The 72089-nt window shown below is 38.8% G+C and overlaps 1 protein-coding gene across 2 annotated transcripts; it reads left to right on the plus strand.

Moving 5' to 3' along the window:
• Positions 1-3771: 3771 nt before the first annotated feature.
• Positions 3772-40767, plus strand: TASL (TLR adaptor interacting with endolysosomal SLC15A4). Of its 2 annotated transcripts, none has more exons than XM_066249079.1 (2): positions 3772-3816; positions 37338-40767. In XM_066249079.1, the coding sequence occupies exon 2, from the start codon at positions 37339-37341 to the stop codon at positions 38230-38232; it is 894 nt and encodes a 297-aa protein (XP_066105176.1). In that variant the 5' UTR covers positions 3772-3816; position 37338; the 3' UTR covers positions 38233-40767. The 2 variants fall into 2 exon arrangements, with proteins under 2 accessions (XP_066105176.1, XP_066105175.1); XM_066249078.1 differs by lacking the exon at positions 3772-3816 and adding an exon at positions 14312-14472.
• Positions 40768-72089: the final 31322 nt, after the last annotated feature.

Consider the following 72089-nt stretch of genomic DNA (forward strand, 5'->3'; position numbering starts at 1 on the left):
AGAAAAAAACAAGAACTACATGATTCCATACATTGGTGGAACATAAAAATGAGACTAAGAGACATGGACAAGAGTGTGGTGGTTACCAAGGGTGGGGGGGGGAGGGAGGACATGGGAGGGAGGGAGGGAGAGAGTTAGGGGGAGGGGGAGGGGCACAGAGAACTAGATAGAGGGTGACGGAGGACAATCTGACTTTGGGCGAGGGGTTTGCAAAATAATTTGATGACAAAATAACCTAGACATGTTTTCTTTGAATATATGTACCCTGATTTATTAATGTCATCCCATTACCATTAATAAAAATTTATTAAAAAAAAATAAATAAACTACTATAGACTTCCAAAAGGTAGAAAATCTTCCTCATATTTCTCTCAAAGTGCTCTATACAGGACCTTATATGTAATACATAAAGAATACTGTTCTAGGTTTTTTGTTTGTTCATTTGTTTTTTGTTTTTGGATTAAAAAAACCTGGGTCCAAATCCCTGGCACTTACTGTCTTTGTGACCTTGGGCAAAATAATTAACTTTTCTGAAAGCCAAATTTCCTTTTCTTTTTTTAAAAAAATTTTTAGAAATTTATTTATTCATCTTAGATAGGAGAGGGAGAGACAGAGAGACAGACAGGCACTGCCGAGGCACTCGGAGGAATCTCTCGCTCACTATCTGCATGCGCAGAACAGGATATCAGACCAGCGGCCTCACCCTCTGAGTGAAAACCCCGCCCGTAGCGAAAAGTTCCAGCGTTGGAATTAGTTCTCACTCCCTCCCCGTGTGCGGCTCTCCCAGGGTGCTGGGGCAGCCCGGAGGCTTTTGGCCCACACAAAGGCCTCTGACTCTGCCTCTCTGTGGGGTAACACGGGCGAGACAGAGAGAGAGAAGGGGGAGGAGCTGGAAGCATCAACTCCCATATATGCCTTAACCAGGCAAGCCCAGGGTTTCAAACCGGCAACCTCAGCATTTCCAGGTCGATGCTTTATCCACTGCGCCAATACAGGTCAGGCCCAAATTTCCTTATTTTATTAAAAAAAACCCATACTTTATAGTTATTTTGAGGATTAAATGGCATAAATCAAACATTCTAGTCAGTACTGTACACATAGTAGGTTTGCTCTACATAAAACTTTTGCTATGAATAAAGCCTCATGGTAAGATGCAAAACAGGCCCTGGATGGCTGTTTCAGTAGTAGAATCTCAATCGGGCATTTGAACGTCCCAGGTTCGATTCCCAGTTAGGGCACACAAGAGAAGCGACCATCTCTTTCTCCCCTTCTCCCCCTTCTTTTTCTCTTTCTTCCCTTCCCACAGCCATGGCTCAATTGATTCAAGTGTGTTGGCCCCTGGTGCTGAGGATGGCTCCCTGAAGCCTCTAACTCAGGTGCTAAAAATAGCTTGGCTGCCATCATGGGCCCCAGATGGTCAGAGAATTCATGTCAGATGGGTGTTACTGGGTGAATCCTTGTCAGGGTACATGTGTGAGTTCGTCTCTCTATCTCCCTTCCTCTCACTTAAAAAAAAAAAGATGCAAAACAAGGTGCATTAAGACCTGGCTACTCAAAGTGTCCTATGCAGATGGGCAGCATTGTCATCCCCTGGGAGACTGCTAGAAAACTAGAATGTCATGGTCCACCACAGTTGAATCTGGATATTAACAAGATTCCCAGGTGATTCACATGCATGTCAAAATTTGAGAAGCACTGCCTTAAAAGACAAAGTAAAGCCAAGAGATCTGTAAATTGATTTGGCATGATATCTGGGCAATTAAGCACTCATATCTGATAGATTAGATTCTCATCTAGTCTCATTATTTAATGGGAATTTCTGTTAATGAGCCCCCAAAAGAAAGCTTGCATCTTTATACACACCATAGTAATCCCACTAAGGAAATTAACAGAAAATAGTTCTTTCATCTCTAGACTTCTAAACCAATGAATTGATTTCTGCTAAATGTGAATATAGAGGGACTTGTAGGTTTAAAATTTATCTTGAAAAGGGGTAAAGGGGCCAAATACATGGTGATGGAAGATGGCTTGACTTTGGGTGGGGGGCACACAATGCAATACATAGGTCATGTGTCATAGAAATGTATACTTAAAACCTATATGATTCTATTAAACAAAGTCATCCATATAATTTCTATCTATTTTTTAAAGATTTTATTTATTGATTTTAGAGGGGCAAAGGAGACAGAGAGAGAGTGAGAAGAATTCATATGTGCCTTGACTGGGCAAGCCCAAGGTTTCAAACCTATGACTCAGCATCCCAGGTAGGTGCTTTATCCACTGCGCCACCACAGGTCAGGCAGTCATCCCACTCATTTAATTTAAAAAGTTTTTTTATTAGTCTCAAAATGTTTCTTTTCTCCCCTAAAAGTTAAAGGAGCAAGGGAAAGAGTGACAAAGAATAGAATTTACTTTGTCTTTGTAAATGGTATCTGTAAAGAGAAGTTGCTTAAACACAGCTAAGCTCTTGAATCTGTAATGCATACAATATATACATTGCTTGAAGTTTGCTCTACAGGGACAGGAACCAAAGGACGGTCTGACGTGGCCAGTAGGAGATAGAGGTGGAAAATTTCTACCCCAGAAGCCTCTCCACAAAGGGAGGAAATCTGTTGACTTAAGGGCTCAACAGCACTATTTTCACTTCCTTGTTGATTTGTGAAATAATGATACTCTGACTGATGTTTTAGTTTCTTCTCCCTAAGTCTCATATGTTCCTGGTTACTTTTACAAACATGAGTCAGTACAATGGCACGATACAAATAGAATAAAGGGAAAAAAACCTAAGAAGAAGCATTCTAAAGAAAATGTCAATTTTTAAAAACAAACTTTCTCTGGGGTGGTAGAAATTTCTACTTGGCTTCAAAGTATATAGTTCTTCCTTAAGAAATCTACCCAAAGTGTACAATCTGGTGGGATTAAAGCACACAAAGATTGTGCAGATTTAATTTTTTTAGGCCCTTTTACCTCTGGGCCTGGATCCAAGAGCTGTTCAGTTGACTCTCATGAAAAATCCTATGAACTCCTATCCACTGCTTGGTGACAGCAGTATTTAAACTGCTTGGGACCTTTGCCCTCCAGAGGCCATGTCCTAAATCAGTTAGGCTGGGAGGGAAAGATGAAGTTGGGAGCCCACTATCACTTCTGGATTTGCAGTTTTGCTATGCTCATTTTATTTTGTATTATAGCTCAGATTATCTAAAAATGCTAAGGATGCTAATCACTCTATTCATCAATATATCCTTTTCATTTAATGCAGTCTTTTAGGGAGGCACAAATAAGAAGGGATACTAAGGGATCCAACTTTTCCTTTGCCTTCCTTCTTTTAAAAGTCGGAAAGGCAAACAAAAGAAAAAATAATGAGATAGACTTACGTTTGCTATAAAAACTGATGCATGAAAATTGAGATTCTTCACAAGTTTGTTTGGGTCCTTGGCCTTCTGGTCTTCACAGAAATAATTATGAAGCTAATGCAGAATTGAAGCTATTGAAGCTATTCCATTATGAACTGCAAATAATAGGTAAACAAACAACATCATTAAAATGGAAATTCTCAGGTGCTCAACTAAGGAACAGAACAAGCTTTGTTTTTTCCCTTTCTTTCTCTTTCAGGACCAATTTATGATAGAGGAAGTGAAGCGTTATCTTGACTTGAGGAAAAAGTATCCCTCTTCCTAAGACCTGAACATCAGACTGGGGGGAGATATAACAGGTTAACAGAGAAAATATGAAAACTGGGAAAGAGGGGCAGAGATGTCTAAAATGGGCAAAAAGAAGCAACAACTTGTAGTAAAACTCTGCCAAGCATTTCCAGAGGTAATTTATTTTAGAGTTCATAATAGAGATTTGAATTTTGATGTTAGAGATTTCTGCTAGATGTTTTTTTTTGTATTTTTCTGAAGCTGGAAATGGGGAGAGACAGTCAGACAGACTCCCGCATGTGCCCGACCGGGATCCACTCGGCACGCCCACCAGGGGGCGATGCTCTGCCCACCAGGGGGTGATGCTCTGCCCCTCCGGGGCTCTCTCTGCCGTGACCAGAGCCACTCTAGCGCCTGGGGCAGAGGCCAAGGAGCCATCCCCAGTGCCCGGGCCATCTTTACTCCAATGAAGCCTCGCCGCGGGAGGGGAAGAGAGAGACAGAGAGGAAGGAGAGGGGGAGGGGTGGAGAAGCAGATGGGCGCTTCTCCTGTGTGCCCTGGCCGGGAATCGAACCCGGGACTTCTGCACACCAGGCCAACGCTCTACCACTGAGCCAACCGGCCAGGGCTTCTGCTAGATCTTTAAGGCAGAGAATGTCAAGGAATAGCAAAGACTGACAATTAGAAAGTAGAAACTAAAATACAATGTGTCTGTAAAGTCATGGTGCACCTTTAACCGGTCACAGGAAAGCAACAGGAGACGATAGAAATGTGAAATCTGCACCAAATAAAAGGAAAACCCTCCCAGTTTCTGTGGGATGACATGACAGCATGTGCGCATACGCAGATGATGACGTAACACCATGTATACAGTGGAGCAGCCCACGGCCATGCCAGTTGAGATGTGGACGGTACAGAGGAAAGTTCAGTGTGTTCTGTGGCTCGCTAAGTTTGAGTCCATGACCAAAGTGCAACGTGAATATTGGCACGTTTATAACGAAGCGCCACCACATAGGAATAACATTAGTCGGTGGGATAAGCAGTTGAAGGAAACCGGCAGTTTGGTAGAGAAACCCCGTACTGGTAGGCCATCAGTTAATGATGAGTTCGTAGAGGCTATATGGGATAGCTACCTAAGGAGCCCTAAAAATTCTGTGCATGAGCCCACATCGAACTGCACTGAATAGGTATGAAACTGGGAGAGTTTTCCTTTTATTTGGTGCAGATTTCACATTTCTATCGTCTTTTGTTGCTTTCCTGTGGCCACTCAAAAGTGCACCATGACTTTATGAACACACTGTAGTTCATGGGATTGTTAGTTCTTCGAGTGTTCAGGTACTTGCCTTGATACCTCTGGTTAATGCCAACTACAGGGTACCAACCAGCAAGGATGAGCTATTCTATACACTATTCACAGCCTTACAATGAAACATATGAGATTAAATTCAATTTGCCCCTTTAATTTATATCATATTTCAATTTTGAATTATTTTTCAACTGAAAAGATTTCAAAATGCTTCAGAAATTTTACGAATGCAGTAATCATGTTATCTGATGCCCAAATGAAAATCTCTGAGGTGGAAAATGGGAGTTATTCAAGAGCAAACAGTAGATATTACAATCAATTATATTCTAAGTAACAAAATCTCTAGTGCACAACAAGCCATTACAGCTTCATAGGAAATCAGAATGTTGTAGTTAATAAAGCAATTATGATCTGTCATTCCGTTCTCAAGATAAGTGGTACTGCCCTGGAGCTTACCTTATGGATTTCTTTGGTATAAATTAGACCTACTGAAGTATAACCAAGAATCTTAAATGTCATATTAATTTTACTCTGTGGAATATCTAACATGTTCCTAAACTCCAATATGTTCAAGTTAATTTTTTATGGACAATCAATTAACATTAATCTTCTGCAGAGGAAGTGCATTAAAACTTTATATATAATACTGTAATTGTATCTGCAGGAAATAGTAATTATACAAATGACTAAAAGAAGCTGTGAAAAATGAATATGGAAAAATGGAATTATGTTTTTAACGGTGTTACAAAGTTTATTTTTATACCATTATGTACTGTTATATGGGCACTAGGGCTTTTGTTTAGCTAATTTTCCTAGTGGTACAGATCAGACTGAGTTATAACTACTCTAGTCTGTTGAGTCAACCTGGCAAGTGTTGGTGACTAATTGTAGAGATCAGGGATAAGGTCAAATTAGAGAAGACTTCAACATACTGAGTTTGTGTAATGCCATAAAGATAAGTAAGGATGTGAATTTTGGGGTGAAAAGATTAAATGTTTAAAAAAGAAATCATGTAAACCTTATGTATGTGAAGCAGTCAAATATCCACAAATGAGAATCTGCAGATAATAGGAGAACAACGCCAACACGGGAGGTACAGATTCACAGATCACCCAGAGAAGATAATGAAAGTTGTGAAAAATGATGGATTCACTAGTAAGATACTGGGAGGAAAAAGCAAGAATTCCTTTTTTAAAATATTGATTTTAGAGAGAGAGGAAGGGAGAAAGAGAGAGAGAGAGAGAGAGAGAGAGAGAGGAACATTGATCTGTTCCTGTATATACCCAGACTAGGGATCAAACTGGCCACCTCTGCATGCTGGAATGACACTTTAACCAACTGAGCTACCTGGTCAGGGCAAAAAAGCAAGAATTTCGGTTCTAGAAAATAGAAGGTTGTTAAGAAACCAATGAAAAAGCTTAGACAGGAGAAAGTGGGGAGGCAGGAGAATAACTATCAGTGTGCAATGACACAAAATCCACTGGGTAGTGGTAGAGACACCTTCCTAAAGGAAGGGCTGCATCAATAAAGAACTGAGTAAATACATTACTACTGGACCATCCATGCATCAGAAGTCTTTGTAGTTATTAGAAAGAATGAGGTCAACCTTCATGTAATGACATTGAAAAAAGTTTTAATTGAATTTATTGGGGTGACATTGGTTAATAAAATTATATAGGTTTTGGGTATACAATTCCATAATACATCATATATATATATTAGATGAGAGGAGAGGAAACAGTGAGGTACTCTGACTGGGATATCACCAAGCAACCCCATCTGGGGCAGATGTTCCAGAACTGAGCTATTTTTTAGCACTTGAGGCTGATGTGCTCTAACGAAGCTATCCTCGGGGCCTGGGGCCACACTTGAACCAATTGAGCTACTGGTTGTGGGAGGGGAAGAGGGAGAGAAGGGGGAAAGGGGTGGGGGGGGAGAAGTATATGGTCATCTCTCCTTTGTGCTCTAACTGGGAATTGAACCTGGGATGTCCATTCTCTGGGCCAATGCTCTCTGCACTGAGCCACTGGCCAGGGCCTAGATATATTTTTTATTTATTGATTTTAGAGATAGAGAAATATCAAATTGTTGTTACACTTATTTATGCATTCATTGGTTGATTCTTGTATGTGCCCTGACTGAGGATCAAACCTGCAAACTTGGCATGTTGGGATGATGCTCTAGCCATCTTAGCTACCTGACCAGCATCATCTATATATTGTACTGTGTGTACACCACCCAAAATCAAGTCTCCTTCTAGTTAGCATTTATCCCTCCTTTGCCCTTTTCTGTCTTTTCCCACCCTTTCCCTCTGGTAACCATCATACTCTTGTCTGTGTCTATGAGGTTTTCTTTTCTTTTCTGTTTTTTGCTTAATTCCTTCACCATTTTCACTGAGCCTCCCAACCACCCTTCCCTCTAACAGCCTGACTTTGAAAAATTTATACAAAAGAGTTAAGGAACAAAATAGCACATGTATTATTCTAACATTTGTATACAAAATAAGGTAGATATACTCTTTGGGTTGATGATACAGAAGAAAACGACAATCGTAAATTCTTCTAGGGAGGGGACCTAAGAACTGGAGATCAGATAGGGAGAGAGGTTCAATTTTCACTGCATACTTTTTTGAACCATTTACACTATTTACCTATACACATACACACACACACTATGTTTAAAAAAAAAAGAGATTACTGACCAGTGTTAAATACTGTAGAAATGTTAAAGAAGTTATAGACTGAAATAAAGGTCATTACCAGTGTTAAATACTGTAGAAATGTTAAAGAAGTTATAGACTGAAATAAAGGTCATTAGACTTAATGATTAAGGTTCTTTGGTATCTTTGAGGAAGTAGGTTCAGTTGAGTCACTTGATATTGAGAGAGAAAACTCTATTATAAGTGGTTGGAGCACATGAGGAAGACAAAGAATTTATCTTGAAATAGTTGAGTTTTGGTAGAATGAATTTGTGAATTAATAAGTTGTGTGTATATATACATATATGCATATATATAAACCTCTAGTTATAGAAAAGGCAATAATGGATTTTATCTGAAACTGAAAATTGGCAAGTATGATAAAGCAGAAAGAGAAACTGTTGAGGAATTTGAGTGTGCTGGTAAGAGCACTTAAAGATAAGTAAAGGATAGGCAGGGTGGAGAAAATATGATGAGGATTAGGGGTAAGCTAAGTATGAATAATATCATAATGGAAATAGCTTGAAGAAATTTTGACACCAGGAAAGGCAATTGAATAATAAGAATTACATCCATTTAGAGGCACCGAAATCAATATAATAAACTCTTTACTTACCACCTAGCAGATAGAAAAATCATATTATAAGCTTTCAGCTATAAAGAATGTAATTTTGCTTTACTAGAGTCAGAGAAGAGAAAGTAGTTTAAAACCAATTTAATAAGCTCAGGTCTTACCAAAAGAGAAATGGTAAGTCTGACCTGTGGTGGCACAGTGGATGGGGCATTGACCTGGAATGCTGAGTTCACTAGTTCAGGATCCTGGACTTGCCAGATCAAGGCACATATGGGAGTTGATGCTTTATGCCCCCCCTCTCTAAAATGAATTAAAAAATTCATTTTAAAATCAATTCATTTTAAAAATTTGTTTATTTAATTAATTGTGTTTATATAGATTCTAGGGTTGCCCTGAATGCATCTTCCCCTCCCTCATATTCCCTTCAACACCCCCCTTGCTCCCCCTCCCTACAGCACCCTCCTTAAGGTTTATCACATCCTATCATCCCCTTTCCCTCTGTCCTCTTTTCCTCTGTTCCCTTTGATCCCTCCTCTGTCTCAATTCTGTTCCTCAGTTCTCATTGTTCCTTGGATTCCTCAAATGAGTGAGGTCATATGATATTTTTCTTTCTCTGCCTGGCTTATTTCACTCAACATAATAGTTTCCAGGTCCCTCCATGTTGTTGCAAAAGGTAATATTTCCTTCTTTTTCATGGCCCCATAGTATTCCATTGTATATATGTACCAGAGCTTTTTAATCCACTTGTCCACTGACGGACACTTGGGCTGCCCCCATGTTTAAAATCAATTCATTTTAAAAATCAATTAAAAAAAAGAGAAATGGTAAGTCAACTTTTTGATTACAGAATATATTTTCTGAAAAGGGTGATTTCCATATAGTGAGCATCATAAGAGATGAAATCAAGAGTGAATATAATAAAAGTTCTCCATATTGTATTTAAATAAAACAATAAATGTGACTTAATCCAATCTAGAGCAGATGGAGTCACTCCATAATGGCTAATGCATGGCACTGCCTGGTGAGCTTTTGGGGAACCCATCAAAAAGTGTTTCTGAAGATAGGTAAGACCCACTTTAAAGATATTCTCAGTTTATCTGTCTGTGGTTGAACTTACAGTCTTACCTGAAGAAGCAAGAAAAATCTTAAAAAAACATTCTAACCCTACACCTAAAAGAACCAGAAAAAAAAACAAACAAAGCCCAGAGTAAGTAGAATGAAAGAAATAATAAAGATTAGAGTAGAAATAAATGACGCAGAGACTCAAAAGAAAATACAAAAGATAAATGAAACCAAGAGCTAGTCCTTTGAAAATATAAACCAGATTGGTGAACCTTTAACCAGACTCATCAAGAAAAATAGAGGACCCAAATAAATAAAATCAAAAATGAAAGAAGAAAAGTAACAACTGACACCATAGAAATACAAATGATTGTAAGAAAATACTATGAACAACTATATGCCAACAAATTGGACAACCTGAATGAAATGGATAAATTCTTAGAAACACACAATCTTTCCAAACTGAACCAGGAAGAATCAGAAAATCTGAATAGATCAATTACAACAAATGTAAGCAAAGCAGTAATCAAAAGACTTTTAACAAACAAAAGTTCTGGACTGGGTGGCTTCCCGGGCAACTTTTACCAAACATTCAAAGAAGAATTAATGCTTAACTTTCTCAAACTATTCCAAATAATTCAAGAGGTAGAAAAATTTTCAAGCTTATTTTACGAGGCTAGCATTACCTTAATTCCAAAACCAGATAAATACACTACAACGACATAAAATTATAGGCTAATATCTCTGATGAATATAGATGCAAACATTCTCAACAAAACATTAGCAAACCAACCCAGAAATATATTAAAAAGGATATACAACACAATCAAATGGAATTTATTCCTGGGATGCAAAGTTAGTTCAATGTCTGCAAGTTAATTAACTTGATATACCATATAAACAAAATCATGTATAAAATAACATGATTATATTAATAGATGCAGATAAAGCACTTGCCAAAATTCAGCATCCACTTATGATAAAAACTCTCAGCCAAGTGAGAATAGAGGGGACATATCTCAACACAATATAGTTTATATATGACAAACCCACAGCTTATATATTCAATGGTAAAAAGCTAAAAGCATTTCCTTAAGGTCAGAAACAAGATAAGGATGTCCACTTTCACTGCTTATATTCAACACAATATTGGAAGTCCTAGCCATAGCAATCCGACAAGAAAAAGAAATAGAAGGCATTAAAATTGGGAAGGAAGAGGTAAAACTGTCATTATTTGCAGATGACAACCTTTAAGATTCCACCAAAAAACTATTAGATCTGATAAATGAACTTAGTAAAGTTGCAGATACAAATTTAATATTCAGAAATAGGTACATTTTTATACACCAATAATAAATTCTCAGAAAGAGAGATTAAGAAAACAATCTCATTTATAACTTCATCAAAACAAACAAACAAACAACAACTAGTAATAAATGTAACCAAGTAGGTGAAAGACCTGTACTAGGAAAACTATAAGATACTGAAGAAAAAAACAACTGATGATACAAATAAATGCAAGCATATGCCATGCTCATGGGTAGGGACAATTAATATTGTTAAAATATCCATGCTACCCAAAGCAATCAATAGATCCAATGCAGTTTTTATCAAAATACCAATGGTATATTTCACTGAACTAGAACAAATAATCCTAAAACTTATATGGAACCACAAAAGACCCCAAATAGGCACAGCAATCTTGAAAAAGAAAAGCAAAGTTGGAAGTATCATGCTACCTGGTATCAACTATACTACCAGGTCATAGGACTTAAAACAGTGTGGTACTAGCATAAAAAGAGACATACACATCAGTGGAATACAATAGAAAGCCCAGAAATAAACCCATGTCTCTATGGTCAACTAATCTATGACAAAGAAGGCAAGAATACACAATAGGATAAAGACAGTTTATTCAGTAAATGATGTTGAGAAAACTTAATATTTAGTTATATATAAAAATTTGAAACTAGATCACTGTCTTACACCATATACAAGAATAAACTAAAAATGGATTAAAGTCTTAAATGTAAAACTTGAAACCTTAAAACTCCTCTAAGAAAACATAGGCAGTAAACTCTCTAACTTTGCTCTTAGTATTATATTTTGGCTGTGTTTCCTTGGGAAAGGGAAACAAAAGCAAATATAAGCAAATGGGACTACATCAAACTGAAAAGACTTGCACAGCAAAGGAAACCATCAGCAAAATGAAAAGAACCTCCTGAATGGTAGAATATATACACCTATGATACATTTGATAAAGGGTAAATATCCTCTTGACTAGGTGGTGCTGCAGTGGATGGAGCATCAGCCTGGACACTCAGGTCCCAGGTTCAAAACCCCAAGGTTGCCGGCTTGAGTGTGAGCTCATCTGGCTTGAGTACAGGCTCATCTGGCTTGAGTGCAGGCTCACCAGTTTGATCACAGGGTCTCCAGCTTGAGTGTGGAATCATTGACATGACCCTGTGGTCGCTGGCTTGAAGTCCAAGGTTACTGGCTTGAACAAGGGGTCACTGACTTGGCTGGAGCCCCCTGGTCAAGGCACATATGAGAAAGCAATCAATGAACTACTAAGGTTTTGCAAGAAGTTGATACTTCTCATCTTTTTCCCTTCCTGTCTGTCCCTCTCTCTCTCTCTAAAAAAAAAAGGGTAAATATTAAAAAAATATAAAAAAATTATACAACTTAACAACAAAAAGACCCAAACAATTCGATTAAAAAATCAGGAGAGGACAAGAATAGATATTTCTCCAAAAAAAAACCAAAAACATACAGATGGTCAATAGACACATGAATAGATGTTCAACATCACTAACCACCAGGAATATGCAAATTAAAATAAAAATGAGATATTACCTTACATCTGTCACAATGGCTATCATCAATAAATTGACAAGTGTTAGCGAGGATGTGGAAAAGGGAAACCGTTCTACACTGTTGGTGGGAATGGAGACTGGTGCAGCCACTGTGGAAAACAGAATGTAGGTTCCTCAAAAAATTAAAAACAGAACTATCATATGACCCAGCTATCCCACTTTTGGGTATTTATTCAGTGAAATTTAAAACACTAATTTAAAAAAATATGTCTATCCCTATGTTCATTTCAGCATTATTTACAATAGTCATACATGGCCTGACCAGGTGGTGGCATAGTGGATAGAGTGTCAACCTGGGACACTGAGGACCCAGGTTTGAAACCCTGAAGTTGCTGGCTTGAGTGCAGGCTCACCAACTTGAGCGCAAGGTCACTGGCTTGAGTGTGGGATCATAGAGATGACCTCAAGATTACTGGCTTGAAGCCTAAGGTTGCCGGCTTGAGCCCAAGGTTGCTGACTTGAACAAGGGGTCACTGGCTCAGGTGGAGACTTCCAGGTCAAGGTACATACGAGAAAGCAATCAATGAACAACTAAGGTGCCACAACTACGAGTTGATGCTTCTTATCTCTCTCCCTTCCAGTCTGTCTCTGTCTCTTTGTCTGTCTCTCTCTCTGTCACTAAAAAAAGATATCAAATCAATCTAAGTGCTCATCAATAGACAAGTGGATAAAAAGTGGTGATACATATATATAATGTAATATTACTCTGCTGTAAAAAAGAATGAAGTCTTACCATTTGTGATAACATGGATGTACCTAGAGTGTATTATGCTAAGTGTAATGTCAGACATAGAAAGATAGATCCCATATGATTTCACTTATATGTGGAATCTAAAAAGGGTATAAATGAACAAACAAAACAGAAACAAACTCATAATACAGAGAACAAAGTGATGGTTGCCAGATGGGAAGGAGTTTGGAGGGCTGTGTGAAAAAGGTGAAGGGGTTGAGAGATATAGCTTAGGAGTTACAGAACAGTCATGGGGATGTGAAGTGCAGTATAGGAAATATAGTCAATAATACTGTAATAACTATGCATGGGACCAGGTGGGTACTAGACTTATTGGAGCTATCACTTCTTAAGTTATATTAATGTCTAACCATTATGCTGTACACCTGAAACTAATATAATATTGAATGTCAACTGTAATTGAAACAGAAAAAAGGGAATAAATATATGACATAGAATACTCATTTTTAACTTGAAAAATAAGGTATTAAGTAAAACCAAAGGTATGGAATAAAATTTAAGACTCATTCTCAAAAGGCAACTGCTTATTTCTAGTTTTTTTTTGTGTGTGTATCCCTGTAGAAATATTTTATGTATAAAGAAATATATGTATCTTTTAAAAATGCAAATTAGAGCATATCATGTCTTGCTAAGGCGTGTATTTTGGAGATCATTTCCTCTTTGTTAGACATGAAACTACTTCATTCTAACAACTGAATAGTATTCTACAATAGAGATATTCTCTCATTTGTTTAGGTAATATTCTATTTGTGAATTTTTTCAGTTGTTTACTTTCTTAATTAATGCTGCAGCTAAGATTTTTTTCACATCTTTGTGCAAATATGTCACATGGATAAATTTACAGAAATGAAATTTGGGTGACAGGGTATAAATATTAAAAATCTTTGACAGATACTGGGAAATTGCGCTAAAAAATGTTTACAATCTCTCCATCAGTATAAGAGAGTGCCTGTTCGTCCAAAACTTTGCTACTAAGTGTACTACTGAATTTTTTATCTTTGTTAATTTGAGAGAAAAAATGGTTTTAACTTTTATTTTTAAAAACTATGAGTACAATCAAGAAATAATACTTCTTAAAAATTATAATTAGTGGTGAAACTGAGAATTTCCTAAATCACATCTGACTTTCGCCCTTTTGGGAGAGGAGCCTCAGAGAACTTAGTTACAGGAGTAAATTTACGTTGATAGGCTTCTTACTTAATGTGTAGTGATAAAGTGTTTTAACAAGAGACAGTTTCATAGATAGGTTTCAGTTTTTGAAAAAGGGGAAGAAACACCATTCTGTGGCTCAGTGTGGGTTTGTCAGTTATTGCCTCCCCCTTTTCTGGGACTTCCCACTGTTCTCTAGAACAAATCAGATGAGCAAAAACAACTCTTTTTCCATTGGATCAGTTATACAAAAATGGAAATGCAACGAGCAGCTTAGTTTCTTGGCTTTCAGCAGTGAAAGGTATACTAACCAAAGGCTTGTGAACATTTCTGGATAAAGCACTGGCTGGCTTCTTCATTTCTATATGGTCAATCGTGTTTCTGCAGGACCAAAGGAGCAGACTGGTTAGTGAAGGTAAGAAAAAGGAGGCAACAGAGCCTATAAGCACTAACTTTTTCTGCCATTTCTCTTCTCAAACTTACTTAGTTCCCTTAACGTCAGAACTCAGATTCAATCTTATGACATGTAAAATGCTTTTCTAGTTTATCAAATCAGAGGTGACTGGAGTTTAAACATTGAGTGAAGTTGGTCAATAAAGAGTAATTAAGTCAAATACTTCCTTTTCTTACCTCTTCATGTTCTCATTTGGGGCATTTCTTAAAAAAAAAAAAAATTTTACCCTCAAAATTAACTGGTCTGATCAAATATTTGTTGTGTAATTTATTTAGTCCTCATTCACAGGTTTAGCTTCTGTATTTTTAAAAGAAGGCCAGCTGTACTTTCATAAAAACAAAAAAGGCTGAACAACTTAAGTAGAGTTTTGCAGGGACAGCACAGTTCTTGAATTCACTTACAGTCATGTAGTTTTAGAGAGTAATACGATCACAATAAATTCCCATTGGATTTGACTCTCAATTATTCATTCAGTGAGCTTGTGATAGGTGTTCTTCTGTGTAGATGTTTTCTGAATTGCCATCTAGGTAATTTGGGGGAAAATCTACTTGTCAATATTAAAGACAATGCGTGCACATGTGGGCCTTTGTTTGAATTATTTTAACACTTGATTTTAGTCAAAAGACCGAGAGCCAATTGTTTGAATTATCTTTAGAGCTGCTCAAGTATTCTTTTTCTTGTGCACATCTATCTGTGATTGAATATAGACCTGGTTTGGCCAGTATGAAACCCACATTTCAATTTTTGTTACAAAACATATAATTTGGGATTACATGTTCCTCTCTCAAATGTGAAGTAATTCTTTATTTAAATTAATTGCTGAAAGCCTAATTTGATGACTATGGTAGTAAGTCGAAAGGCCTTTGTTTTCCATATTAATATCACCAAGTAAGTAAATAATTTTCTGTTTGGCCCTACTTAGATCCTTATGACCAAAGAAAACAACTACTTCCAAGGGTATCTGGATATATAAATTCTCTTTTTTCAGAAAATGTAAATTTTAGTGCAGAAATACTAGCAAATATATTTTTCATAGTTTAGATTTTTCTTCATATTCTGTCTTTACATCTCACAAATGGAAAAATTAAAGCTTATGATCATTTTTTTCTAATTATTTTTAAAATATATTGACACATAATGATAGGACTAAAAAAATAAGAGATCCTGGTCTATGGTGGCACAGTGGATAAAGCATTGACCTAGATGCTGAGTCATTGGTTCAAAATCCTGGGCTTGCCCAGACAAGGCACCTAAAATAAGCAATCAACTAACAACTAAAGTGAAGCAACTGGGAGACACTTCTTGCTCCCCACCCCTCTCTCTTTCCTCTCTCTGTAAAATCAATAAATAATTTTTTTAAATCTTTAAAGAAAATAAGAGAATTGATCATAATAGTATTGACTGGTGTTAAATTTCTTTGGAGTTATAATTGTTAATCATTGTTAATTATATCATCAATTATGTCAATTAATGTCAACATTTACTTAATTGTAGGCATATAAACCAAATTCAATGCTGGAAAAAAAAATTCAATGCTAGATACTTTATTGGAACCTGCATTTAAAAAACAAAAACTCTCTAAAGAACATGTGGGTAACTGGGTACACTTGAATATAATGTATATGTTATATAACAGGATCCTATTTATGTTAAATTTTCTTAGCATTATAATTATGTAGAAGTCTACCGATTTTTGTTGGAGTTATATGTTCAAGAACTTGGAGGTGTCATGTACCCTAAAGTCAACAATATATTTTCAAACAGTTTAGGGGGAAAAACAGTGTATATGTGTGTGTATGTATATATACCAAGGGGGGCATAAATGTAGCAAATAGCTACAACTAATTAATCTACATATTGAAAATATAGTTGTTCATTGTACTATTTCCATTTTTATATAGGTTTGAAAGTTTGCACAACAAAAATTGGGAGAGTTAACTATTGGAGGCAGATTTACATTCTATCATGTTTGTGAAGAACTTGGACAACATCTTATATATCTAAGATAATTATTAAGTATGATATTGGAAATGGTTCAGTAATTTTAAATAACTATTGAAACCATTGCATCAGAGTGATATTACAGTTAGTGCACTACCTTTGTGTATCTTCCAAATCACCATTATAATATGAATGTGTTACCCAAATTTTAAATATTCTCTACTCCTTCAAAGAACTTCTCTAGTTCAGAAACACAATGTTCTTACACTGACCTATGCAAGCAATATTTAAAAAATATCCATATAAAATTGAAATGTGGGTGAGTGCTACTTTAGAGCATCTGTCAACAAATACCACAAATGATAAAATAATAGGGATATAAGACAAGTTATATGATTAAGTGAGCAGTTATTTCCAGCTCCAGACAACATGCACTTCCAAAGATAAGAGTAAGAAAACTGAAGATTTTTTGTTTTTATACAAGGAGAGTCTTCCTAAAGAAACCCCTTGATTTGGGTAAAGCTCTTCTATCATTTACTTTAAAAGAATAGTGAGAGGTAGGGAGGCAGAGACAGACTTCTACCTCCTGCATGTGCCCCCACCAGGATCTACCCAGCAAGCCCCTTACCAGGTGATGCTCTGCCTATCTGGGGCTGCTGCTCCATTGCTCAGCAACTGAGCCATTTTAGTGCCTGAGGCGAGGTCATGGAGCCATCCTCAGCACCTGGGGCCAACTTGCTCAAACCAAGCCATGGCTGCAGGAGAGGAAGAGACCGAGAGAGAAGGGGGAGAGATGGAAAAGCAGATGGTTGCTTCTCCTGTGTGCCCTGACCGGGAATTGAACCCAGGACTTCCACATGCTGGGTTGACATTCTACCGCTGGTCAGGGCCAACTGGTCAGGGCCAACTGGTCAGGGCGTAAAAGAAATTAAAACGTTAAATCAATTTGGTTACAGTATTATAATTAGATTATAGACAAAATAATATTCAAATTTTTCAATGATAACCTTTCAGTTGTTTATCTCAAAAGCTCCCAAATCAATAAGCTCTTAAAAAAAACATAGGTTGGAATTATGTAATCTTGAATTTAGATGATAGAATTAGACTAGTAGAGAGACAAAATAGAGTATTTTGAGAATGTGGGGGTATTAAAACATAACATCTCTGATACTATCACCTACCCATAATCTTAAGACAGTTTTCCTCACCTTCAAATTTGAGGCAAAAAAGAAATTTGCTTACCTGATCGAAACATTAAAAAACAACAATAATGTGTTGAGGAATGTCAGTGGAAACAGTTCATCTTAAACACTGCTTGTGAAATAATACATTGACCCAAAGTACTTGAAAGGCAATTTGCAATAGCTATAATCTAGAAATTTGACTTTTTCAGATTGGGCCTGAGGGAACATTCATGGAAGCATATGCAATGATTACACATAATAAAAAAGCAAGAAAAATGAGATGTCCACTATGAGAAATGATTTGCTTAAGCTGTGCCTGTAGATGTATGGTTTTGTAACTGTTAAAAGGCAGGTCTATATAAACAGCCATGCTGACAGGTGGAAACCAAATTGCACTGTAGCTAGCTAACTAGGCCCAAGTTCTTTTATGGACTAGCAGATGACTTCTTCCTGTCTTTAGGTCCATAAAGCTACATCCCACGATGTGGGAGGCAGTCCCATCCCACTGCCTTCATTTTTGTGTGGCTGTGGCCTTCTTTGCACCCATTCCCTCAGATGTCTTTGTTTTGCATGCACACAAATTGTTCTTCGAGAGACAAGAACTGTTGCCTTATCACCCCCAACTCCTCCACTTGTTGCCAATCCCTTTTGCTATTGCCCGTTACTGTCTTCATAATTTATTTCACTGTTTAAGGTAGCAGCTAAATTTTGCTCAAGTTACACGTAATCCTTATAAAGACAAGGGTGTTCAAAAGTAGGTTTACAGTTGTTTGTATGGAAAAACACAGGAAGGTTATGATGATGACAATAGCTTTATTAACTTAAAAGTATGTCACAGTGGCACAGTGCACTCAGGTACAATCTTCTATATGCTCAAATCGCTGGCCTTCATTATTTATACAGTCTTGTAGTGTACTTGCTGTACTCAAGAACACAGTGTCACAGAGTTCTTTATTGTCATCAATTACTTGACATGCTTCTCTTATGCAACAAATCGTATCATCCATCATATGTGGTTTGTGTGAAAAGACTTCATCTTTGACAATACCTCAAAAGAAGAAATCCACTGAGGTGACTTCTGGTGCTTGTGGTGGTCATTCCACTGGCCTTCGTTGACCTATCCATCTGTTGGGTTATCATTCATCAAGAAACTCACGCACTGTTACAGCATAGTGTGAAGGAGCTCCGTCTTGTTGAAAGAAGAAGTCATCATTATTATGCTGTCTCTAATTGTGGTAAAACAGTGTCATTCAGTATGTTAAGATATAGGCTGTGTTTAACAGTTGTATGAAAAAAATAGGTGCAAGTACCCCTTTACACAAAAGAGCCACCCAAACTGTAATTTCTGATTGATTCAACATCCCATTATCTGGGATTTACTCAGGAATAATTGACACAGTTGTGCCGATTTACAACACCTAAAAGTTTGAAATGAGCTTCATTGGACCACGTAATTTTAGCAACGATGCCATTGCCTTGTCTTTCTTCATTCAGAACCACTTTGTAGGATTGTAAATGGCAATCTGGAGCATCCTCTAATAACCCGTGAAGCAATCTTGACCGGTACATTTTCAAACCTAAACGTTGTACCAGATGAATCAAAGATCTATGGGAAATGTCTAACTCAGTGGAAGCTCCTTTTTTATTTTTTTGCAGCTCTTCATAAATGCCTGACTCATTAACATTTCATTTTCCTGGGTGGTAATACTGACTGGTCAATCACTTTTTAAAGCATTACAGATGGACCCAGTTTTATAAAATTTATCACATTTTTCTACTTAGTGAAAGGGTATCAAATTCGTGAGCCCATTTTTCTCGAAACTTTTCAGCATTCTCTGCCTTGCCATATCATTTAAGTATCTACTTTTGTTGGTTATCGGTTAAATTGCCAGCCAGCCATCATTACCTAAAAATAAATAATAAGTAAAAATATGAAATAATAACAACAATAATAAGACAAATAAAAATAAATAATGCAATAATAAATGCATAATACAAGAATAAACTCTGGTTTGTATACTCACAATTGTAAACCTACTTTTGCCTACTCCTATGTATGGGGTAGGGGAGAGAAGAACTTAGAATCTCTAATTGAGGGACATGAATTCTGCATGGATGGCTAGGGGCTCTAAGATGTTGATATATGGGATGGGCATGAGGTTTGGGAGAAACTGGTTCAGCATGGTTTGGGTCCTGGGTCCTGTAGGACATACGCAGAGATGAGATTTGGAAGGCAGATGAAGACCACATATCATGAGGGCCTGAGTGTATGGACTTTATCCTGGGTGTGATTGGGAGCTGTTAATATATAAACAGGGCATCTGTAACATTAAATGACTCTGGTTGTAAAATTAGGGTGAATGACACTCAGTTAAGTGGAAATGGTTAAGGACAGTATTCATATAGTTAGATTAAATACCAGAGGTTGGCCTGACCTGTGGTGGGGCAGTGGATAAAGTGTCGACCTGGAACAGTGAGGTCGCTGGTTTGAGACCCTGGGCTTGCCTGGTCAAGGCACATACAGGAAGCAACTATTACGAGTTGATGCTTCCTGTTTCTCTGCTCTCTCCTCTCTCTAAAAATCAATAAATAGCCTGACCTGTGGTGGCACAGTGGATAAAGCATTGACCTGGAACACTGAGGTCACCGGTTTAAAACCCTGCACTTGCCTGGTCAAGGCACATATGGGAGTTGATGCTTCTTGCTCCTGCTCCCTTTCTCTCTCCTCTCTCTCTCTCTCTCTCTCTCACACACACACACTCTGTCTCCTCTCTAAAAAAATGAATAAATAAATAAATAAATAAATAAATAAAAATTTTTAAAAAATCAATAAATAAAATCTTAAAAAAAAAAAGACCAGAGGATAAATTACTTGTATATGTCAAAGACATGAGCATTGTTGCACAATTGGGACATGTATGTGGCCTTCTGTGGTGGCTGCTGGCTGTCTTCCTGGAACTTTTCTTTCTGAACTTCTTTGCACCTTTCTTCCTTTATTCTTTCTTTCTTTCTTTCTTTCTTTCTTTCTTTCTTTCTTTCTTTCTTTCTTTCTTTCTTTCTTTCTTTTCTTTCTTTCTTTCTTTTCTTTCTTTCTTTATTATTTATTTGACAAAGACAGAGAGAGAGAGACAGAGAGAGGGACAGATAGGGACAGACAGGAAAGGAGAGAGATGAGAACCATCAGTTCATTGCAGCACCTTAGTTGTTCTCTTATGTGCCTTGACTGGGGGCTTCCAGCTGAATCAGTGACCTTTTGCTCAAGCCAGTGACCTTGAGTTCAAGCCAGCAGCCTTTGGGCTTAAGCGAGCAACTATGGGGTCATGTCTATGATTCCACGCTCAAGCCAGTGACCCTGTGCTCAAGCTAGTGATCTCGCGCTCAACCTGGATGAGCCTGAGCTCAAGCCATTGACCTCGGGGTTTTGAACCTGTGTCCCCTGAGTCACAGTCCGATGCTCTATCCACTGTGCCACTGCCTGGTCAGGCAGTAGTGCTGTTTTTATTAAATGGAGTCAGGTCTGACGCCCTTTTCTTGGAAGGACTAATTGCTTATCATGATTGTGATATCAACCGCTATCAACTGTGCAGTAGTAGTATGATATGCTTTAAGATCAAACCACATACTTTGGAGTTAGTAAAGTTGGACTTGAATCTTGCTTCTAGTACTTAGTTGCTTTGTGACCTTGGGAAGATCATTTGTCCTATCCAAATGTCAATTTTCTCATTTGGAAAACCCAGAATACGCTATGCAGAGTGTGGCAAAAGTAGGTTTACAGTTGTGAGTATGTGAAACACAGAGTTTATTCTTGTATTATTTATTAATTACTGTATTATTTTCAGTATGAACAACTGCAAGCCCCTTTTTGCCTTTCCCTGTGTATCTAACATGAAGTACTGTGGGCAGATTAGGGGTAATGTATGAAGAGCACCTGACACAATTGTTATTATTTTTACACCCTATCCAATTTATTGCATCTGCTTTTCTGTCTTAGGTCAAAGGTAAGTAAGCCATGGCCTACGGGCCAAGTTGACCCTCTGTCTGTTTTAGTAAACAAAGCTTATTTGGAATACAGATACATACATTGGTTTGTTTTGTCTATGGTGGCTTTCCTGCTATGATGGCAGGGGAGTTGTTACAGAGACCTAAAATATACTTGGCCTTTCATAAAAAAGTTTCCTGATTCCTACCTTAGCTTTTTCCTAATGTTCCCTCTTAGAAAGCTTTTCCTTCTTTAGATTTCCTCTTTGCTTTCATGCTTGTGTTGTTTGCATGTAATTTTTTTTTTATAATAAATTTTTATTAATGGTAATGGGATGACATTAATAAATCAGGGTACATATATTCAAAGAAAACATGTCTAGGTTATTTTGTCATTAAATTATGTTGTAAACCCCTCGCCCAAAGTCAGATTGTCCTCCGCCACCCTCTATCTAGTTTTCTGTGCCCCTCCCCCTCCCCCTAAATCTCTCCCTCCCTCCCTCCCATGTCCTCCCTCCCCCCACCCTTGGTAACCACCACACTCTTGTCCATGTCTCTTAGTCTCATTTTTATGTTCCACCAATGTATGGAATCATGTAGTTCTTGTTTTTTTCTGATTTACTTATTTCACTCCTTATAATGTTATCAAGATCCCACCATTTTGCTGTAAATGATCTGATGTCATCATTTCTTATGGCTGAGTAGTATTCCATAGTGTTTATGTGCCACATCTTCTTTATCCAGTCTTCTATTGAAGGGCTTTTTGGTTGTTTCCATGTCTTGGCCACTGTGAACAGTGCGTTTGCATGTAAATTAAAAGTGTGTTTATCCACAGATGTTATAACAACAGTTTTCTGAGAAGGCAAGTAAATGCTAATGCAGAAAGAAGAATTTACTGTATATTGCAATTTCTTCTGAAATCCAAGTAAATGACTTAACAAAGTGCTGTACTTCAGCACATATTTCTAAGCTGTGAATTTGCACATAAGGTTAATTTTGGTATTCCCCTGTCTGGTAATGATTAATGTAGGCTAAATTTGCCTAAAATATCTCATCTGCAAATGTCCTTGGCTGTATTTTCCTTCACACTTAACCAGTCATGAACAATTCCAGATATGTTTAGATATTTTATATATATTCTAAATATACATATACATATATAGCTTTTCAATGATGAGAGACAAAAACTCAAGTGATAAATTTGAGCAACTGAAGTAATCCACTGGGCCAAGTTTTAGTTTCTCAAATTAAATAAAATCTAATATATGTAAACATTTGTTTGAAGTATAGATTTTGTAATACCTTTGAGGAGACTGATATCATAAGAATTTCACAGGTAGTCACTGAAATATATTAAGGAAAAAATGCCAACAATTAATCAAAATAAACCCAAATAACTTTCTGTACTTTTAAAATTTTAAATGTCATAGTATACAGCATTTCTTTCATTATAAATGTACATGAAAGAGTTTTAATGAAGACTAAATTAATTAATATATGTATAATTTTTGGTTATGAGTTTCACCCAATATTAATTACTCTGCATAGCTTTAGAATTTTGAAAAGCTGCTTTAGCATGCTCTCTGCTGCCCTCTGCTGCTAACTTTTCAGAAATGATTTTAGATTCTGAGTAATGCTCACCTAACCCTCTATCTTAACACTTTTTTTTTCCTTCTGGCTCCCCCCTCTTCTTTTCCTTCTTCTTCTTTATTTAAATCGAATTTATTGGCATGGCACTGGATAACATAAGTATACAGGTTCCAGGTACCCAACTCTACAACACATCTCTATACGCCGTATTGTGTGTTCACCCCTCCATTCAAGTCTTCATTCATAACCATTTATTTATTTCCCGTACACCCTCTTCCACCTCCCCCCACACCCAGCAATGGCCACCCTGTTGTCCGTGTCCATGAGTTTTTCCTTTTTTTCTCTCAATCCCTTCCCCTCCCTTGTCGCCACCCCAGCAGTCAGCCTGCTCTCTGTCTATGAGTCTGTCTCGATTTTGCTGGTTAGTTCATTTTGTTCATTAGATTCCTCATGTGAGTGAAATCATATGGTACTTGTCTTTCTCTGAGTGGACTGCCTGCTGACTTTGGACACATTATTTGATTTTGACATCTATAAAATTGATATAATAATAGTACCTACATCTTAGAATATTTGTGGGGATCCGTTGATTTAGTACACAGAAAACAGCACAGTATACGGGTTGTAGCTAGAACTAACATTAGCTATTTTATAAACTTGTCACTAACTAGACTAAAACCACAGCTAGTGACAAGGTCAGAAATAGAATTCTGGGCCTTTGACTATCAGTTCAATAATTTTCTTTGCCTTAGTGAGTCTGAATACATAACCAAATTTTACCTGTGAACATGAATTATTTATTTATTATTTATTTATTTTTTTATTGAACATGAATTTTTAAAACGTTATCTGTTTAATACATTTGAAGCTCTTATAGTCTTTACAAAGCTCTGTAACACCGCAGCTCTTGCTGTCACTCATCCCTCCTTGTGCTGTTCAAGGCAGGCTCCCCACAGAAATGATGACAGACACTATCACAGGATCCTCAAGCCACCAGTATAAATTCCTACTGCCCACACTTGGGAGATGATTTTACTGTTGACTTTAAGTAACCTCTCTAATGAGCTTTCTTCCTGAATCTCCAATGCACAATTAGACATTTGCCCTCACAGAGCGGACCTCATGTCAGACTCAAGAGAAACTAAACCAAACTAAACCCAACAGCTCTGTTTCCAGCTCCTTCTTCTGATCTCTCCTTTTTGGTCAATGCTGGTGCAATTTCCCAGCATACCCGGGCTCAGAGTTGCTTTTTATTTTTTAAGATTTTTATTTATTGATTTTACAGATGGGGCAGAACGAGAAGTATCAAGTCATAGTCGCTTCGCGCTAGCTATTCATTGGTTGTTTGTTGTACATGCCTTGACTGGGCAAGCCCAGGGTTTGAGCTGGTGACTGCCGCGTTCCAGGTCGATGTTCCATGCACTGTGCCACCACAGGCCAGGCTCAGAGTTACTCTTGGCTTGTTCCCTTTTCTCACTCACTTTCATGTCCAAGATTCTTAGTCTCATAAGTTCATTCCTTCTCTTTCTTTTCTGTTACCTCCTTTCTGGTTCTTGTCCCAATTACCTCAGAAGGCGACTGGATTCATCTCTACCTAACTTAGGTCCTTAACTTCAATCTTACTTCACTGAAGTTTATCTTGCACTTTATGAATTGATTACATCATGTCATGAGTCGGCTTAGTCATCTGCCAGAGCTTTGCATTTTCTGCAGGGTAAACAGAATGACCTCATCCTTGCATGACCCGATTTACTTCTCTGCCCTGATCTCCTACTCCTCCCTCACAGGAATCTTGTCCTTTAGCCAATGGTTTCCCTATCCCTAGACCAGGGGTCCCCAAACTATGGCCCGCGGGCCGCATGCGGCCCCCTGAGGCCATTTATCCGGCCACCGCTGCACTTCCGGAAGGGGCACCTCTTTCATTGGTGGTCAGTGAGAGGAGCATAGTTCCCATTGAAATACTGGTCAGTTTGTTGATTTAAATTTACTTGTTCTTTATTTTAAATATTGTATTTGTTCCTGTTTTGTTTTTTTACTTTAAAATAAGATATGTGCAATGTGCATAGGGATTTGTTCATAGTTTTTTTTATAGTCCGGCCCTCCAACGGTCTGAGAGACAGTAACTGGCCCCCTGTGTAAAAAGTTTGGGGACCCCTGCCCTAGACATTAGGGCAGATTGCCTGTCTTTCCATCATTGGACCTAACTTGAGCCCCATGCATCAGAATGGTAGAGTTCTTATTCTATCAGAATAAAAGTAGCAAGAAAGTTCTCAGTCAATGACAAATATAGCAAAGGGTCCATTACTCAAAACAAAACCCTAGACCCCCCCCCCTTTTTTTTAGTAATAGAGAAAGAGAGAGAGAAAAAGAAGGAGGGACAGACAGGGATAGACAGACAGGAAGGGAGAGAGATGAGAAACATCAGCTCACTGTTGCAGCACCTTAGCTGTTCACTGATTGCTTCTTTTTTTTTAAAGAGGGAGAGTCAGAGAGAGGGATAGATAGGGACAGACAGACAGGAATGGAGAGAGATGAGAAGCATCAATTATTAGTTTCTCATTGTGACGCCTTAGTTGTTCATTGATTGCTTTCTCCTATGTGCCTTGACCATGGGGCCACAGCAGACCGAGTAACCCCTTGCTCAAGCCAGTGATCTTAGGTCCAAGCTGGTGAGCTTTTGCTCAAACCAGATGAGCCCATGCTCAAGCTGGCGACCTCAAGGTCTCGAACCTGGGTCCTCCGCATTCCAGTCTGACGCTCTATCCACTGTACCACTGCCTGGTCAGGCCACTGATTGCTTTCTCATATGTGCCTTGACCAGGAGAATTCAGCCGAGCCAGTGACCCCTTGCTCAAGCCAGCTACCTTGGGCTCAAGCCAGCAACCATGGGGTCATGTATATGATCCCATGCTCAAGCCAGCCACCCTGTGCTCTATAGCTGGTGAGTCTGCGCTCAAGCCAGCAACCTCAGAGTTTTGAACCTGGATCCTCAGCATCCTAGGTTGATGCTCTATCCACTGTGCCACCACCTGGTCAGGCTTGTCGTTTATTCTTATTTCAATTGAAATATTAATCAAAGTTATACATGCACATAATTTATATCAAATAATTCTAAGATGTTTGCTAGGAAAAAAAAATATCCAGAAGCAACGTCTTTAATCACATTTGACTAATTGATATTTACTACTGTGAAGCCAGTAGGCACAGCCACCATCACAGCCGCTTGGCCCATGCAGGTTCTCATGAGATTCGGACAGACGGTAATGAAACAATGGAGCCACGAACTGGTGGGCTATTAGCTTTAATCCTACCTTGCACCCGGTGGGCAAGTAAAAACACACACTGGGCTCCAAAACCCACTCATTCAGTGCTCACAAAGCTACTGACTTATCCGAGTTTCCTAGAATCAAAGGTTTCTAGCTCACTAGCCTCATTCTCCTTTGTTCCCCATCTCCTTCTCTCTGTACAAACTCTGCACTAACTGGCTTCTCTTTCAGCACTCCACCATCTTGGCTGCCTCTCCTGTCTCCACGTGGCCTTACTCTGCTCTCTGCTCTCTAATGCTAATCTCAGGAACCGAGAGAGAGCAAGCTCCCAGTCTGCCCCACTTTATAGTTCAGAAATCAAAACCTTTAATTCAATATACAAATAGGGAAGTCTCTAGTACAAAGTCACTTATCTGAGGCATGATGGGATTGCACCACCCCACATCAAAAAGGGTGGGAAAAGCTAAGTCCTAAAACCAAGCCCCAGGCTACAAGGATCCTGCCTGCCCACAGCCCACCCCCGACACACATTAATATCACCTGGGCGACGGGCTTCCACGTGGGCAGCGCCATCTTTAACAAAGTGAGCATAATATATAAGGTCTATCAGAAAGTTCTTTCCGTTTTTGGAATAAAACAAAATACAAATTTTTCTTACCATCAATAAACTTTATTAAATAATATAATTGCCATTATTATTAATGATTTCTTGCCAGCGTGAGGGCAATTTGTATATCCCATTTTTGAAAAATGTTTTATCTTTTGATGCGAAAAATTGAACCAGTTCTTGTTTGATATCTTCTTCATTTTTAAATTTTTTGCCCTTCAAAAAATTTTTTAAGGACAAAAACAAGTGATAGTCGGAGGGTGCTAAGTCCGGGGAATATGGTGGATGCGACAGACATGCTTCTGTAGCATTTCTTCCTTGTTGAAATTCATAAAAATTACAGTGGCGTAAATGAACTTTATCAGTAGCCATGGGTACACTATCGCTTCACACATAAGACTAATGTGAATCAACTTTGTTTTAGTTAATTTGCTGCGTCAGTATGTATACATTAAGTGATAAAAATAGAGAGGCACACATGCGCCAAATAAACATGTGCTTACGTGTCGAAACTTGTGATAGAAACGGACAGAACTTTCCGGTAGACCTTATATTTTATCTGCTCAGCAACTACCATTTCTTTAAATATCCTGCATGTATTTCAATTTTTAGATTTTTTTAGTTTGGGGCATTGTTTATTGACTTGTCACCGTCAAAATAAAGATTTAGTTCTCTTTTTTCCCCTGGTTTTCACCATATACATACATCCTTGTCCTGTTCCTCTCACTATATGGAGTGACTACCCAGTCTGGACACATAGGCAGATGCCCAAGACAAATTTTATTGACATTACATTATTTTAAATGATAAACATTATCTTTGTTTTCTGACTTTATTGTCATCCTGTGGCTATACTTTAAATTTCATTAGATCAATTTTCAGTGATTTATATATTATTATGGCTGACTATGCAAAAACTATTTACAACTCAGCCATGTAGAGAACCAAAGTTTTTTGCTGTACAACTTTTTCTTAAATTATGAGTTGACATTTATAATTATCTAGATCTGTGGTGTGCAATATGGTCGCCAAGTGTGGCAATTTAAATCAAATTTAGATTTCACACTAAGCACATTTGAAGTCCTCACTAGTCATGTGCAGCTCTCTGCTATTGCATTGTACAGGACACATATCGAACATCTATCTCATCACCACAGAAAATGCTATTGGACAGCACTTCCATCACCTCAGAGACAACCTACAAGACCACACAGGTGAAACAAAAAAATTGTTTTGAAGCACTCACATGGGCGTGCTAGACTTCTCCCAATAAACAACCAAACAATTGAAAGCAAGTTCTATATAGAGACTTTCAAAATAGCAAAACAAAATGTCTCAGATAAGGATCTCATTAACACACATCTAAAAGTTAATGCTTGTAGTTCATCACCTTTGGATATTTCTTGGAAGGAATACAGAAATGAATGAATTAATCAGACATTACTCTAGAATTATGTTATGACAGTAGCTATCCAGTGAACTTTATTTACTTACTTTTAAAAAATTATTGACTGATTGTAGAGAGAGAGGAAAGGAGAGAGTGAGACAGAAACATCAATCTATTCTTTTATGTGCCCTGACCAGTGATTGAACCCACAACCTTTGTGTATCAGGATGATGCACTAAACAACCAAGCTATCTGGTCAGTGCTCATCCAGTAAACTTTAAATTGCAATCATAATTACTTGTCTTCAGTATTTAAAAATTTTGTATTATCAGCTTTACTATCTTCTAAGTCTGTGCTATTTATTCAATGTAGGCTATGTGGTATTTTAAATTAAACAAAATTAAAATTTAGTTTTATTAGCCACAATTCAAGTGCTCAGTAGCCATATATGGCTATTGGTTAATATTTGGGTCAGCACAGATACAGATCATTCCATTATTCCAGAAAGTTGTTAGACACTGCTGGTTTAGATTTTTCACTTGTTTAGCTTTTCCTAATTCACCCCTAAAGTCTATAACCAATTATATGAGTCCTACTTCATGATGAGAAGACTTATGAAGTTGTTTTTCATTTCACCATTATCTCCAAAAGGCTTCTGATCTGCTCCAATCAGTCAGGTTGCCTTTGAGCCTGTTACACGACTTTCATCCTTGAATGTCCTTTTACTTTTATTATAGGTAGGACTCTATGATACTTCCTGGGCCTAGGATGAAAAATGGGTAGCCTCAGTCTACAGTCTTTTCACTTTCTCTTCCTAGTCTGGGCGGCACCTCACACTCAGCCCACATATCCAGTTCCAGTCCACAGCCCCAACAAAAACCTGCTTTGATTGCTACAGGGCTTGCTCATGATAGATTTGGAGAAAAACCTGCACAAATACTAAGATTGGGTTTGGGTGATTTGAGTGAGGAATTCTGAGGTCCTGAGTAGCAGGAATGTGGTTTAGAAGGTAATAGTGGCTCTGGCTGATTGGCTTAGTGGTAGAGCACTGGTCCGGCATGTGGATGTCTTGGGTCTGATTCCCAGTCAGGGCGCACAGGAGAAGCTACCATCTGCTTCTCTCCTCTTCCCTCCTTTTCCCTCCTGCAGCCCTGGCTCAGTTGGTTGGAGTGCATTGCCCACAGTGCTGAGGATGGCTCTGTGGAGCCTCCACCTCAGGTGTTAAAATAGTTTGATTATAAGTATGGCCACAGATGAGCAGAGCATCAGCCCCAGACAGGGTATGCCGTGTGAATCCCTGTCCTGGTCAGGGCACATACAGGAGTCTGTCTCTCTCCACTCCTCTCACTTGGAAAAAGAATAATAAGAAGAAAGAAGGCAATAGTGCAGAGACTGGGTGAGTTCCATCATGTTGGGCTCACCCTGTACGGAGGGGCACAACTGAAGGAGGGCCAGAGGGGGCCCTGTACAGTGCAGGGTATGGGAGGGGGGCTTAGGCTCTCCCAGTTTGAGGGCTCCTTTGTTTCTCTCCTGTGCTGGATTTCCTGTTTCCTGTATCCCTTTTCTTCTTTTTATTGATTGACAGGCTCCTTTCATAGGAGCATACCTTTCATTCACTTCCTGAGAAAGTTGCCCAGGAGATGAGCTCTTTGAGAGTTTGACTTACAAATATCTCTATTCTGTCTTCATCCTTGATTGAGAATTTGGTTATTAAATTCTAGGTTGAAATACATTTTGTTCAAGAATTTTTAGGCATTGTTACATGATCATTTTGCTTTTCATGTTGTTGAAAAGTCTAAACATTCCAGTTCTTTGACTTTTTTTTTCCTGCCTTTTTTCCTCTCTGGAAACTTACAGTATTTTCTCTTTGTCCCAAGTGTTCTACCATTTCACAATAATGAGAAGAGGTGTGGTCTATTTCTACCCAGTATTTTGGGAACTCATGTCCTTTAATTCTGAGAAATATTGTTAAATTCTTTGAATTTCTCCTCTGTTTACTCTGTCCTCTTTCTGAACCTTCTACTATTCAGGTAATGGATCTATCTCCTGGGCTGATTTTCTAATTTTCTCTTTTCTCTACTATTTTCCATCTTATATTTTTGTTCTACTTTCAAAATGGAATTTGCCTAAACTTTACTCCCTAATAATTTCTATTAAGTTTTAAAATTCTCTATCATTTTATATTTCCAAGAGTTTTGGAATTTTTTTTATTTTAAAAAATATTTATTTATTTATTTTAGAGAAAGAGGAAGGAAAGAGAAAGAGAGAGAGAGAGAGAAAGAGAGAGAGAGAGAGAAACATTGATTTGTTGTTCTATTTATTTATGCACTCATTGGTTGATTCTTGTGTGTGCCTTGACCAGGAATCAAACCCACAACTTTGGCATATTGGGACAATGCTCTAACCAACTGAGCTACCCAGCAACAGAATGTTTTTTTAAAATTATTTTTATTTATTTATTCATTTTAGAGAACAGAGAGAGAGAGAGAGAGAGAGAGAGAGAGAGAAGGGGGAGGAGCAGGAAGCATCAACTCCCATATGTGCCTTGACCGGGCAAGCCCAGGGCCTCGAACCAGTGACCTCAGCATTCCAGATCAACGCCTGATCCACTGCGCCACCACAGATCAGGCAGCAACAGAATGTTTTTTAATAGCATCTCATGCATAATTCAAGATTGTAGTATTATTCTTATTGCCTTGAGAATATCAACGGTATTCCACCCCCCACCCCAAGTTTGTTTCCTCTAAGTGGCTGTTTTGGTCTCCCTCATTGAGAGCTTTCCACAGATATTTCAAAATTCTACTATTCATATTTAAGGATGGAAGATCCAAGAAGCTAAGTTGGCTTTACTGATTGTGAACTTGAATGAAAGGTGATCCGGTTGCCCCATTTTGTTGGGGGACCCCTGATGTCAATTGCTCTTCTTAGGCAAGTCTGATTCTCCAGAACAGTCTTCACAGTATCCTGCCTGGAAGGTGGATGCTCTTCTAGCAGCATTCTTGGAGCTAAGGAGAGAGGTCATGGATTTCAGCATCTAAATGCATATGTTTTTGAATCTATCTATTACATTGGGGAACAAAATTTTTGTTGCATCCACAAAAACACTTGTTCTTACCTAATTCGAGTGTGCTGATCTCAAATCTGACATTAGTTTTTCTCTGTAAGCTACAGGTTTTTTTGCAATTCAAGATTTTAGGTTTTCATCTTATTGTAAAATTTTCAACATTTAGTTTAACATAATGAAGTAGAATGTCTTCTTGGGCATCATCTTTGTGAAAATATAATTTATATAATGCAGTAAATACATTAATACACTAAAAGATATGACTGCATCAGAATTTGTCTACAATTTTGAAATAGAACATATTAAAACACTTATTTTAATCATAAGATTTGCGTAAAACTTATTTAAATTCTATTCAGGCAAAAATTTGCGTTTGTAGCTCTTGTGTTTGTGTACTTGTTGAGGACAATCTCGTTTGATGCTCCAGCAGTAGTCTGCTCATCGCTAACAGCTCCAAGACTTTTGGGAAACTTATCAAGGTGACTGTTCAGGAAGTGAATCTTAATGCTCATGTTACATCCAATGTCACGGAAAGCTAACAGCATCCTTTGAACCAGAAGTTCATAGTTTTCTGCTTTTTTGTTGCCAAGGGAGTTCTTTGTAACTGCCACAAAAGATTGCCATGCTGCTTTCTCCTCCTTATTCATCTTCCTGGCAAATTCTTCATCACATATGAGGGCTCGACTTTGAGGTCCATCAAATACACCTGCTTTTATCTTCTCGAAAGACAAGGCAGGAAAAGCAGAAATAATATGTTGAAAGCATTCACTTTCTGTATTCAAAGCCTGAACAACCTGCTTCATTAAGCCAAGTTTGATGTGAAGTGGGGGAAAAATGATTCTGTCCTGATTAACTACAGGTTCATTCACAATATTTTGCATCCCTACTTTCAGAGCTTCACATTTTGGCCACTCTTTCTGTGTCCAGTGTTTCTCCCGAGCTCGGCTGTCTCACAAACACAGAAAGCAAGGATACTTCATGAAACCTCTCTGTTGTCCTAGCAGGAAATTTACCATTTTACAATCCATGCAAATGATCCAGTTATGCTCCTCATACATCAGAAAGTCAAGGACAATTTTTATGTCATTCTTATTAAGTCATTCAATTTGGGTTGGCTAAACTGCTGAGGGGTTAATGACTGCTTGGCATCAGAAGAAGACCCTTCAGATTTTACAACCATTTCCTCACGCATCTTATCAATATACACTTGATTACCATGTTCACTTTCTTTGTTTTTAAAAGAAATAAAACCATTGAAAACTGGAACCGGGAGTGTTGCAGAGTGTGGGATAGATCATATTGCTGAAGGAATATTAGGATATGCGATCATATGCCGTTTTTTCTTGCTGATGCCCTTTGTATGGATCAGACAGAAATAACAGTCACTGCTGTGGTCCTTAGGTACATGCCGAACCATGGGATACCAAAAGGCATTTCTTTGCGTTATCTTTTCATCCAGTCATGAAGCATTTCCTCACAATTATGACACACAATATGAGGAGCCCAATTTTTGTCTTGATCGCCAAGGAGAACTTGAAAATAGGCAATATATGCACGTGTCACAAATGATGAAATATTACACTTTTGACGTTGAAGTGTGTAACAGCCACATATATAACAGAAGGTGTCAGGACTATTCTTACATTTACACCTACTCGAAGAAGCCATGATTCAATCTTAAAACAAAATAAGAGGGTGTTCTTATCAGATAATAATTTTTTACATTTTAAAACAACTACAATTATGTAAAAGTGATATTTGTAAAACATTAATTGCCTTGTTGTTATGTTCAATCCAAGAGTTGTTGCCCTTTAACTCCAATTTAAAAACCAATTCACGCCATTAAGTGTAACAAAAAAAATTAAAATTGCATAAAAACTAAAGCATGCACAAAAAGATGGATTTCAGATTTGGAGTCAGCGATGCAGATATATATAGAAACAGTTCTAAAACCTCATGCAACAGAAAATGAAAAAAAATTGTTCCCCAGTGTTATTGGTTCAGCAGTTCTATCCTCAACTGGTATCTCATAGGCCAGAGACCTTATGTCTTATTTTTCAGAGAATACATCTCAAATTTTCCTTTGGGGATGAAGATGGGAGACGGTCACCTGACTACCCGGAATGAGGGAGAGGATCTGGGTTTCTGATTGCCTTTTAAATAGACTTTCAATCAACCTTTCTTACTTTAGATACACCTCCTTTCCCTTACTTCCAAAAGGTACACATTGCTACCAATTCCTGAACATTTAGGAAATTTAAACCAGATTGGTTCCTTGGATTTTCCCATAGGTCTTGTAAGATTCAGCTTTGTCAGGTCTCATAAGTGATTAACCCTCAGACTCCTACTTTCCAGCTTCTAAAACATTATTGTATTCATCTCTTTTCCTGTTCTCCTTTACCCTTTTCTTTTCTTTTTATGGATCATATTTTTTAAAAAATCATTTACTGTTGTTTCAGTGAAGTCTAGGGGATGGGAAATACATCATATGCCTAACCAACTATTTTTCCTGGAAATACTTGTTTTTCTCTACTTCAATTTGAGCTCACTTTTGAGCTGAGCTCACATTCTGCTGAGTAATCACTGTCAATCAGAATTTCTTTGGTCACTTCAGGGCTCCGTCCTCCTTGGGTTTCCTCCAAGTTACAGCTTGCTCACATAGAGCCATAGGATCAGTTTGGGCTGTGGGGGGGGGTAAAGGGCATCTTTGGTTTTCATTATGTAGTCACACTGGCATCCGTGGTAACTTCTCATCCTTCACCTGGGCCCTGGTTAACAGTCTGTAGAGATCATGTCCACAATCTTCCTACTCCAAATCTAGGTCTTCTCCAGGGTTCCAGGCTCTGGGCAGCATGCTGGTGTGTGAGCAGACTTGCTGAGGCAGCTTCTGTGATCTGTCCTTCCAGGCAATCCACCTGGCTGGCTCTCTTCCTGCTCCTGCACCCTGCTGGGAAGGAGGGGATTTTGTGAGACTTCTTGCTTCCTCAAATTCTACCTAGGATCTATGGCACAGACCTCATCTATTCTTGGCTCCCAAACCTATCTGGAGCCTATCTGTTTCACTCCATGGGGGAGTTCATTCACTGAGTGTATTGTTGATCCATAAATATTATGCCCTAAGGGTTCTGGATTTTGAAGCTTAAAAGCTCAGGTTATGGTATCTCAAAGGCCATTTCTCTGGCCTGACTAAGCAGTGGCACAGTGGATAGAGCTTCACCCTGGGATGCTGAGGACCCAGGTTCAAAACCCTAAGGTCACTGGCTCGAGCATGGGCTCATCCAGCTTGAGTGTGGAGTTGTCAGCTTGAGTGTGGGATCATAGACATGACCCCATGGTTGCTGGCTTGAGCCTAAAGGTCACTGACTTGAAGCCTAAGATTGCCGGTTTAAGCCCAAGGTTGTTGGCTTGAGCAAGTGGTCACTGGCTCGGCTAGAGACTCCCAGTTAAGGCACTAATGAGAAAGCAATCAATGAACAACTAAGGTGCCACAACTACAAGCTGATGATTTTTATCTCTCTCTCTTCCTGTCTGTCAGTCTCTCTCTCTCTCCCCCACTCAAAGCCATTCCTTTAAAACTATGGTTTCTGCTGAGAGTTTCTGAAGCCAGTTTAGAAACTCAAAAGCTGAAAGTTGTGTTTCTGCTCTGGTTTTCTGCAGCGATGTCCTGAGGCTTCAAAGGAAGAAGGTTCAAGCTGCAGCCTGGGTGGGGTGGAATGGGAAGGCCGGGAAACAACTGCCTCACTATGAAACCTTCATGGGAAACTTTTTTGCTCTGTTAATTATCTTCTCATGTACATAAAGATTAACTTTTTCACCTGGATGTTTGGTTTGTTGAGGGCAGAACCACATTTAGAAAGGTTTTTTTTTTTTATCAGAAAAGAAAAACATTTTGTTGATCCTTGTGTGTCCAGCATACAAGAATTACTTCATGAATATGTTGAAGACCTTTAATTTTGTATCTTTATGGCACATGATTATTCCTAGAATAGACACATTTAAATAATTGATAAAATTGCTGAATATATCTTAGAATCATTCCAAAAAGAGAAAATAAACATGGAAATATTACTCTTGTATAATTACAATAATTGTATAACTATATTTATCATATTTGCCTTATACAATGAAAATTTTTTACTTGGGAAATAACTGCATGAATATAAAAGAGATGGTAAGATTTAAAAAGGACTCTTACATGTGGTTAAAATAATCCTTTTCTAACTTGACTTTTCAATTGAGGTTCATGTTGACAAGTCTGTTTTAGAAGCCCAGCTTTCAAGGACAAAGAGGCTCAGTTTTCCTTGTTGTCTCTTGCCCAGTGCCAAGAATGTCAGTGTGTTCCTCTTTTAGAAAACGCAGCTGCTGGTTTCTAGCCTATTCTAGCCACTCCAGACTCAGGTGCCAATTGCTGAGGGTGCTGGGGGAGGCAGGTATAGGGGAAGCCCATGGTCAGGAAAGCTCTTTGGTAACCAGGCTATAGGTAAACACATCAGCTGGGTGCAGAGACATTTATAGGTCTCATGAGAAGTAGGCAGGGTAGGGCAAGGAACTCATCCTGGGCTGCAAAGTTAGGTGAGGCTTTGTGGTCCTTCGTGATGGGTTGATAGTGAATTAATTTCATACCATGCCATTGTTGTCAGATCTTTAATTCAAATGAACAAATATCTTTTGAGTCCCTCCTAAATGTAAACAACTGTGCAAGCTCCAAGGTATAAAATACAAAGATGGGCCAAGTAACACTATTTTCAGTAGAATTTGCCTCATTGTTTTGATCGTAACTCATTAGCTATGTTGCTTCCCCATCTGCAGCTTCTCAATCACTCTCCATCTCCCTGAGGCAGGATGCAAACGCCTTTGCTAGACTCTTAAGGCCCTTCATGATACAGATCCAGCTTGTTTTCCCAAGCCCCTCCTACTTATGCTTAGCATCTAGGTTAAGATAACTGGCCACTATATTCTCCTATAAGTCTTTGCCTATGGCTGGAACTTTTACTTAGTCTTCCCAGTTTTGCTGAAATGTCATCTTCTCTGTGACACATCCTGTAACCCTTCCCCCTTATCCCCAAGTGGTATTAAGGGTTTCTCTTCTGTACTTCCTTTGTGCCTATTACTATTTGAACCCTCAGTAATACAATATAGAAATTGTTTGTATCTATTTATTCTCTCCCATAGTGGAAATTTCTTGAAGGCTGGAACTATGTCCTAGTCATCTTTATATCTCCAGCACATGCCATAGTCCTGGTACACAGCAGGCACAAAATTAGTAATGGCTTGGTGAATGAATGAAATGACTACATTTATTTCCTTCATTTTTTCCCCTTCTTTTCCAAGTGAGAGGAGGGGAGCTAGAGAGACAGATTCCTGCCTGCATCCTGACTGGATCCATGTGGCAACTCTCATTTGGGGCCAAGGCTCTGCCCATCTGGGGCCATGCATGCAATCAAGCTATTTTTTTAGTGCCTGAGGCAGAGGCTCCACAGAGCCATCCTCAGTACCCGGGGCCAGTGTGCTTGAATCAATAGAGCCATGGCTGCAGAAGGGGAAGAGAGAGAGAGAGAGAGAGAAAGAGAGAGACAGAAAGAGAGACAGAAAGAGAGAAAGGGGAGAGGGAGGAGTGGAGAAGCAGATGGTTGCTTCTCCTGTGTGCCCTAACTGGGAATTGAACCTGGGACATCCACACACTGGGCCGATGCTCTAACACTGAGCTAACCGACCAGGGCCATCCTTTACTTTTTTAATGCATCAACTGCCAATTTAAAAAATTCCAGTCTTCATTTTCCCCATTGTTACTTATCAACTCTCTTTCCAGAATGCTGTCAGAAGGGTACCTCAGTGGACTTGCCTACTGGAATGACATCCCCTGGAATTGTGCATCCTATAATGAGAAGGTGGCTGAGGAAAAGGAAGAAGAGATGAAATCTGCTGCTCTGTCCTATTCCTCTGTGGATGAAACACAAGTCGGAAGTCTCTACCTGAGCTGCAAATCCTCCAGCAAGTTCATCTCTTCAGTGCATTCAAGAGAGAGCCAACCCAGTAGAAACCCAAGAATGACAGTGCTACAGACAAATCCCAATCCTGTGTTTGAAAGCCCAAACTTGGCTGCAGTTGAAATATGCAGAGACCCCAGCAGAGAGACCTACTTGGTCCCACCTTCCTGCAAAAGTATTTGCAAGAATTATAATGACTTACATATTGCAGGGGGCCAGGTGATGGCCATTAATTCAGAGACAACAGATTTTCCCTCTGAGAGCAGTTTTGAATATGGCCCTTTGCTGAAATCATCTGAGATTCCTTTGACGATGGAGGATTCCATTTCTACTCAGCCCAGCGACTTTCCCCAGAAACCTATCCAGCGGTATTCATCCTACTGGAGAATAACCAGCATCAAGGAGAAAAGCAGCTTACAAATGCAGAATCCTGTTTCTAATGCTGTGCTGAATGAGTACCTAGAACAGAAAGTGGTGGAGTTATATAAGCAGTACATTATGGACACTGTGTTTCATGACAGTTCCCCTACCCAGATTCTGGCATCTGAACTCATCATGACAAGTGTGGACCAAATTAGTCTCCAAGTGTCCAGAGAGAAGAAGCTGGAGACCTCAAAAGCCAGGGATATAGTCATTAACCGCCTATTACAGTTGGTGTCTACTGAAATCAGCACTCCTAGTCTCCATATTTCACAGTATAGCAATGTGAATCCATAGAGAGGATGCTTCCACTCTTCTTTCTCAACTACTCATAGCTAAAACAACACTTTATTTATTCTGAGAATTCGGAGGATGGTTTTGTGATGGAGACATGAGCTAGAGAAGTAAATGTTGGCTGGAGATCAGGTGTAAATTAAGAGGAAATCACATAATATGACACATAATGAAGGGATGGGGAAGGAGAGCTCTAAAGAATGATTTCAAAGCCAGGGTTGTATAGCTACGAAATAAAAATAAAAATGATAATTTAAAAAAGCAAAGGCAGGATTCATTTCAAGGAGTATAGAAATTGAAAAAGAAGACAGCTCAAAGAAGAAGAATACACATCCTGCCAAAAGTAAAAAGCCAAAGGTTTCAGGGTGAGGAGTTAAAAATATGTTTGTTACTCAAATGCATTCCTCTAAGTCTTTCTTCTTGAGGGAAATGAACTGTAGAAGGCTGCTATATCTGGGTAGAGAGACAGGTTCGAACAGTTTCCAAATATATTTATCTCTCTTCTCTATTCTTTATCAGTGGATCACTTAAGCTATATATTTGCTATAAACTTGAAAACAGTAGCAAATTGCAATTATGTTTTATTTTGGAATGATTACTTAGCTATAGCTACAGCCGCAAAACAGCCACTCCAATCTTCTAATTCTCTTTTCTACTGGAGACGAAGTTTTCTAAATTGGAAACACCACATAATGAATATTAAAGTATTTTGATTTTGCGACATATGATTTTCTTGGTGATGAAAAATTATAAATCATATTTCCCATATTTTCTTTTCCTTTTCTTTATGCTCTCTTGACCCTTCTGGAACCAAGAAGGGGTCTTCTGTAGCCTGAAAGCAAGGTTACAATGTTTAGAGTGCCACGATGACAAATTTTGTAAATTCATGAACCAGAAGGGTGGCTTTATGAGCGCCATGCTGCTCTACCCCCTGTCCTGTGGCTCAGGAATTGACAAACTATAGCCATTGGCTAAATCTAGCCTGCCACCTGTTTATCTCTCTTTTTTTTTGAGATATAATTAACATATAACATTATATTAATTTTTCCTGACAAGTGGTGGCATAGTGGATAGAGCACTGAGCTGGGATGCTGAGGTCCCAGGTTTGAAACTCTGAGGTCACCAGCTTGAACACAGGCTTGTCAGCTTGAGAGTGGGGTCGCCGGCTTGAGCATTGGATCATCAACATGATCCCAGTGTCACTGGCTTAAGCCCAAACATTGCTGGCTTGAGCCCAAAGGTCGCTGGCTTGAGGCCAAGGTCACTGGCTAAGCAAGGGGTCACTGGTTCTGCTTAAGCCCCCTAGTCAAGGCACATATGAGAAGCAATCAATGAACAACTAAAGTGATGCAACTACGAGTTGATGTTTCTCAACTCTCTCCTTTCCTGTCCTTCTCTCTCTCTCTGAAAGAAAAAATTGAAGTGTACAACATGATTTGATATTTGTAATATATTACAAAATGATCACCACAGAAAATCTAGTTACATTCTTTTTGAACTCCCATGAGCTAAGAATTTTTTTAAACCATTTAAAAATGGAAAAGCCAATCAAAATATGTGTATTTTGTGACATGGGAAAATTATGATATTCAAATTCAGTGTCCATAAAATAGGGCTGGATTAGAATATAGCCACACCCATTCATTTGTGTATTGTCCGTGGCCTCTTTCACACTAGAATGGCAGAGTTGCATGAATGTGACAGAGAAGTGATGGCCCACCAAATCTTAACACACTAGCTGTCCTTTTACTGATGAAGTTTGTCAAAGCGGCACCACAGCAGTGCCTTGCCCATGTAACAATTAATTGACTTAATTCAGCTTCTCTGGGGAATCTGACTCTGAGATGGAGACTGGTGAGCAAGTTATTTGGGGAGCATTGAGAACAGTTTCTGTGATGGAGTAAGGAAAGCAGAAGAGGTTTCCACAGAGAGCTCTGGAGTTGGAGTGGTCCTTCAAAATAGATTCACATTGAAATTTGAGGGTTGGCAATAACGTTAGCTGAGGCAGTTCAGTTGAAGGCAAAATTCTCAAAGTGAGAATCAAGTGCGAGCCTTTAGCAGCCAAACTCTGAACACTGCTGGGGGAATGAGCTCCTCATCCCAAAGGAGGGATCTGTGGAGCACAATAGCATCCTCTCCATTTCTCAGTATTTGTATCTGTACAGTGAATTATTTTTTTTAACAATGTATAATATTGTATAAGGGAACTTGGTTAAATAATTATTCAGAAATATTATTCACTATTATATATATATCATCATAATAGCTGCTATGTATTAATTACTTGCTCTGTGTCTGATATCATGATAAACCTTTTGTATAGATGATCTTATACAATTCTCAAAATGACCATATGAGAGAGAGTGCCTATGTTGTTTTTAGACAGAGGAGCCAGCTGGGCTCAGGGAAGTTCAGTAATTTGTCCAAGGGTACACAATGGGTGATGGAACTGAATGTGAATCTTGTTCCATTTAACTTGAAAATCTTGGCTCTTAACCACTACCACCAACTCTTGTGTTGACTACTATGTTTGTCTCATTAAAGACTGGTTTTCTCATTAAAGACTGGAATCTCTTTATTATTATGCTACTTCATTTTTTTCTTCATAGTGTTTTGGTTGATAATATTTATTTGTATATCTTCCCCCCTCCAGAATAAGCTTTGATTTAATCATTTGTTTCCCCATGTTCCAAACAGCACTTGCACATAGTAGGTACCCAATCAATATATGTCAAATGGATAAATAAGTTTGGGTTGTGTTACGTACTGCATCTAGTAGTCAAAGTGAAAGACCATAAATGTGAAAAACAGATAATTACGACTAGAAAAAATTGCGATTGAGGGTTCCTACTCAAGGAGAAAATTGACTGAATAACTGAACTTAGTTTCTTTTTTGCATTTTTCTGAAGCTGGAAACAGGGAGAGACAGTCAGACAGACTCCCGCATGCGCCCGACCGGGATCCACCCGGCACGCCCACCAGGGGCGAAGCTCTGCCCATCCTGGGCGTCGCCATGTTGCGACCAGAGCCACTCTAGCGCCTGAGGCAGAGGCCACAGAGCCATCCCCAGCGCCCGGGCCATCTTTGCTCCAATGGAGCCCTGGCTGCGGGAGGGGAAGAGAGAGACAGAGAGGAAGGCGCGGCGGAGGGGTGGAGAAGCAAATGGGCGCTTCTCTTGTGTGCCCTGGCCGGGAATCGAACCTGGGTGAACTTAGTTTCTTATAGCAAGTTAAATAATATAATAAAATGCATTATAATAAAATATTTTCATGGATATTTTTCCTTTTGCTTACTTACTAAAAAATAGTTTGTTACAAAGTATAGACATACCTCAGAGATTTTGCAGGTTCAGTCCCAGACTACCACGATAAACCAAGTATCACAATAAAATGAATCATAATATTTTGTTGGTGGAGGGTCTGGCCTTCAATTTGTAAAAAAAAAAAAAAAAAAAAAAGAACATCTGTGAAGCACAATAAAATGAAATGCAACAAAATGAGGCACGCCTATAGACTGGTTCGTTTTTTTCAGTGAGCATTTATTTGATGCTGTTTTCTGGGGGGTGCGGTCGTTGGAACACTGCATTAAACATAGTAGGGAAGACACACCTGTGCTTGCGTACAGTTGTTCTCTGTAAGCTTACTATATTGTAAGTCTAGCAAATAGCTAGAAATAAGTACCAAGGCCACTTATTAAGCAAGAACTTGGTAAACTGGTACAAACAGTAATACAATTTTCAGTGATTGCAACTCAAGTGTGGTAAGTGCTGAAAAGGAGACACATGAGGAGGTACTGGACAGCGGCAGAGCACAGTGCAGGCAAAGATTCCAAGGATAAGTGATGGGTCTGTCTAATTAATCTTGAAGAACAACATTGGATCTAGGCAGGTGTATGTGAGAGATGTTCTAGGTAGAGCCATGAGAGGGTTTGGTGTGACAGGTGTTTGAGTATAACTGAGGCTGAATGCATGCTTGATGGGTCAGCATATTAGTTTGCTATTGCTATCATAATGAGTTAACACAAACTTAATGGCTTAAAACAACACAAACGTTATGTTACAGTCATGGTGGCCGGAAGTTCAAAATCATTCTCACTGGGTTAAAATCAAGGTGTTGGCAGGGCTGCATTCCCTGTGTAGCTTTTCGTTTTCAATATCACCTTTATAACAAACATTTATAGTTCACTCATTCTATTTTTTAAAAATACTTTAAAATATTTGCAGCTTTCATTTCAACTGGTAGACTATTACTCCTTGTTTGAATACAATTATGAATTTTGTGTTCGCAATGACCTATTCTGAATCTCTTTTAGCTTTATGGGTTTTTTAATTTAGTGAGGACATTGTTTTCACCAAGATTCTGTGTTCTACCAAAACTATTAATCATTTTATCCTCTCAAAAATAAAAACAACTTTGTCTTCAAAGTTTAGCTCTCAGATGGTTCTCCCTATGGAGCACACTGGCGTCCTTCCTCACTTCCTTCGCTCAGGCACGTTTTCCTCGCCTCTCTCTTTCTCCTAAGTTCCAAGGGTCCTCCCCTACCCCTCTGTAACTTGTTTCCTGAGCCCATTTCTTTTACGGCTCACTTTTTTCACCTCTGTGACTTTCTAAATAAATTTTCTCTTACACTTTGAGTTTTTGTTCTGAATTCTTTCTCAGCCAGAACTCAAATACGGACATTGTTGAACCAATGTCTAGTCTGACTCCACCGGGCTAACACCTGGTGCTGTTCTACCACCAATACAGTAGTTTTAGCATTAGATGAGGCCAGAGAGCTAGCGGGGCTTGTGAATACACCTTGGCTTCTGGCTCTTGGCTCTTACTCCAGTCTGTCTGTCTGCTTTCCCTGTGACCCAGTTTGCAGGCAGCCCTCACAGGCGTGTTCCCCTCACACAAGCGCCAGAGCTCCTTTGGACTGGCTGGTGAATCTCACCCTCTAGGCTGGGAGGCAATGACTGAGGTAAAGCTTGGTACCACGAACTCCGCAGCCATCAGTTTCACTTACATCGAGTAAAACACAGGCATCCAATTAAACCCATAATCCCATAAAGTTGCCAGCAATCAAGGGGGAAAAAAAAGAAAAAAAGTTTAACTTTTTAATTGAATTTGTAATAGCATTGATATTAACGTCAGATGTTTCATCTTCAACAGAATGAGCACTCAAAGCTTTATTTTAATTACATAAATTAAATGGAAAAAAATGAACCATTATCATAATTAACCGATTTTCTATTTGAATCATCTGGGGTCATTTAACTTCATAAGAGATTCCTTTTATTCATGACACAAGCATATTTATAATGATTACATTAGCTTTTTTATATATGCACAAGAAAACTTGGAACTGAAAATTAGCAAAATTAATTCAGAATAGGTATTTGATCTCAATGAAAAGTGAGGTGTCATGTATCATTAATCTTACTCAAGTACAGTTTTAAAGTAACTATAAAATGTCACAGACATTGGCACTATTGCAGCTGATTAGTGGTTTCAGTAGTCAGTAATACAATTGTGATTGCTGTAGTTGAAGATAAATATCGACAAATGTTGTTTTCTAAAGTTACACATTTGTCATTTATTTCTTGAGAAGTAAAATTTAGTTTAGTTTTTTTGTTTTTGCGAGAGAGAGAGGGGTGAGGGAGAGAGAAACATCAACTTGTTTTTCCACTTAGTTGCGTACCCACTGATTGCTTCTCATACCTGCCTTGAGCAGGGCTCAAACTGGTACCCTCAGGATTGAGCCAGTGACCCAAGTATCAAACTGGCAACATGGGTGCTCTGGGATGATGCTGTATTTCCTGCACCATCGGCCAAGGCCCAAAATTCAGTTCTTAACTACAGCTAATATTCTTCCTTTCATTTATAATACATAAAAAAATTTAGTACAAAATAAAATGCATTACTATACAATAAAATAAATTGTAGTAGATTCACAGTAGTCAATGAATGACAAAACTGAGTAGCAAGAGTGTTAAAGCTTTTCTTTGAAGACTTCTCAACCTCTTTTTCCAGTATATGTTACATGAACACATCACTGATCATTTTCTAGGTCCCCACTGACCTCGCTATTGTTAGCCTCGTGGCACTGTGTGTGTGTGTGCGCGCGCGCGTGTGCCTTGTAGCACCGTGTGCTCATGAATGAGTTTCTCTTGGGTACACACCTAGGAGCTGAATTGCTAGGTTATAGGCTATGTGAATTTTCAAATTATGGAGATAATTTCATTCTTATCAGCAATATATAAGACAATTTGTCAATTCAGATCTTTGCCAAATCTTGACATTGTCAAACATTTTAATTTTACCAGTGAAGTATATAAAATTGATATTTCTTTTGGGCCTTGTTTATGTTTTCTAGACCTCCAATGAGGCTGAAATATCTACATATATTTAATGATTATAGGAGCTTCTTCCTCTTCTGTAAAGTGCTTGTACATGCCTTTAACCCATTTTTTTTCCTTTTGAAAATTGACTTTATTTTTTAGGAAAGTTTTTATTTTTTTTTCTTTTTCTTTTTTTGTATTTTTCTGAAGCTGGAAATGGGGAGAGACAGTCAGACAGACTCCTGCATGCGCCCGACCGGGATCCACCTGGCACGCCCACCAGGGGCGACGCTCTGCCCACCAGGGGGCGATGCTCTGCCCCTCTGGGGCATCGCTCTGTCGCGAGCAGAGCCACTCTAGCACCTGGGGCAGAGGCCAAGGAGCCATCCCCAGCGCCCGGGCCACCTTTGCTCCAATGGAGCCTCGGCTGCAGGAGGGGAAGAGAGAGACAGAGAGGAAGGAGGGGGGGTGGAGAAGCAAATGGGCGCTTCTCCTATGTGCCCTGGCCGGGAATCGAACCCGGGTCCCCCGCACGCCAGGCTGACGCTCTACCGCTGAGCCAACCGGCCAGGGCCTAGGGAAGTTTTTAGATTCACAGCAGAATGGAACAGAAAAGACAGAGTTCCCATACATCACCTGTGCCTATACACACACAACTCCCCCCAGTATGAATATGCAGCGTCTGAGGGGATGCATTTGTTACAACCTATGAACCTGCACTGACACATTATCACCCAAAGTCCATCTTATGGGTTCACTCTTGATGTCATATATTCTAAGGGCTTTGACTAAAATATAATGACATGTTATCCACCATTACAGTATCATATACAGAATAGTTTTACTGCCCTAAAAATCCTCTGTGCTCTGTCTAGTCATTCCTCCTAATCCCTGGCAACCACTTATCTTTTTACTCTCTTCATAATTCTGCTTTTTCCAGATGTCATATAGTTGGAATCATATAGTACATACTCTTTTTACATGGGCTTCTTTCTCTTAGTAAGATGTATGAAGATTGAGATCTTCAGATATCTTGTGTACAGCCTATGGACTCATATTTCTCACAATTCAGGCTACTTCCCAGCAATGGATATGGAGGGGGTCAGCAGCCAGGTCTCAATTTGGGCCAACTCAGATGAGTTCTAGGAGTCACTACTGAGTAAATAAGCCCCCTAGAGTGGGAACCCCATGTTGAATCACTCCCAACCCCACCAAACTATTCCTTTATGTCAAGCCTTTCCCCTTAACTCCCTCACCCAACTGCAGAATATTCAGAGAAGGCACCAGCCCTGGATGCTGGGGGTGGAGTGGGGAAGTGACTGCTGGAAACCAGTCAGTCTGCAGCCATTTCCCTCAGATCTTCAGCACTCTTTATACACTGCTCTGATGTAACTTCTGAAAACACTCATACCAGGGGGTTGAACTTCAGTCTTCTTTTTCAATGTTTTCTATTATTCATCTTAGAGAGATGAAGGGAACGAACAGGAAAGAGACAGAAACAATTTGTTCCTGTATGTGCCCTGATTGGGGATCGAACCAACTTCTGCGCTTCGGGACAATGCTCTAACCAACCGAGCTATCTAGCCAGGGCCTCTCACAGTTTTCTCCATACTTTGATATTATCTCTCAGAGACTGATCTTAGCTGGAGGTAGCCAATTGTCCTAGTTCAGCGTCTCCATTGATACTGAAACTGGAACTTGAGGAGTCATTTTGTAAGAATAAGTTTTATAATTATTGTATTTATTCACATTTTCTCTGCTGTTGAGAGTGTTTGAAAGGCTCAAACTGTTGAAGAAGTGTCCGAAGTGTTCAAAACCATTAATTACACTAAATTTGTTATTGCAGCTTAAATTGCTTACGGAAATTTAATTAAGATAGCATTTAAATCTTTATGTCTTTAAGAAAAAGTGACCCTACCAGTTTTGTTCATTATATGCACACATTTGATAAATTGTATCAAATATAATGTTCGTTTGATAAATTGAACATTAAAGCAAAGTCTAGGTGGTGGTGATATTTACTCTACACACTAAAGTGTCTCAAGCTTTAAAGACTCCATTAACAAATAGAAATCTATTTAGTCAAATAAATATTAGAAAAGGCTCACATATCCCAATGACCAAAAATGCAAATTGAAGCAGCAATGAGACCACCATTTATTAATCAATTTAGCAAAAAACTCCATACCTTGGTTAGAATTCCTATTTGGGGGATGTATGCAAAGGATGAATGTTTGAAAGGAAATTGTGTGAGGAAAATACATGGGTGCAAAACTCTAGGAAATGATATGAAATAAATATTCAGAGTGAAAATATGTCCATGATGCGATTTCATTTCTGGGACTGTATCCTAAAGAATTAGTTTTAAACTGTATATAACAGAGAACATACAGTACTTCAAAAATATATCAGTGTGGTTTTACCTTTTGTGTTATATGCCATTTTAGCTGGCCTGATGCATCCATATGTGTAGTGATGAGGATGGGAAGGTGAGGCTGCTACAGCAGCAATTCAGTGATTTGAAAAAAATCAATCTTTAAGGTTCGACTACAAAAATAGAAATTTGAATTAAAAAAAATTTCAGTCGGTATGGTTATAAGTCCAACTAAAGCAAAAGTCACTGCTGGGCAAATGAGTTTGTAAAATCTGTATTTTTGGTCTGACCAGGCAGTGGTGCAGTGGATAGAGCGTCAGACTGGGATGTGGAAGGACCCAGGTTTGAGACCCCGAGGTCGCCAGCTTGAGTGTGGACTCATCTGGTTTGAGCAAAAGCTCACCAGCTTGGACCCAAGGTCACTGGCTCCAGCAAGGGGTTATTCGGTCTGCTGAAGGCCTGCGGTCAAGGCACATATGAGAAAGCAATCAATGAACAACTAAAGTGTCGCAATGAAAAACTGATGATTGATGCTTCTCATCTCTCTCCATTCCTGTCTGTCTGTCCCTATCTATCCCTCTCTCTGACTCTCTCTCTCTGTCTCTGTAAAAAAAAAATCTGTATTTTGGGGGTTTGCTCACTTTATTGTTAAAAATGGCCACTGCCCAGGTATGTTATCTGTGAAACTGCTAATTACCTTCCTGCTTGGGAAGGGCCATTGTTATGCTAATGTGTGCTGGAGGAGGGGTTTCATGCTAAAAAGTTTTAAGAAGAAGAAAGAAGGAGAAGGAGAAGAGAAAGCCAAGATGGCAGGGTTGAAGGAGAAGCCAGTTTTGCAGAGTAAGAAGCCATGTTGGTAGATGAGGTGACTGAACTGGTGGGGGTCTTTGATTCTAGGAAAACCTGGATGTGTCAGTAGCTTTGTGAGCATTGAATGAGTGGGTTTTGGAGCCCTGTGTGTCTATTTTTACTTGCTTCTGGATGCGAGGCTAGAATAAAGGTATGGCCCACCAGTTTTTGGCTCCACAGTTTCATTATCGTCTGTTTGAATCTAATGTAAACCTGCACGTGCTTGGCTGTGATGGCCGCGACTACTGACTTATAGTCACATAATATAAATACACACACACACACACACAAAAAAAAAAAAAAAAGAAAAGGACATTGCTAGTTTTGAATGAGAAAGAGATGTTTAAATTCTTATAATTTTCTGTAGTGTATTGTTTAGCTCAGCTTTCAGTTGTACAGAACAGGCTGCACTTTGTTCAAGCAGGAAGAGATTGTAAGTTGTGGGGAGAGCTGAAGAAAGAGACTCTAGTTTGAGCTTTCAAATACTACAGGCTGGCCACTGAACCTGGTCATCAAGATAGCCACTGCCTCTTTCATGGTCAGGAGGCTCCTGGCTCCAGAATTTGCTGTTATTGCCACAATCATGATTCATGAAACTGCTGCTATGAGCTCCAGAGCTGCATCATTCCTGCTGTGATTCACACAAGCAAAACAAATGCCCAGCATCCTGTCTTTCAACATCATGACAGAATCCTGAGACCTCTGTTAATGCTGCCACAGGTGCCTGCAAAACCATGTTTGCCACCAACATGGTATAAACAGCAGAAGCTCAGCCTCTGTCTCACTTCTACTTTCTAAATTTTTCATGGATGTATAAGATGGCCTGATTTTAAATCACACCCAGAATTCTAATCGCAAGGGAGCCTAGGTTTTGCTTTCTAGCCACTGTAGTACAGGAGGAGGGTGAAATAAATGGATGTTGAGTGCCAAGCCACTATATCATCACACACATTAAAATTTAGGCCTAGCCTGGCCTGTGGTGGCGCAGTGGATAAAGTGTCGGCCTAGGAGTGTTAAGGTCGCCGCTTTGAAACCGTGGGCTTGTCCCATTAAGGCATATAAGACAAGCAGCAAGCAAGCAATGAACAACTAAAGTGAAGCAACTATGAGTTGATACTTATCGCTCCTCCCCTCCTCTCTCTATAAAATCAATAAATAAAATCACTACCCCCCCCCAAATTCTAGGCCCAGGGTACTGCATGATATTGATAATGAGAAATCTTAACCTCCCAGGTGATAGAATCAGCCAGTGAGACTCTGGGAGGTGATTAGGTCATGAGAGTAGAGCCATCATGAATCAGATCAGTGCCCTTATAAAGAAAGACCCCAGAGAGCTTCCTTGTTCCTTCTACCATGTGAGACTTTCCAGCCTCCAAAGCTGTGAAAAATAAATGTTTGTTGTTTAATTCCCCAATGTATATTGTTTGTGTTATAGCAGCCTGAATGGACTAAGAATCAGCCTTTAGCCAATCACAATTGAAGAATGCACTAGTATGAAAGCTTCGCCTCTGTCTCTGATTGGGACAAGCTGGGGCACTACACTGCAGCTGGACTGCGGGATCAGGCTGCAGCTGCCTTCCTGAGGATTTTACCTCCAATTACAATCTTGCTTGCCTTTTTTTGCTGTTCTTTCTATTCCCATATTTTAAAATAAAAAGTTTATCTCAGAAGTACTTCTTCATAAATTGTTTGCATATGGATATTTGCCTCAGGGTATACTTCTAGAGAACGCAGCCCCAAAATACCCCATCCACCATTAAGGCTCAATGCCCCAATATGTAGATCAAATATACACGAAAGAGAAAGTAGGAAGCCATGCCCTTCAAGCTCATGAGATTATCGAAAAGCTAGGAAAGGAGGAAATAGGGGAAGTATGGAGTCAGTCATGCATCCTGATCTCCCCTCTCTAAACTTGGAGTTTAGAATAGGAAGCTACAATAGATACTGCAGGTTAGATCACTTAGCATCCTTCGCAGCCACCTTCTAGCTTACTTTCCTGCACAATCAAAGCTGGAAACTTAAAAACAACATTTCTCAGAGTTCCTTGCCTCTGGAGTTCTGCATATGATGCAGTTTCTTTTTTTATTTTTTTGTGTGACAGAGACAGAGAGAGACAGAGAGGGACTGATAAGGACAGACAGACAGGAAGGGAGACAGATGAAGAGCATCAATTCTTTGTTGCAGCACCTTAGTTGTTCATTGATTGCTTTCTCATGTGTGCCTTGACCAGGGGGCTACAGCAGAGTGAGTGACCTCTTGCTCAAGCCAGTGACCTTGGGCTTCAAGTCAGTGACCTTTGGGCTCAAGCCATGACCATGAGGTCATGTCTATGATCCCACGCTCAAGCCAGTGACCCCATGCTCAAGCTGGTGAGCCCACACTCAAGCTGGTGACCCCAAGGTTTTGAACCTGGGTCCTCTCCATTTCAGTCTGGCACTCTATCTACTATGCCACCACCTGGTCAAGCGTGACCCAGTTTCTTAAATCAGTGTTCAACTTGGAGGCAGCAACATGAGTCAATGGTTTCATGTGGGAAGAGTTGATAATCTGGAAAGTATAGGGGATAATGCATTTGGTCTCTACCTGTCACCCACTGTCAAAGATCTGAGTGGTGGGTCTGGAATAGAATGGTGTGTTTTCCTAGGCTGTCGTAACGCTTGACACTTTGATCCTGAGAGTATGACATCTAGGTCCATTCTTCGATCCTTTCAGAATATCTACTTAATATATTTTCATATGCATTTTGTGCCAAATTAGATTGTGAAGCCCTGTTCTCTACAAGTAAAAATCTGGCAGACAGAGTAGGTAGTTAAGAGAGGTAGAAGATAAAGCTGAGATAGGATCATTTTCCCACCTGCCCCAGACAAGGGACAATGATGTGGTTAGACAGCAATAACTAGAGCTAGTACTCCAAAACTGCCCTTGGTTCTTCAGTGGCACCAGGAAATTTCTGCATGCCCCCAGAGGCTTGCCTAGAGTCTGACTGGGTAGTATACCAGAGTGGTTTGCTATAGCACTTGTGTCTGAGTGGAATGACAATCACAACATGTAGATTATGAAAATGACCACAAAATATCTCTTTTCCCCATCCACGCCCTTTGGTAGTGTATCCTTACCCTTGCTTTAGCCAATGAGACATTAGCAAGCAGTATGAAAAATGGACCTGAAAAGCAATGGTGCAGTGGAGTTTGCCCTCTTTTTGCTTTTGGAACTCAGCTGCCATATGAAAAAGTCTGGGTTAGCTTACCAAATAACAAAGGCATATGTGAGCCAGTAACCCCCAAAGCCCCTGCCCACCACCAGACATGAGAATGGGACCCTCTGAGGCCATCCACCCCCGGATAACCTGCTAACTGAATGTAACTTTAAAGTTATTTATTTATTTATTCATTTTAGAGAGGAGAAGAAGAGACAGAGAAAGAGAAGGGGGGAGGAGCATCAAGTCCCATATGTGCCTTGATCAGGCAAGCCCAGGGTTTTGAACCGGCGACCTCAGCATTTCCAGGCCGACGCTTTATCCACTGCGCCACCACAGGTCAGGCTGCTAACTGAATGTAAATGCATGAGCAAGCCTAGCTGAAATCTCTTGAGCTTGGCCAAGATAAGAAACTGCCCAGCAGAATCATGAACTAAACAGTTGTTTTAAACAATCACGTTTTAGGGTGGTTTATTATGCAGCTAAAGCTAACTCAAACATATCAAAAGTTTAGAGGTTTCTCAGGCACTGCTGGGAACTAACATTGGGCCAGGTTGTTAGGAAAACAAGTGACAAGTTGCATCAGCCAAAATTTCAGCAGCAAATGCTAGCAAAACACATAGGGATAGAATCAGATCAATGCCATCTTATGGACTCCATCTTTTTCCCTTAGTGTCATGAGGTAGAGCAAGCTGTACAGGATTCTTAGAAATAATAGGAGATGCAAGGAAAATTTGTAACCTGGGCTAATCCAAATAAAACTCAGTTTAAATCAGTAGACTTGATGGAATTTACCAGGTTGGACTAAAACTTAATTTTTATTCTATCTTGTGGGGTGAAGAAGAATATACTAGTTATAAAAAAATGAAGGCACAAGTATAAGAAGACTCAGCATAGGCAAGATAATATTTCCATAAATCATTACTTTCAGTGTAATTTATGATCATGTAAATTAGTATATGAATTAAATATTAATTAAAATAAGAATGTTTAAGTAACCTATGGTACAGAATTTGATGAATTATTTTGCAAAATTATCTAAAATACTATTTGTGAAGATTGTGTAATAGTGTAGGAAAACTTTCACTTTAATATTAAGTGCAAAATCATGACCCAATATAGTATATATAATATGACTTACAGTTACCGCATGTTGTTACAAAACAAGTCACCTTTGCATAGAAAGTAGGCTGGAAGAAAGGACACAATACTGAAAGTGATTTTATGTAATGGGTAATGGGATGAGACATGACTTTTTATCTTCCATATTTTCCAAATTATCTTTAATGACAGTGAGCTATGATTATGATGTTGGTTTTGAAAAAAATTACATGGTACTGTATGACTTAAAGTCTCTTCTAGGGCTAAAATTCAAGGATTATAAGAACTAAAAATCATTCACTGAAAAACGGTTTAATAACATATGATGTTTGTGAAATAAATTTTTTTTGTTTATTACAGCCAGTGCCTAAAATCTGAGTGGTTTATGTACAAATACAATTTATTGTTGGCTAGAAGAATCTCTATTCTTACTCTCCTATTTCTGAGCCATAAATAATAATCATTAATTCTTATCTGGAACTGTGAGATATAAGTGAAGACTAAAAATCTTCAAGACAAAATGGAAACATAGCAATATTACTGTTTTGCACCTGTCAAACACATGCAGACCCACAATGTGGATGTGCATGTCCAGAGGGGAGAGAAAGTGCTTTTTAGAAACCTAAGTTAGAGAGAACTTTCAGTTTTGCAAAGATTTGCATTTAAATAATTGTTTTGTAGGTTTTGTGGAAATTATTTGGCTGCAAGAGGAACATACGTATATGTGTGTTTGTGAATAGAATACTTATCTCAAATTCATAGCTGTTCAAATTGTGGCCTACAAATCTCTGCTGGTCTGCAAATTATCTTTAGTCCAAAAATAGTTGTAATTAGTTCAGGTACTTGGTGTAGATTTGCCTTGATTTGTGTTTATTTATTCTTAATGGTTCTTTTTTTTTTTTTTTTTAGAGAAAGAGATGAGAAGAATCAACTTGTAGTTGTGGCACTTGAGTTGTTCACTGATTCCTTCTCATATGTGCCTTGACCGGGGGGGCTCCAGATGAGTCATTGACCCCTTGCTCAAGCCAATGTCCCTTTGCTCAAGCCAGTGACCTTGGGGTTTTGATACTCTATCCATTGTACCACCACTGGTCAGGCTCTCGATGGTTCTTGAATGTTAATGCTATCTCCCAAGCTAAAGTACCTACTTGTTAATTCAGGGGCTCTCTCTTATACATCATTGTATGCTCCCCTGGTTACTCATCCTATACCTCCCAGTATTCCTAAAGTAGTGGTACATTCAGGAATGTACCAATACTTCTTGGCATGTTGTAAATCTCCACTGTGTGTGTTGCCTTTCATTAGAGGAATACAAAAAAGCATGGTACAGGTGGCCCAATACTTGCTAGGATTAAAAATAATCATTTAGATTTTCATTACAGTCATTTTTTTCTCCTACTGACCCCAAAATCCTTCAGATGGAGGGGTAAATTCAAATGACGGCCACCACACTGTACTCAGAATCACTACTGCCTCAGTGACCAAGGGTTTTGGTATCAGTTTCAGATCTTTATGCTTGAGATTGGGTTTCTACGGTTACCAGCTGCTGCAACATTAATTAATCATCTTCAGTAGCTTTGTCACTGTGTCAAATTCACTATTTCTTTCTATCCTCAAAATAAGGTAATTCCCAGGAGCACCTCAGTCTCTTATGCAAATAAGCTTCTGACTACCTGTTCCAACAATTAGCCAGACATGACCAGACAGGCTTGTATTCCTGATTGGTTTCATCTAGTTCCAGGAATATTACTACTGCTGCTGCTATGGCTACTATCTGTACAATAGGACTTAAATGTGTATAGCATTTTACAATTTACAGGAAAATTTCCAATCAATGATCTCATGTGATATTTTCTAAAACCTGTGAGCTAGGTATTATCATCACTTTTATGAGAATTTTTTTTTTTGTGACAGAGACATAGAGAGAAACAGAGAGAGGGACAGATAGGGACAGACAGACAGGAAGAGAGATGAAAAGCATCAACTCTTCATTGCGGCTCCTTAGTCTCCTTAGTTGTTCATTGATTACTTTCTTATATGTGCCTTGAATGGGGGGGCTACAGCAGAGTGAGTGAGCCCTTGCTCAAGCCAGCGACCTTGGGCTCAAGCCAGCGACCTTGGACTTCAAGCCGGTGACTACTGGGCTCAAGCCAGCAACCATGGGACCATGTCTATGATCCTACGCTCAAGCCAGCGACCCTGCACTTAAGCCGGTGACCTTGGGGTTTCGAACCTAGGTCCTCTACATCCCAATCTGATGCTCTATCCACTGCACCACCACTTGGTCAGGCAAGATGGTCTTTGAACCTTTACTAAGACTATTGAGAGTGAGGAAGTTCCTTTTGTCCTGGACTGTTGGGATTTGCCTCTATAAGCCTGTAGCTATTGGCAATCACCTTCACAATGATAAAGCATGCATGAGAATAAAGCTCACTGACAGGAGATAAAGCTGACATATTTAAAAAAATGGAGCACCATTTTCATGGTTTGGGTCCCTAGAACCATTCACGCTTGGATTTATTCATATCCTTTTCAGATATATAAGCAACTAACTACCACAAAGGATCAGAGATCTATGGGTTTGGAACCTGTAATAAAATTTTAAAAATTTAATTTAATTTTTTATTTATTGATATTAATCTGAGAGGAAAGGAGAGAGAGAGTGAGACAAGAACATGAATCTGTATGTGCCCTGACTGGGGATCATACCAGCAACTTCTGCACTTTGGGTTGATGTTTTAACCAACCAAGCCATCCAGCCAGGGCAATCAACACTGCATTTCCTCTCTCAGTTATCATAGTTTCAAAGTCAAATATGGCTTGCATATTGTATTTGTCACTACTGACTGGTTCTTTTTTATGGTTTCTATGTCCTTTTTTTTTTTTTTAAATACTTTATTTATTGGTTTTACAGAGACAGGAGAGAAAGAGGAGCATGGAATGGGAAGTATCAACTCATAGTTGCTTCATGTTAGTTGTTCATTGTTTGCTTGTTGTATGTGCCTTGACCAGGGAAGCCCAGGGTTTCGAACCAGCAACCTTGGCATTCCAGGCCGAAGGTTTATCCACTGCGCCACCACAGGCCAGGCTCTATGTCCTTTTAAACTCTTACTATCTCTTTATGTTCTCACTGAGATCATCTATTCTTTTCTTAAGGTCCTTGAGCATCCTCATAACTCTGCATTTGGTATCTTTGTTGCTTCCACTTTATTTAATTCTTTTTTCTGCAGATTTCTCTTGTATGTGTTTTTTTTTCATTTGGGACATATTTCTTTGTCTCCATATTTTGTCTCTATTATTAGGTATGTCTGGTATGATTCTCAAATTTGTTATAATGGCTTTATGATGTAGGTGTCTTGTTGGGCACAGTGGCCTAATCTCTTAGATTATCTGAGCTTGATGCCAGAAATGTTTCTCATGAGTTATGTGCACCCTTATGTTTTAGTTGATTCTTGAATGTTGTTGGCCCTTTTGTGGGTGGAATTAACCCTTCAGGCTGGCTGACTATAAGAATAAACCTCAATAACTGTGTATGAATCACTGTGCAGGGGCTGCCCCCTTGAGGTGGAATTGTTTCCAGCAGGACCTGGTGCCTGCCACACTGTCTTTGGGTATACTGCTTGTGTGGCTGAGTCCTCCACTGATTGTGCTGGTTCTAGATCCACTTGGGCTGGGTTTAGGTACAGGTTGATGTCAGATGTTGTGCGTAACAGGCCTTGGGCTACCTATCTAGAGCTACCACACTATTCATTACTTGTGGCTGCGTCTACTGGTCTTGGGTGTGCATGGGAGGGGCCAATCTGTGTACTGTGTCCTCCAGCTTAGAGCTGGGAGCAGATCTATAAAAGCTCTGAAGTTCCCTGAGGTCTGCCTTCACCTGTCAACTACTCGACCTCCCCTGAGGTTGCTTGGCCTTGCTCCAGAACCTTCCAAAGAAAGACTGGAGAGTGGGCCCAGTGAGGTTTGATATACAGAAATAAATCACACGTTCTGTAATCTTGTCCAACCTGCACTCCAAGACCAGCCATTTCAATATAATTTTTGTTAGTAATTTGAAATACTCATTCTTCTTGATCTCATTCCACATGAGTCTTGTTCTCAGTGAGGTCTGGGCTTTATTCCAGGTGGATCTCATTCACAGGTGGGTGACAATACCCAGCTTGTGAAAACTCTACTGTCTAGGGCAGGGGTCTCAAACTCAACTCAGCATGTGGGCCGCAGAGCAAGATCACAGCCGTTCGGCGGGCCGCACTAGGTCTACAAAAGGCAACTGTCACGCAACACTTTTCTCACTGCAGTTGAAAACAAAAAAAAAATCAGTACAACAAGCACAATCGTACATGCAGTTTACTCAGTGTCACAAAACGACCAGAAACTGTAGTTCGCATCACAACTGCTGTTAACTAAGCTAATATCTAGCTAGGATGCTAGAGAAATGAAAAATACAAGTAGGCCCCTAGGCTTACTTAATTTTATCCAAAATATTTTGAACTTCGTGGATTAGTCTGCGGGCTGCACAAAATTGTTTGGTGGGCCGCGAGTTTAAGACCCCTGGTCTAGGGTTTCTGCTTACACACAAGAAGGAATCATTAAACTGAGTGGGTCTACTGAAGTTCATGCCACTGAACTTAAGTGGGACTTCTTAGCTGATTGTTCCATAGGGGTATAATATATATATATATATTTTAAGTTTCTTGAAAGGAGGTATTAAATTTTTATTCATTTTATTATTATTTTTCTATTTTTTAATAAATTTTTATTAATGTTAATGGGATGACATTAATAATTCAGGGTACATATATTCAAAGAAAACATGTCTAGGTTATCTTCTCATTAAATTATGTTGCATACCCCTCGCCCAGAGTCAGATTGTCCTCTGTCACTCTCTATCTGGTTTTCTCTGTGCCCCTCCCCCTCCCCCTAAATCTCTCCCTCCCTCCCTCCTGCGTCCTCCCTCCCCCCACCCCTGGTAACCACCACACTCTTGTCCATGTCTCTTAGTCTCATTTTTATGTTCCACCAATGTATGGAATCATGTAGTTCTTGTTTTTTTCTGATTTACTTATTTCACTCCGTATAATGTTATCAAGATCCCACCATTTTGCTATAAATGATCTAATGTCATCATTTCTTATGGCTGAGTAGTATTCCATAGTGTATATGTGCCACATCTTCTTTATCCAATCTTCTATTGAAGGGCTTTTTGGTTGTTTCCATGTCTTGGCTACTGTGAACAGTGCTGCTATGAACATGGGGCTACATGTGTCTTTACGTATCAATGATTCTGAGGTTTTGGGGTATATACCCAGTAGAGGGATTGCTGGGTCATAAGGTAGTTCTATTTGCAGTTTTTTGAGGAACCACCATACTTTCCTCCATAGTGGTTGTACTACTTTACATTCCCGGGGTATAATATTTAAATCTGAACTAATTGCCTCTCCTTTTCCATATGTCCTACTTTCTTGGGTTTTACTTTCTATTAACACCATATCATTTTTTCTGGCCACAGGCTTCACAGTTGATTCTTATTTGTTTATACTCATTTAGTCTTAACATCCTAGCACTTAAGATACTCCGGAGAGTGTGTCTCTCTTGTTAAAGACCTTATTTTTTAAGATCAGTTTTCGGTTTACAACAAAGTTGGGAGGATGGTATCAAGATTTCGTATCTATCTCCTGCTTCTACACATGCACATCTCTCTCTCATTATTAATATCACTCATCAGAATGGTACATTTTTCGTACCAAAGATGAACCTACATTGACATATCATAATCACCTCAAGTCCATAGTTTACTTTAGGATTCACCCTTGGTGTTATTCATTCTTTGGTTTGGACAAATGTATAATGACATATGTTCATAATACCATACTGTCCTAAAAATCCTGTTTTCTACTTATTCATCTCTTATCTGCTCTCCACCTTAACTCTCTCCCAATTCCATGAATTTACTGATATTTTTACTGGCGCCATGGTTTTGCCTATTTCAGAATGTGATCTAGTTGGAATCATTCAGTATATAGCTTTTTCAGATTGGTTTCTTTCACTTAGTAACATGCATTAAGATTCTTCCATATCATTTCCTTCCCTTGAAGCACTGTCATTAATTATTTTATAAAATTGAAACTCTTGGCCCTAACACTCATTATTTGTCCTACATTTTGTTTTTCAGACTGTCTTCCACTTCTCTCTTCACTCTGAGGTGAAACTGACACTTTGCCTCTTCCTGAGGACCCCTGGTCCTATTATGCCATTTCCTTTGAGTAGAATGCTCAGGGTCACAGTCCTGGTTAGTTCTGAAGTTATTTAACTTTCTCTTTCGCTGAGCATTGCTGACACTTTGGACACCTTTCTGAGACAGTTATCTTATTATTTTGTACATTATAAGTATTTGTGCACATCTTTTATTGTCCCTGCTATAGTGGTAGTTCTCTGAGGAAAGGGATGATTTTGTTTTGCTTTTGGAAGGAGATGATTTATATTTGCAATTCTCACAAGGGCCCCTTACATTTATTTTTATTAATTTTTTTCAATTACAGTTTACATTCAATATTATTTTGTATGAGATTCAGGGGTATAGCTTAGTAGTTAGAAATCATGTACTTTGCAAAGTGGTCCCCCATATTTCCAGTACCCAGGCCCCATGCATAGGTATTACAGTATTATTGACTATATTTCCTATGCTGTACTTTACATCCCTGTGACTATTCTGTAACTACCAATCTGTACTTCTCAGTCCCTTCACCTTTTTCACCTAGTCCTCCAATCCTCCTCCCCTTGGCCACCATCACTTGCTTCTATGAGCCTGTTTCTGTTTTGTTTATTTCTTTTTTTTTGTTTTATTTACTCATTTTTAGAGAGAGAGGGAAGAGAGAGAGAGAAGGGGGGAGGAGCAGGAAAAGCACTAACTCCCATACGTACCTTGACTGGCCAAGCCCAGGGATTCGAACCAGTGACCTCAGTGTTCCAGGTTGACAATTTATCCACTGTGCCACCACAGGTCAGGTTTTGTTTGTTCATTTATATTTTTCTTTATATTCTATATATAAGTAAAATCATATGGTATTTGTCTTTTTCTGACTGACTTATTTCACTTAGCATAATACCCTCTAGGTCCATCCATGGTAAGATTTCATTCTTTTTTATGGCCAAGTAATATTCCAGTGTGTGTGTGTGTGTTTGTGTGTGTGTGTAGAACTGATTTTTATTTTTTTAATCTACTCATGTATTGATGGGCACTTGGGTTACTTGCAGAGCTTAGCTATTGTAAATAATGCTGCAATGAATTTAGGAGTGCATACATTGTTTTGAATTAGTGTTATGGGTTTCTTCAGATATATTCCTAGAAATGGAATGGCTAGGTCATAAGGCAGTTTCATTTTTAATTTTTTGAGGGATCTTTACAATATTTCACTGTGGCTGCACCAGTTTGCATTCCCACCAACAGTGCATGATGATTCCCTTTTCTCCACATCCTTAAAAAGATCCTTACATTTAGTTTGTGCTTTTTTTTTTTTTGAATGAAGTGATTAAATTTTAGGTTTGGACTGTTTCTCTTATGGTGACTGAAAAACTGGAGAATAATTGTGTGTGTGTGTGTGTGTGTGTGTGCGCGTGCGCGCGCACGTGTGTTCATTTTGACCTCTTTTGAATCTCTTTCTAAACAATAACTTAATTTAGAATTGTAGGTAGTTAAGGAATAGGAAAATTTCTTTGTTCTTTGTGCTATTAAGGCACTGTTTGGAGCTGTTTTAAAGCTCCATTCTTTTTTTTTCCTTTTTTTTTTTTTTTTTTCATTTTTCTGAAGCTGGAAACAGGGAGAGACAGTCAGACAGACTCCCGCATGCGCCCGACCGGGATCCACCCGGCACGCCCACCAGGGGCGATGCTCTGCCCACCAGGGGGCGATGCTCTGCCCATCCTGGGCGTCGCCATGTTGTGACCAGAGCCACTCTAGCGCCTGGGGCAGAGGCCACAGAGCCATCCCCAGCGCCCGGGCCATCTTTGCTCCAATGGAGCCTTGGCTGCGGGAGGGGAAGAGAGAGACAGAGAGGGAAAGTGCGGCAGAGGGGTGGAGAAGCAAATGGGCGCTTCTCCTGTGTGCCCTGGCCGGGAATCAAACCCGGGTCCTCCGCACGCTAGGCCGACACTCTACCTCTGAGCCAACCGGCCAGGGCCTTAAAGCTCCATTCTTAAGAATGGAGATAGATATAAGGCAGAGTTCTCTAATATTTTAAAATTTAGATTGATACAGTATAAATCATTTCTGGAGGTGACACAGTACCCTACAGTATTACTGTATCTGAGAGGGCTGTTAGATGAAAGTAATCTTTTCTAAACTCAAACTGACATGGGAACAGTTAAGTCTGATTTGTGAGCTACTGAAGTGTCATCTTTTATTCTTCTCAAAGACCTTAACAACTTGAAGGTGAGAACAAAGAGAAAGAAGGAATTGGAGGCTCATTTATTTTCCTTGATGTAGAAGCTGATGTTCATCAAAATCTTTTCTCTAATGACTTGCAACGATACAATTGATGGGTCATAAAAATGTTCACTGAGTTTGACATACGGGGCCATGTTTTAACTTTATTTCTGGTGGATTTTGGTATTCCACTCTCTTTCTGTACATAGGATTGTACCCCACTACTTAACAGTGAGGTATTCATGACCACTTCCTTGTATCATGATTTGTCATAATTTCCCATATGCTTTTCTCACTTTATTTTATTCTGAGTTTATGAACTTAATCCTGACTTTTTTTATTCATTAAAAATATCTCTTTCTCACTAAGGTACAAGAAAGAGAAAAAAAACCCCTCAATTTACATGCTCTTCTAAGAATTGAAACATGTTTCCACTCTTGATGGACTAGAATAGTACTTTGAACTGCAGAAAATGAAAATGGGAAAGAAAACCCAGAGAATATGATGAAATATATTTATCATGCTTTTTATTATGCTTTTTTATTGCAATCCTATGAGGGAGGTCATCGGTATTTTCTAGCTTTTCAGAGACAAGTGATACAAGAAAGTTACTTATGTTTTCTTGATATCTATTTTTATTTCTTTCACTCATTTCATTCATTTATTGTCAAATATTCTCTGAGTGGCTGACATTCAATAGTGGGTTCTTAATTTATGGAGTGACATTCCCACTTCCATAGTCATTTTTATCTACTACACAATATCCAGGACTGATTATGGAGCTCTACCATTGTATTTCTACCTGTTTTTACAGTGTTTTGCATAGTGTGATAAAGTGATTCTCAGAAATTTACTACGATGTAAAGGTGGAGTCCTTATGCAAATGAAAGTTTCTTTTCTCCATGCCAGGAGGGCAGCTGTTTCAAGTAAGGGTTTTGATCAAGAATAATACAGTAGTTGTTTCAATTGAAAATGTGAGTCTCCCGGTGACAAACTCATGTCCTGTTCCTAGCAGCTGTTTGACTAGTCCTGAGAAAGGACTTCGTGGTTTCTTTCTTAGAATGAATGGTAATCCACATAACTACCACAATGCATGATGGGAATGGGAAATTTTTAGTTTTTCATATATGTGAACAAGTGGTTGTCTTTGTACTTCTTGTTTGAGTACTGAGCTTTCATTATTTCTACTTCTTGAGGTCACCTGGAAGAAATCCCTCTTTTGTCTCCAAACTCCACATTTTATTTGGTCTTTCAATAGCTGTTAACTAACTCATTTTATTTTTTTAAATAAATTTTTATTAATGGTAATGGGATGACATTAATAAATCAGGGTAATATATTCAAAGAAAACATGTCTAGGTTATTTTGTCATTAAATTATGTTGCGTACCCCTCGCCCAAAGTCAGATTGTCCTCCGCCACCCTCTATCTAGTTCTCTGTGCCCCTCCCCCTCCCCCTAACTCTCTCCCTCCCTCCCTCCCATGTCCTTCCTCCCCCCACCCCTGGTAACCACCACACTCTTGTCCATGTCTCTTAGTCTCATTTTTATGTTCCACCAATGTATGGAATCATGTAGTTCTTGTTTTTTTCTGATTTACTTATTTCACTCCTTATAATGTTATCAAGATCCCACCATTTTGCTGTAAATGATCTGATGTCATCATTTCTTATGGCTGAGTAGTATTCCATAGTGTATATGTGCCACATCTTCTTTATCCAGTCTTCTATTGAAGGGCTTTTTGGTTGTTTCCATGTCTTGGCCACTGTGAACAGTGCTGCAATGAACATGGGGCTACATGTGTCTTCACGTATCAATAACTAACTCATTTTAAGCACTGCTTAACTAATTTGACTGTGTTTCCCCCGCCTGAGTGCTTTTTCTGAGAAAGCTGATCTCATCATGCCTTTGTCCAGCTTTAAGTCTCCAATGACTTTTCAAGGCCACCTTTTCAGGACTTCCCCAGACCTGACCTTTTCCCTTTTTCTGACAGCCAGAATTTAGATCACTTCTTCTCCTGCTACTTCATGCCATGCTCTTTATACTGCTAATGTAGCACTTATCACACAGTAGTATGGTCATTTATATTTCTGTCTTCCTCACTTAGAATTTGAGCATGTTGAGGGCAGAGGGGATGCCTTATTTATGTTTGCCTTCCCAGCACCTTGCACAGTGCCTGGCAAAAAATAGGCAATAGTTATTTGCTGAGTCAAATTAAACAAATACACTGGACACTCTCAGTGGAGTCCTGGAGAATTTGACAGGAAACATTCAATTCTTTTTATGTCTCATGACTTTGTACCTTTTCAGCAACCACTTGGTACTTGGTAGTATATTCTAAGTCTAAATAATAAGTCATCCTATAGTAATTCAATGAGTTCTGTATCTTTTTTGCTCTTGACAAGGCACAGTTGATCACTTACTATATTATAGAGTTTAGAAGATGTAACGGAACTATCAGATAACTCCCACCTATGTCCATTTTGTCCTATTTCTCCTTCCCAGCATCTATAAAACTTACACAATAATATTGAGGCTGTTCATCTTTGGGCAATTCATTTCAAAAAGATATGGTTTGAAATGGATGTTTTGAGCTCAGGATCAACCAGAATTTTAGCAAATCCCATAATAAGAGTGGAATCCATAGGATACCCACATAGCTAGTTTTCCCTACAAAAGGAGAGGGAAGTGTTCTGAGAAAATAATCTCTCTATGATGCTTGCTGGGGCTTGCTTAGTGAAAAAGTGTTCCCTGGACAAGGTTTGTCTCTGTTTTGAACTCACCTTTCCATTCTCATCTTACTTTTATTTTTCCTGAGCATTTTTTCCCCTTAGAGCTTCTCCTGATCCTTTCCACCTTGCCCCATAGATATCTAGGTCTCACAGTTCTTAAGCTGCCCACATGTGCTGTTTATGAGCCATCCAAAAAACAAGCAACACACACACACACACACACACACACACACACACACCCCAAAACCAATTTAAGCTGAGGTATTAATGGACTAATGGATTATTTCTCTAAAGAAATTTTTAAAAGGACTCCTGGACAAGAAAATGCCCTAGATTAAAGAAGTAGCACCTCTAATTGTAGATATTCAGGCACTGGAGCAGACTAAAGGTAAAAAAAAATTCACATTTATCAGTGTCACAGTGAGTGGGGTATATTAAAATCATATTTCCAATTTTTACACTTGCCTATACTATCACACTCTTTGCCATGTAACTTTGCATGTCCTCTCACTGAAGAAGGAATATACTCTCATGGCTCTTAACTTTGAACATGGCCACATGACTTGCTTTGATCAGTGGGATATGAATGAAAGCAACACTATACCAATTTCAAATTTAGGTCTGATGAGGCCTTGTATGTTCCACTTCCTTTTGCATTCTTCCATCGCCATGAGAAGACCATGGTCCAGCAGTCTGTTGATCCAAGGAGGTCGAGAGATGTGTGGGGCAGAGCTGGATCCAACCTGCATCTTAGAGCCATCTAGTTAAGCCCAACCAAGATCAGCTGAGCTGCCTGACTGAATGTGCAGGCATGTGAAAAAAATACATGTTTAGAATTATATGTATGCCATTGAGAGGATGTGATTGCTTATTAGGTAACAATAGCTGGCTGATACCATAAGTAAAAGCTCGAGTTTTCAGACAGATAAGAATTTGGACAACCTCCCTAAAGATTCAGTATTCTCATCTATAAAATGTATTTAATTATAACTATACCATCATTTTCCTGGTATTAAATAAATAGTATATGTAAAATACTAGTCAGAGAGCTGTAATGCAGGAGGTCCAGATCTGGAAAATGGATCTGGTGTTGTTGGGAGACTCCAAAGAAACCACAAGGCGAACAAGATGGAGTGAACATAGCCTTTATTACTTATATACAGGGGCAGCACTGATGACGGCAGGTAGGTAAAACTTCCATGCCCTGCTCAGTGGGCTTGCACTTTAAATAGCTAAGCCCTGCCCAACCTGTGGTGGTGCAGTAGATAAGGTATTGACCTAGAATGTTGAGATCACCTGTTCAAAGCCCTGGGCTTGCCCAGTCAAGGCACATATGAGAAGCAACTACAAGTTGATGCTTCCTGCTCCTGCCCCCTGACTTTCTTTCTCTCTTCTCTCTAAAAATCAGTAAGTAAAACCTTTAAAAATATAGCTAAGCCCTGGTCAGTTACTCAAGTGAAACTTTGTCTACATAAAAGCAAGCAGCCTGACCAGGCGGTGGCACAGTGAATAGAGCACCAGACTGGGATTCAGAAGGATCCAGGTTCGAGACCCTGAGGTGGCCACGTTGAGCGCGGGCTCATCTGGCTTGAGCAAAAAGCTCCCCAGCTTGGACCCAAGGTCGCTGGCTTGAGCAAAGGGGTTACTCGGTCTGCTGAAGGCCCGCAGTCAAGGCACATATGAGAAAGCAATCAATGAACAACTAAGGTGTCACAATGAAAAACTGATGATTGATGCTTCTCGTCTCTCTCCATTCCTGTCTGTCTATCCTTCTCTCTGATTCTCTCTCTGTACCTGTAAAATAAATAAATAAATTAAAAAATTTTAAAAAAGCAAGTAGGTGAGGAGGAGATAGGGGGAAGGGTATGCACCTATTCTGTGTTGTCCCTCCTTGATACATATCTGGTAACTCAGTTCTATTGCTATTAGTATAACCTTAGGTTCAGTTTGACTACAATTTATCTCATGGCCCTAGGTCAGGATCTGTGACCATGGCGCCATGTTGCTGGTGTGGGGGAATGGTCATATCTAGCATCAACCCTACAAGTGCCTCATCATTAGTATTATTATACTTACATATACAAAGAAAGTTAAGGACTTAGAAAGGCAGTGAAGTAGGAGACATGCATGGATTTCAAGATATGGATTAGATATAAAAATGTATAGTAATTTTAAAAAAGGCATTTATTCTGAAACTTGGGGCAGATAAATTCTTTTTCTTTTAAGTTTTGTGAATTTTCATAAATTTCTGTTAAACATCATAAATTTACTACTTGGAGAGATAAATAATTGGCTTGAAAATAGTTTTCTTTTAAAGGGAAATAAAAACATGACTTTAACAACATCACTTGATATACAAAGTGTTATCAGTGACGTGCCATAGTTAGCAATGTGATTTGTTTATGATTAAGAGTTCAGGTAGGACGTCACGGAAATGGCGCCGTGAGAAGCGCGACCGACAGCTCTCCCCTAAATCACAACAAATTTATCAACTAGAAACAGAAAAATTTATCCTCGGAGCATTCCGGAGTTCCACACAAACTGAAAGCAAAAGGACTGTTATCACTTGAATCTGAGAGACGAGGGTGTGGAGGAAGCTACCGCAGCGACGCTCATTCAAGCCGCCAGGGAGTGCGCCTGCGTGCTATCAATAAGACCACCCTCAGATGCCGATAAGAAAGAGGAAATCGAATATTATGGATACAAAAGAAAGAGAGGTAACACAAATAGATGTGGAAAAATCTATGGAGAAAAGACTTAACATATTGGAAGCCTTGGAGCTAAATGACAGAGAATTTAAAATAGAAATCTTAAAAATACTCAGAGAGATACAAGAAAACACAGAAAGGCAATATAGGGAGATCAGAAAACAACTCAATGAACACAAAGAATATATTACCAAGGAAATTGAAACTATAAAAACAAATCAAACAGAAATGAAAAACTCAATTCACGAGCTGAAAAACGAGGTAACAAGCTTAGCTAACAGAACAGCCCAGATTGAGGATAGGATTAGTGAAATAGAAGACAAACAACTTGAGGCACAACAGAGAGAAGAAGAAAGAGACTCAAAAATAATAAAAAACGAGAAAGCCCTACAGGAATTGTCTGATTCCATCAGAAAGAATAACATAAGAATAATAGGTATATCAGAGGGAGAAGAGAAAGAAAATGGAATGGAGAATATACTCAAACAAATAATAGACGAGAACTTCCCAAGCCTGTGGAAGGAACTAAAGCCTCAAATTCAAGAGCAAACAGAACACCAAGTTTTCTTAACCCCAACAAACCCACTCCAAGGCACATCATAATAAAGATGACACAAACCAATGACAAAGAAAAAATTCTCAAGGCAGCCAGGGAAAAGAAGAGTACAACATATAAAGGAAGGCCTATTAGATTATCATCAGATTTCTCAGCAGAAACTCTACAAGCTAGAAGAGAGTGGACCCCAATATTTAAAGCCCTGAAAGAGAGGAACTTTCAGCCAAGAATACTATACCCATCAAAGCTATCCTTCAAGTATGAAGGAGATATAAAAACATTCACAAATACAGAAAAGATGAGAGAATTTATCAACAGAAAGCCCCCACTCCAGGAAATACTAAAGGGGGTTTTCCAACCAGATTCAAAGAACAAAAGAAAACAACACCACAAGTAACAGCTCCACCAAGAACACAATAAAACCAAACAAACTGTGACAACAAAGGAAAAAAAGGGGGGAGAGGATGGAGATTAACAGTAGCAAAGGATGATGAAGTGCAGAAATACTTATAAGATAAGGTACTACAATGAATATGGTAGGTACCCTTTTCATTACTTAATGGTAACCACCCTTAAAAAAACCACCACAAAAACACTTGACTTAAAAAAGGTAGCAACAGAGGAAAGAAGTATGGAACACAAACAAACAAAAACAAATGATAGAAAAACAAAAGAGAAGAATCAAACTAGATACAAAACTAACAGAAAGCAATTTATAAAATGGCAGTAGGGAACCCACAAGTGTCAATAATTACACTAAATGTAAATGGATTAAACTTACCAATAAAAAGACACAGAGTAGCAGAATGGATTAAAAAAGAAAATCCAACTATATGCTGCCTACAAGAAACACATCTAAGCAACAAGGATAAAAACAAATTCAAAGTGAAAGGCTGGAAAACAATACTCCAAGCAAACAACACCCAAAAAAAAGCAGGCGTAGCAATACTCATATCTAATAATGCTGACTACAAGACAGAAAAAGTACTCAGAGACAAAAATGGTCATTTCATAATGATTAAGGGGAAGTTGAATCAAGAAGACATAACAATCCTTAATATATATGCACCAAACCAAGGAGCACCAAAATATATAAGACAGCTACTTATTGACCTTAAAACAAAAACTAACAAAAATACAATCATACTTGGAGACCTCAATACACCGCTGATGGCTCTAGATCGGTCATCCAAACAGAGAATCAATAAAGATATAGTGGCCTTAAACGAAATACTAGAACACCTGGATATGATAGACATCTACAGGACACTTCATCCCAAAGCGACAGAGTGTACATTTTTCTCTAGTGTACATGGAACATTCTCAAGAATTGACCATATGTTGGGCCACAAAGACAATATCAGCAAATTTAGAAAAATTGAAATTGTACCAAGCATATTTTCTGATCATAAAGCCTTGAAACTAGAATTCAACTGCAAAAAAGAGGGGGAAAAACCCACAAAAATGTGGAAACTAAACAACATACTTCTAAAAAATGAATGGGTCAAAGAAGAAATAAGTGCAGAAATCAAAAGATATATACAGACAAATGAAAATGAAAATACGACATATCAGAATCTCTGGGATGCAGCAAAAGCAGTAATAAGAGGAAAGTTCATATCTCTTCAGGCCTATATGAACAAACAAGAGAGAGCCGAAGTAAACCACTTAACTTCACACCTTAAGGAACTAGAAAAAGAAGAACAAAGACAACCCAAAAGCAGCCGAAGAAAGGAGATAATAAAAATCAGAGCAGAAATAAATGAAATAGAGAACAGAAAACCTATAGAAAAAATCAATAAAACAAGGAGCTGGTTCTTTGAAAAGATCAACAAAATTGACAAACCCTTGGCAAGACTCACCAAGGAAAAAAGACACAGGACTCAAATAAATAAAATCCAAAATGAAAGAGGAGAGATCACCACAGACATCATAGAAATACAAAGAATTATTGTAGAATACTATGAAAAATTATATGCCACCAAATACAACAATCTAGAAGAAATGGATAAATTCCTAGAACAATACAACCTTCCTAGACTGAGTCATGAAGAAGCAGAAAGCCTAAACAGACCAATCAGCAGGGAGGAAATAGAAAAAACTATTAAAAACCTCCCCAAAAATAAAAGTCCAGGCCCAGACGGTTATACTAGTGAATTCTATCAAACATTCAAAGAAGACTTGGTTCCTATTCTACTCAAAGTCTTCCAAAAAATTGAAGAAGAAGCAATACTTCCAAACACATTTTATGAGGCCAACATAACCCTCATACCAAAACCTGGCAAGGATGGCACAAAGAAAGAAAACTACAGACCAATATCTCTAATGAATACAGATGCTAAAATACTAAACAAAATACTGGCAAACCGAATACAACAACATATTAAAAAAATAATACATCATGATCAAGTGGGATTCATCCCAGAATCTCAAGGATGGTTCAACATACGCAAAACGGTTAACGTAATACACCATATCAACAAAACAAAGAACAAAAACCACATGATCTTATCAATAGATGCAGAAAAGGCTTTTGATAAAATACAACACAATTTTATGTTTAAGACTCTCAACAAAATGGGTATAGAAGGAAAATATCTCAACATGATAAAGGCCATATATGATAAACCATCAGCCAACATCCTATTAAACAGCATAAAACTGAGGACTTTCTACCTTAAATCAGGAACAAGACAGGGTTGTCCACTCTCTCCACTCTTATTCAACGTGGTGCTAGAAGTTCTGGCCAGAGCAATCAGACAAGACAAAGAAATAAAAGGCATCCATATCGGAAAAGAAGAAGTAAAGCTATCACTTTTTGCTGATGATATGATCCTATACATCGAAAACCCGAAGGACTCCACAAAAAGATTATTAGAAACAATAAACCAATACAGTAAGGTCGCAGGATACAAAATTAACATACAAAAGTCCATAGCCTTTCTATATGCCAACAATGAAATATTAGAAAACGAACTCAAAAAAATAATCCCCTTCACGATTGCAACAAAAAAAATAAAATACCTAGGAATAAACATAACAAAGAATGTAAAGGACCTATATAATGAAAATTACAAAGCATTGTTAAGGGAAATCGAAAAAGATACAATGAGATGGAAAAATATTCCTTGTTCTTGGATAGGAAGAATAAATATAATCAAAATGGCCATATTACCCAAAGCAATATACAAATTTAATGCAATTCCCATCAAAATCCCTATGAGATTTTTTAAAGAAATGGAACAAAAAATCATCAGATTTATATGGAACTATAAAAAACCCCGAATAGCCAAAACAATCCTAAGGAAAAAGAATGAAGCTGGGGGCATTACAATCCCTGACTTTAAACTATGTTATAGGGCCACGATAATCAAAACAGCATGGTAGTTGCAAAAAAATAGACACTCAGACCAATGGAACAGAATAGAAAGCCCAGAAATAAAACCACATATATATGGTCAAATAATCTTTGATAAAGGGGCCAACAACACACAATGGAGAAAAGAAAGCCTCTTCAACAAATGGTGTTGGGAAAACTGGAAAGCCACATGCAAAAGAATGAAACTCGACTACAGCCTGTCCCCGTGTACTAAAATTAATTCAAAATGGATCAAAGACCTAAATATAAGACCTGAAACAATAAAGTACATAGAAGAAGACATAGGTACTAAAATCATGGACCTGGGTTTTAAAGAACATTTTATGAACTTGACTCCAATGGCAAGAGAAGTGAAGGCAAAGATAAATGAATGGGACTACATCAGAATTAAAAGTTTTTGCTCAGCAAGAGAAACTGATATCAAAATAAACAGACAGCCAACTATATGGGAACTGATATTTTCAAACGACAGCTCAGATAAGGGCCTAATATCCAAAATTTACAAAGAACTCATAAAACTCAACAACAAACAAACAAGCAATCCAATAAAAAAATGGGAAGAGGACATGAACAGACACTTCTCCCAGGAAGAGATACAAATGGCCAACAGATATATGAAAAGATGCTCAGCTTCATTAGTTATTAGAGAAATGCAAATCAAAATTACAATGAGATACCACCTCACTCCTGTTAGATTAGCTATTATCAACAAGACGGGTAATAGCAAATGTTGGAGAGGCTGTGGAGAAAAAGGAACCCTCATTCACTGTTGGTGGGACTGTAAAGTAGTACAACCATTATGGAGGAAAGTATGGTGGTTCCTCAAAAAACTGCAAATAACTACCTTATGACCCAGCAATCCCTCTACTGGGTATATACCCCAAAACCTCAGAAACACTGATACGTGAAGACACATGTAGCCCCATGTTCATTGCAGCACTGTTCACAGTGGCCAAGACATGGAAACAACCAAAAAGCCCTTCAATAGAAGACTGGATAAAGAAGATGTGGCACATATACACTATGGAATACTACTCAGCCATAAGAAATGATGACATCAGATCATTTACAGCAAAATGGTGGGATCTTGATAACATTATAAGGAGTGAAATAAGCAAATCAGAAAAAAACAAGAACTACATGATTCCATACATTGGTGGAACATAAAAATGAGACTAAGAGACATGGACATGAGTGTGGTGGTTACCAAGGGTGGGGGGGAGGGAGGACATGGGAGGGAGGGAGGGAGGGAGAGAGTTAGGGGGAGGGGGAGGGGCACAGAGAACTAGATAGAGGGTGACGGAGGACAATCTGACTTTGGGCGAGGGGTTTGCAACATAATTTGATGACAAAATAACCTAGACATGTTTTCTTTGAATATATGTACCCTGATTTATTAATGTCATCCCATTACCATTAATAAAAATTTATTAAAAAAAAAAAAAAAAGAGTTCAGGTAAATACATTTGAGATTTATTTTGTAATTTTCAACATGCCTATATAAAACAGCTTATTTATTTATTTTTTATTGTAATATATATATATATTTTTTGCCTCTCCATTGCTACCAAGTTGAAATAAATTGACTCTTGATGTAAAATTGTGACAAGGGGTTGAAATTTACATGTGATTGATGGCCAAAGTGCTGATTAGCTGCAACCTCCCCACCCAGCCCCCTTTCTGTATATAAACTCCTGGATTAGAACCTGCTTTGTGTAAAATATTGAGATACTCAGTGGTCTCTCTGCCTCTCACATGCCTTTCAAAGTGAAAAAAAAATGATTAAATTGGTTGTTAAAAAAGAAAAAGACAATTTCTAATAGATAAATATGTTCTGTAAAATACATTTATAATTCTTGTGTCTCCAAGTATACAATCTTAGTATATTATTTCCTAATAAATTAGTCTATTAGTCTATCAATGTTGGACCAGCATTTAGCACCCAGTTCGAGTTTTCTTGAAGGGTCTTTAGAATGGATACAAAATCACATCAGTGGAGGTGCCATCTGTCCTTTCAGATGCAAGGTCCCTATGCTGAGCTTCCATTTCCACAAAGAGAAAGCCCACAGGGGAATGGCAGCCAGGCTTCAAGCAGCTGTGAATGGCTTTGTGGTTGCAGTTAAACCAAAATGTGCTAGACTTGTTTTTGCTTTTTCATGTTGGTGTTTTGCTAATTAAACTAGTAAAAATGCTTAGAACATGTTTTTTTTCCCTTTTGAAACACAT

Source organism: Saccopteryx bilineata, chromosome X (assembly GCF_036850765.1).
Source record: "Saccopteryx bilineata isolate mSacBil1 chromosome X, mSacBil1_pri_phased_curated, whole genome shotgun sequence".
Taxonomy (NCBI): Eukaryota; Metazoa; Chordata; class Mammalia; order Chiroptera; family Emballonuridae; genus Saccopteryx; species Saccopteryx bilineata.

Bases quoted from the DNA above. Each gene is read 5' to 3' on its own strand.
- TASL (XM_066249079.1), top strand. From the start codon at position 37,339: ATGCTGTCAGAAGGGTACCTCAGTGGACTTGCCTACTGGAATGACATC.